Source organism: Silene latifolia, chromosome 2, assembly GCF_048544455.1.
Source record: "Silene latifolia isolate original U9 population chromosome 2, ASM4854445v1, whole genome shotgun sequence".
Taxonomy (NCBI): domain Eukaryota; kingdom Viridiplantae; phylum Streptophyta; class Magnoliopsida; order Caryophyllales; family Caryophyllaceae; genus Silene; species Silene latifolia.
The window spans coordinates 184,076,263-184,137,210 of NC_133527.1; the positions used below are offsets into that span (position 1 = coordinate 184,076,263).

At 35.4% G+C, this 60,948-nt stretch overlaps 2 protein-coding genes, 1 long non-coding RNA gene and 1 other non-coding gene across 4 annotated transcripts; 3 read left to right on the top strand and 1 right to left on the bottom strand.

Moving 5' to 3' along the window:
- Positions 1 to 9,862: 9,862 nt before the first annotated feature.
- LOC141631561 (uncharacterized) lies at positions 9,863 to 10,656 on the top strand. Its single transcript, XR_012537655.1, has 2 exons — positions 9,863 to 9,985; positions 10,366 to 10,656. It is a non-coding gene; the product is annotated as an uncharacterized LOC141631561 (long non-coding RNA).
- A 24,911-nt stretch (positions 10,657 to 35,567) lies between these two features.
- On the bottom strand, positions 35,568 to 37,959 carry LOC141631562 (23 kDa jasmonate-induced protein-like). Its single transcript, XM_074444220.1, has 2 exons — positions 37,398 to 37,959; positions 35,568 to 36,189 (listed from the first exon to the last, which is right to left on the bottom strand). The coding sequence occupies exons 1-2, from the start codon at positions 37,842 to 37,844 to the stop codon at positions 35,989 to 35,991; spliced, it is 648 nt and encodes a 215-aa protein (XP_074300321.1). The 5' UTR covers positions 37,845 to 37,959; the 3' UTR covers positions 35,568 to 35,988.
- A 1,675-nt stretch (positions 37,960 to 39,634) lies between these two features.
- LOC141643655 (23 kDa jasmonate-induced protein-like) lies at positions 39,635 to 42,970 on the top strand. Its single transcript, XM_074452897.1, has 2 exons — positions 39,635 to 40,253; positions 42,210 to 42,970. Exons 1-2 carry the CDS (start codon positions 39,798 to 39,800, stop codon positions 42,459 to 42,461), a joined length of 708 nt encoding a protein of 235 aa, XP_074308998.1. The 5' UTR covers positions 39,635 to 39,797; the 3' UTR covers positions 42,462 to 42,970.
- Positions 42,971 to 50,487: 7,517 nt separating this feature from the next.
- On the top strand, positions 50,488 to 50,594 carry LOC141644810 (small nucleolar RNA R71). Its single transcript, XR_012544416.1, has one exon. It is a non-coding gene; the product is annotated as a small nucleolar RNA R71 (small nucleolar RNA).
- Positions 50,595 to 60,948: the final 10,354 nt, after the last annotated feature.

Consider the following 60,948-nt stretch of genomic DNA (forward strand, 5'->3'; position numbering starts at 1 on the left):
GTCTTTGTCCACCTCCCTGGACAGTACTGGCTGATGTGGTCGGCTTAGCACCCGACCCCTGATTGTTGTTGTTGTTCGTAGCTGGTTTCTGATAAGAATTACCGCCATTGCGGTTACCTCCACCCTGATAGCTCTGACTTCCTCGGTTAGACCATGACCCAGACGGTCTATTGCTCGCATAACTCTGTGCAGGTCCCTGAGAATAGCTCCCCCGAGCCGATCCCTGAAAAGCTCCAGGCATACTCGTGCACTCATGTCTCTTGTGGCCTACACCGCCACAGCCATAGCAGGTCATCCCCCAACTACCACTACCACTCATACGGCCACGCCCAAAGGAAGCCCCAGCACTGAACCCTGACCCAGAAGAAAACCCTCTAGCTTGATTGTGGTTGCCTTTCTTGTGACTAGATTGTTGGAGTAAGTGTCCTCGACAATAATACGATCACAATTGTTGATCATATTGATCACATATTTAAATCTCATACCAATAATACGAAAGGGATGATACATTACATATATAGTCAACTGGTCCACACATATCGTTAATGATTGGCTGGCTAGAGTTTGACATTACTGTCGTGCGACGGTGGTGATCAGTTGATCCCTTAAGGTCACACCTAAAAGACGATTCCCTTAATTGAAAAAGTTAATTAATTGTATGACGATATAGATTAATTAATTCCTTAAAATTGAACAAATTATTATAAGAGAGAAAAATGATATCTTATTATAATGTGATTAAATGAGATTTTACTTAGTAATTTAAGAAGTTATTGTTCCGGGTGTAATTCCAGAGCAAGTATCGTTACCACCCGTGGCTTGTAGAATAATGTCTTGAGTTGAACCCTTCTTGCCTTTATCGTTCCTCTCGGCCTCTCCTGCAACAATGAACGGCGAGGGCTTGGCTTTGTGCCAAGCGTACTCACTCCGACGCTCAAGTCAGTAAACTTAAAGGATTAAGTTGTGTTACTTGGCTAGGTATGTATTGTAGAGAGATAAGGAAGATATTACCAGATGAATAGTGTATTTAGGTTAAGTTCTGGGATCCTTTCCTCAATGAAGGTTGAGGAGTATTTATAGGCTTTCACCTTTTGTGGCCAAGTGGCCAAGTGGCTAGCAGATGGAAAGACTGATCTACCCCTCGGCCGAGGGACCTATGGTAGGCCGGCGGGCCATGTTGACTCACCGCCGAGGGGTCTTGGATATGAGTACGCGGGTATGTATCCCTTTGGCGAGTTGTCACGCCGAGACCCAGCTAACAGCCGATGGGTCGCATCGGCTAGTTTTGTCTAAGTCGTTGACTTGCTGTGGATATCTTTGACCTTGTTCAATATGTTGACTTGGTCAGCGGTGCAGAATATGCCCCATCAGTTATATTACTAAAATTAATCGGTGTTTGCGAAACACGCGAGATGAGAATGATAAGTTAGTTATAATTACAAGATGTTGTGAATTATACTAACTAGTAATTAAATGACCATTTTATGAGAAAGTAATTTTAAGTTACTAGTCAATTTGTTAAATATGATTTATTTAATTTGTAAATGATATTTAATTTGTTAAATATGCATTTTAAATTAAAACATGACATAAGACATGTCACATGACATACAATTGTACAATTGACAAAAATAAAATAGACTCCATATTACTACATATAAACCGAAATTAGGTGGGCATGCTTAGAAGTTTTGTCTTTTTCCATTTGTCTTATTCATTTGTCCATGACACTTGATAGTGACATGACTATGGACAAAGCCTTACACTAGTTTGTCTTGTGAAGACAGAAAGCAAAATGAAAAGGGCCTAAAACTCCTCCCCACCGGTTTTTTGGACAAAAATTTTTTTTAGAGTTTTTCTCTTAATTTTTCCATTCTCTCATGTTTAAGAAAAACATAAACTTCACTCTCTTGTTCATTATAAAATCAAGTTTTATGAATCTAATTTGTATGAATCAATAACTAATAATACTAGTAGTAGTATATGAGTATTAGTAATCAATTTTAAGGTAAACCACATTACAAATATCTAGTACATGTTAGTTTGTGGGAATAAGGGATAGTCTTGGGTGCTACTAATTGGAGGGCTTCTATTTTGAAGTCATGAATGTTCATCCATTATTGGAAAGCTCAAGAACTAACAAGAAGGAGATCTTGTTGGTGCCCTTATAATCCGAAAATCATATGGTGAGAAAACGATTTCTTCACTTATCTATTTTAGTTTGCATGCATAAGATTTGTAATTAATTTTATGACTAAATTAAATGTAACATATATGAATATGTTAAGTAATGAGATATAGATTCCTAACATAGATTGGCCACCACCCTCACTCTCAGCCTTTCTTTTCTCACCCACTCTCTCCTGAGCCATCTCCACCAACCTCTCAGCTCTCACATCCCTCTCATAAGCTTCCTTAACATCAGTAAGGACTCCCACGGGTAGCTTATCCATGATCTTAGGGGTCAACCCCCTCTCAAACCTCAGCGCCAGGTTCTCCTCACTCAAACCCATATCCTCAGCATACCTAGACTTCTCATTAAAATGCTTGTAGTACTCAGGAACTGACATATCAGATGTCATCTTAAACCCATCAAACTCCTCTCTCAGCTTACTCCTCACATGTTCCGGTACAAACTCTTTCCTCATAGCCCTCCGAAACTCTTCCCATGGTATAGTAGGTAAGCCCTGGTTCGCATACATCTCCCTAGCACTCACCTTCACCTTATCCCATCACTCGCCAGCTGCTTCCCTCAGGTAGAACGCAGCTTGTTCTACTCTCATCTCATCAGGACAGTGAACCAGGTCTAGTATGTTCTCCATATCACGATGCCAGTTGTCAAGAAGGTTCGGTTCCCCGGTTCCCTTGTATTCTTTTGGGTTAAACCTCGCTATATAAAGGCTGATCTTAGAGTGATCAACCTCCTTGTCCTTTCCCACTTTCTTTAAGGCCTCTGTAAGAGCATCCTGATGCTCCAACATCTTAACGATATCATCTATGTTCATGGTCTCAGCTCTCGCATACAAAGCATTTCTCTTGGGCGGCATCTTGAAACTATATAAGAAAGGGTAGATATAAACATATGCACTAAAATCTCAAAACACGAAAGCAGGCTGCCCAGAACACGCTCGATCGAGTGCCTAAACCTACTCGATCGAGTAGAGGCTACTCGATCGAGTGCCCACCATACTCGATCGAGTGCCTCGACATCAGACCCCAAACAGACCTTCTGATCTCTAACATACTCGACCGAGTCGAGTGACCCCATACTCGATCGAGTGCCCTATGTACTCGATCGAGTGCCCAAAAACACGATACTAGTTGTAAAAATGTCAAATACCCACTCGATCGAGTCAGACCCACTCGACCGAGTATCTCACCTACTCGATCGAGTACCCCCTTACTCGATCGAGTCATGCTGACTCGTATATACTACCCGCATGTTATCTCACATATCCCAACATACTATGCAACTTTATAAACTCAACATTATAATATAGTTAAGCATGCAATTCTACCAAGTTTTTCATATGATCAACAAAACAACTATATCATATTATCAAACGCCACATAGTAAACATCCAACATGCTTCTTGTTCAAACAACCGTTCTATATGTTTCACCAACCTTTCATGCACGATCTCAACCTTCTACTCCAAACATCCAACAATTACAACATACATCATCACATCCACATACAAGCTAACAACCATCACATACGACCTTGACATATACCCCCCAAGTGACCGGTTCAAAATTGTAGGGCGAGTTCGCGACTTTAGGACGTCTCCCAAGCCTTTGCATAAGCTCCTACAACCTTTACCCCGGGTTCATTTTAATTGACTCCTATGTTCATTAGATTCATTGGTTACAGGTTTCAGGATCGTCGCTCTGATACCATTTTGTAACACCCCCATACTCCAAGTGCCTTACCAGGACCACTCACGTATAAGGGTGCTACCATCTCGGTTACCCGAGGCAATGATAATCATCAGACAATAACGAAACAACATTTTAATAGTATAACTTTAGTGAAAGGTTACAATCCAAAACCAAATACCAAAATACGAATACAAGTTCTCAAACCAACTGTCTAATCAGCTAAATGAAATGTTTATTAAACTACTAAAGCTACAGCGGAAGACTTCTATCATCAGACGGTGGCACATTCCAGCTATCCCATGTAACTCGACTCATACCTGCTAAATAACTGCTCACCATCCCCGAATGGATCACCACAGTTTTTAAAACATTAAACGGGGTCAGTACTAATCACACAATTTATATAAACCAACAACACAGTAAACAAACAGCTCAAACGATCACACGCACAATCACACCCACTCCAATCAATCTCCATCACCGATCGTCCACTTTGGACCTACCCCCCGATGGGGGACCGCAGCCGTACCCACCAAATCCCCGTTCATCATACCGAGCGATAACCCTGTCCCATTAATGTGCACATCCCCTCCCGTGGCGGGTTCCACGGAGGGCGAAACTAGGGCGTGAAGCCACTCCCTCAAGTGACTCCACTCAGCCGAGAACGCATCTCGAGAACCAGAGACAAACAATCACAACCATCAAACAGCAATCAGTCAACAACCGTCACAATACCAATACGATAATATTCAACAATCACGAAACACCAAGAATGCATTATGGGACTAATACTGAGTAGGGAAACTCTACCTGGAAAGCAACACAATCAGACGGTCTCACAACTGATATCAAAAAGCTTCCTCTACGAATCCTCCTCCTAACATACAAACATATAATCACTACCAATCACGAAATACAACAAAAAACCCCCAAATCCTCATATTAGGGTTTAACCAACTTTAACGAAATACTATAAAAACGGTACGTAGATCTTACCCTCGACGCAAGGATCACAAAGGTATAAAGAAAGGTAAAATCCGACCTTCCAAGCTCCGGGATTTGCCAACAATGCGATTGATGCGAAGAACGTAGTTTGATTTCTCTTTTTGAAAGCAATTAGGTTTTAAAAGTGTTTAAAGAAAAGTGACGGAAGTAATTATATACTTAATCACATTATTAACAAAACCCGACAAATCATCCCCGTGAATGGGCTACTCGATCGAGTAGCTGAGGTACTCGATCGAGTGCCCCTTACTCGATCGAGTATCAACGTTACTCGATCGAGTACCCAACAGGTCAGAAACTATTATTAAAACGTAACACACCCTTACTCGACAGAGTAAGGCCTACTCGATAGAGTACCCAGGGACTCATAAATCCGCAGTATTACAAATGCAACACCCTGATACCCGAAAACGAGCGTCATTCCCGATGTACCCAAACATTGGTCAAGGTTATTAAGCACACGATAACTTCCCGGTCATCCCAATTTTTTTCCCCAAAGGTAGAGTTCAAACCGTTAACCAAAGGTACCCTCCTTGAGTTCTCCCTCCCGGGTTCAACTCAAGTCGACAAATAGTCTAAATGAGGTGGTCGATTACTAACTAATCAATTCCCATTTTTGGTCAAGGGTTAAAAACCAACAAGAATCCCAATTAAAACAATTTAACAAGTTAAATTCTTTGACTAACCCTAACCAACCCCTCAACAACCAATTAAAATGAGTTTTAATCAAGTAAATTACACATGTCAGGGAGTAATGGTATCCTAGTGAGAGAACTAATCAGTAATCATGACTAATTTAACTTTAAACATAATACTCACTACTCTAATCAAACATTAAACATAATGAAAGCAACAAAGATTAAAACTTTAAATTAAACTAATAAACAAATATAACAATAACAATAAACATGAGAGAAATAAAGATTAAAGCTTGATTAATTAAAACAATTAAACTAATTAAAATATAACAATGGTAGAGAATAACAACAAGCAAGTGAAGGTAAAAAATTAATACCAATAAATGAGAGAAAAGTGCACAAATAATCTAGATCTAATCTTACAAATCCAATAAATTTAAACTTGAAAACTAATTAAAGTACAATTAATTAATTTAAGGAGAAAAAATGGCGAAAACTAGACTAAGAATCCTAAATAAATTCTGAAAAAATGGAGGCTCCCTCTATCTATTACTTTCTCCGTTCCATTTAATTGTTTACGTTTGCTTTTTGGGCACTATTCATAAGTGAGAAGAATCTTCAATACAACTTTTAATGTATAACATAAAAGATAGTCATGTGAGATCTTTTTTAAATCGTCTTACCGAGTGCATTATGAATATCAAATTTTTATAATTTTTAATGATATGTAACTAAAGATATGAACAAAATAAAACAAGCATTGACATACGTACATAAAGCAAACGTAAACTATCATATAAAACAGAGGAAGTACCTTCCATCTTTTTTGAATGAGATGGTGGGCCAATAAAGTGTTGTCCTTGTTTTCATTAAATTTTGCAAGAGCCCAAATTGAAGGGTAGTGGCCTAGTGGGCAGCAAACCGACGACGCCCAAATGAATAACTCATCACAAAATCTCATTATAGACGGCAACTATCCGTCTATAACTAAAGACGGACCAAGTAACATACCACATTACGCATAAGACAAACAACAACTTGGGTGGTGGGGCCCAAAAATATCACCACTTTAAGGGTATTTGACCCGTCTCTTGCTATAGACGGATATATCCGTCTATAGCAAGACTTGCTGATAACTCATAGGCATTTGCTTTCACTTGACCCATTTAGTTTGATGGGTTTCCGCTCCGTTTGTATCTGCAAATACAAAAATATAAGAGCAATGCCAAAATTATGACAAATAACATGAATTAGACTAAATAACTTAAAGTAACTAATATTGTATTTTATTCCAATATGAATCCTATTTATTAAACGAACAACCACAGAGCCTACGTGTCGCTCTGCGGTTGAAAGTCAGCAAGTCAAAGCAAATTGTTTATTTCCTAACTTTACTCCCCACGTTGTGCAGCATGATTGTTGATTCCTAATGCTCTTAGTTATTCAAATGTTAAGTGGGATCACATTTCATAAATTTAATTGTATGAAATTTAATTTCAAGGCTTCATCATCTAATTCTATGAATCAATCTTTATATATACAAAAATCTGCCTATTAGATGGGTCTGAAGCGTAAATTGTAATTAATGTGAATTGCTTAGCTTTATTAAAATAATTACAATTACTCTTTAATGTTAATTTTATCATAATATAACAATATTAAAAATAATCAACAACTAAAAAACATCAAATTACAAATTTAATATGGAATATACAAGTAAAAAAAAATCATAAACACAGTATAATCTCATTACGAAATTACATTTAAGATTTCAAAAAAAAACAAGAAAAGTGATGAGAGACGGAGAAGTGGAGATTAATTAACAAAGAAATACTATTAAACTCATTGCAAAAATGTTAATACTATTAATAAATACAACTATGAACTAAAAAAAATGGGATCACATGATTTACAAAATGAGAAAAGAGAAAGGAATTAAAAATGGAAAAAAAAATATTGACTATTTTTACAAACTTAAAAATGTTAAGAACAAACATTTACATATATACTCTATAAAATAAGTTTTAAAATGTGTGAAATCGTAAAAAATAGCATAAAACTGACGTATTTTTTTTGAAAAAAATGATTTCGAATAAAAATTTCAGGAGCATAAATACAGAAAATGATGATAAATACTCTGATAATGTTCTCTTGGCATATGAAGATAAGAAAAACAAGCTTATAAAGGATGAGAGTCAGGGAGGTGAGATTGGGTACGAGCGGCGGAAGTGGAATTGAGTGGGACAAAGGGTTTTTGAGAATTTGTGATAATATATGGCATGAGGTGGATTTCATAGTAGTGGTATTTTGACCTAAATGTCGTTTCCTCAAATATAGCTTTGGGTTTATTGATTTATGAGTTTTATTAACGTAAATACCTACTCCATTGCTATATTATGGGCCAAGTGCCACCACCTTTTACACGGCTTGAGTATGGTCCTACTAGAAGCACGTGGGCTTTGACAATTACTTCATCCGTTTTGGTCATTTGTTTAACTTTAATTTGTCACAAAGATAAAGGAAATGATGACCAATTATTTGATGATAATTGGACCAAATCGAGTGTAGATGATCAAATTATTCATAAAAAACATTTCCAAAATAAAACAGGTAAACAATTGACTGAAACACCCCAAAATAAAAATGGTAAACAAATGACAGAGACGGAGGAAGTAATTGTAAAATAAAGTCTTTATATTGATATTATAAAATTCGGTAAAGAATTTAGTGAAAGACATAATAGGGAAAAATAAAATTAAGTGGGTCCCTCACCCCATCATGTGAGAGGTCTCTCAATAACGTTATTAAAAGACCGTCTCACCGGAGTTTTTGTGATTTTTTTATGAGATCATTAGAGTAAGTACATCGGATTTTTGTATATATCCCAAAATGCATAACTTTATAGAGTGTTATACTCTTAATGAACTATCTCATATTTAAATAAGCAATAATTATATAGCTAATGTGGCAAGTCGTGATATTTTATGTTTGTTATATAAAAAATCACAAAATCTCATTTTAGATGAATACTATCCGTCTAAAGTTGTAGACGTGTCAAATATTTCATCACTTTCATAATAAGACAAACAACAAGTGGGATTATGAGGGTTGTCTTATTATGAAAGTGGTGACATATTTGACCCGTCTACATCTTTAGACGGATATACCCGTCTACAATGAGACTAATTGATAAAAAATAACATTTTATTGATAGGGCGTCTTATATTGATGAAATATTTAAAGTATATAACGTTATTATTAACTGTTTAGCTATTACGAAGTATATATTTATGTGACAATATCACAAGTTTATTTAACAATTCGACTAAATTATTTTACACGTAAACGGGTAACAATTTTTATTTTATCATGTTTCACTAACTAACAATTGTAATTTAAAACGGGTCAAAAAATTGTTATTATATAAAATTTTAAAAATTTGGTTTTATATATAAGCCGAGTTTTGTTTTATAAAGTCGCTCTTAACTAGAAGAATAATATATCGTACTATAACAACTATTTAGCCAGTTGCGACGACGACGAAAACAATAACTACAAGAGAATCACTTTATACTTAATTATTACATTTGGAGTATTAAAATTGTTTTAAAAAAGAAGAAATATTTTAATTCTTTATTTTCAAACTTCATTTATAAATACATTCAACTTATAAAAATAAAATTAATTACTATAAAAATTTATAACTTTATACTAACAAAACTCAAATAACTTACCCGTGCAATTTGCACGGGTTTAAGACTAGTGAATAATAGTAAAATCGGGTCATTAATTGACTAAATAAAAAATAAAATGTGGGATAAAAATACGTAAAGTAAAGCGTTATCAGTCCACTATACTTTGACCTCTTTAACCATTTTTTTATAAGGTTATAGACATAGAAATATTAAGACTAAGCAAATCTACTACACCCTCTGTTCCGGTGGACAATTTACACTTTCTTTATTTTGTGAGGAGAAATAAAGTTAGTGTAAACTATTGACTGAGACAGATGAAGTACCTATTATTTTTAGTAGAGTAAATTACTCCTTTTTAAAATCAAGTTTTTTAAAATTACGCACTTATAATTTTTTTTCATACAGTTTTATAAAAAAAATGCTTCAAAAGTCTTATCTTAAATGACTTATTCGGTTTGTGGCTTAACCAATTTATACTTTGAAAGGTATAACTATGTAGACATATAGAGGAAGCGCAAATACCATAGTACAACCGGTTGTATGATAATACTATACAACCGGTCCACTTCACAAGTCACAGCCCAATCTAAACACTTAACAAAAAAAAAAAAAAAAAAAAAAAAAAAAAAATCTCAAGCAAATCAGACGATACACATCTTTCCCAAAACCAAACTCTAAACCTCTCAACTTTAACCTAAAAATGGAGAAAGAAAACCAATTGACAATCCCATCAAGAAGGAAGAATGCAAGTAACAATATTCAAAGGTAAATTCTTCATCAATTTGTACTATTGACATGTATTTTATCATTTTTACCCAAATTATCATAACCCTAATTTTTGTGTTTGATACCGTTTTCTCTAATTATCATAATTGTTTGATGTTTCATGATTGTCTTCATGTTTATAGTCAGTAACGAATTGAAATTGTACAAATAACCCATCTTGTTTAAATCTGGTCAGTTCTAATTTTGTGATAATGGTGTAAGGTTGTATTAAAAATCATAAACAATGAATGGATGTTGTCAGTAATTGTGCACAAATATTATGTTGCGTATACAATACAATACAAACTTACTTTTTTTGTCTTTAATTTTAATGTTACTTCACCAGTTATCTAGTAATCTTTTCTTTGTTTTTGTAACAGTTCAAGCCTCTACAAAATTTGAGATTCAAATACGCGTACGAGATTGTCAACTTCGAGGGCAATGAAGCAAAATCAGAAGCCTTTTCATTGGTTGAGCAGCTAGTTAAAAAAGTCTCCAAGTGATTTATTATATGTAACAGTTTTAAGATCATTTCTATGTTAATGATGTTTTTTTTAAAGGGAATAACTCTTTCTGATGTTGGAGAGACAAGTTTGGAATAACTTGTCAACATTTTTTGGACACTTTTTAGCTTTCGAGATTTTATGATACATTTTGAGCTATCGAGTAAACTTCCCGAGTTCCATAATTTTCTTAGCCTTGTATTTCTTTTTTCGCTTACGTAAGCAAGGGTTCCGAGCTTTTTACGGATATATGCCGAGCTACGAAGTAAACTTTCCGAGCTACTTATCAATAAATTTTGATTCGCTCAATACATTATTTGAACAGCTCAGTAAGTTATTTGTATTGCTCGAATTGTTTTGCGTACATAATTTTGGACTTAGCTCGGAAAATTTATTTGATAGCTCAGTAAATTTATTTGATAGCTCGAAAAATTTATTTGATAGCTCAGTAAATTTTCAGAGCGATACAAGCAACTTTACGATCGAGTTAATAAATGTTATGAGCTTACAAGAGGCTTTCAAGATTCTTATGCAACTTAAAGGTTGAGAGTTATTAATAAATCCGTACCTTTTACAACACTCGAAAAATATTATGAAAGTTACGGCTTTTTATGAATGGAATCCAAAAAACTTAACTCACAACATATATAGGTAGTCAAGGCTATATTCCGAGCTACGCAATAAACTTTCCGAGCTTATTATGATATTTTCCGAGCTAGGAAACATCCAGCTGCATGTAAAAAATAACAATAAAATTGCAATAAGCCTTGACAACCTATATGTAAAAAATTTCAAATTAAATCAGAACTACTACTACATAAGCAAGTAGAGTGCTAATTTACAATGTTAAGAAAACTACACATTATAATCCTCCGGAGTCATCAAAATTTCCCTAAGACCTACGTGACTAGAACCAAGAATACTAGTAGGAGGCTGTAATACTCCGTATTTATATGTCTTGGGGTACTCTATCGAGTAGCCCTTACTCTGTCGAGTAAGGGCAAGTTGCGAAATAAAATAGTTTCTGACCTGTTGGGTACTCGATCGAGTAGCTGGGGTACTCGATCGAGTAAGGGGGTACTCGATCGAGTAGCCTTGGGTACTCGATCGAGTGTCCGGTTTTACGGGGGATTTTCTCGGGTTTTGTTAATTATGCGATTAGGGTATTTAAACATAATCGTCGTTGTTTTAAAACACTTTTACCAAAACCTAAACCTGTTTAAGAGAGAAAGCAGTCAGTCATCTTCCTAATCGCATTCTTAGCAATTCCCGGAGTTCAGACGGTCAGTTCTTGTCGTTGTTCGTGTCGTTGAGTTCCTTGCGTCAAGGGTAAGCTTTTAACATAATTTATATAATGTTTTGTTAAGATTGATGAAACCCTAATTTAGGAATTGGGGGTTTTTATGAGTAGTATTTGAATGGTAGCATCGATGTGTTGTATGGTAGGAGGAGAATTCGTAGAGGAGCCGTTTTGATACAGCTGTAGATACCGTCTGCGTGTTGTGCTTTCCAGGTAGGATTTCCTACTCAGTATTAGTCCCATAATGGGATATTGGTGATGTGCTGTAGTTAGTTGTTTAACATGATGTTTATGATTGTGATTGTGATTGGTTTCTTTGGCTCTCGAGATGCGTTCTCGGCTGAGTGGGGTCACTTGCGGGAGTGATCTCACGCCCTAGTTTCGCCCTTCGTGGAACCCGCCACGAAAGGGGATGTGCACATTAATGGGACAGGGTTATCGCTCGTATGATGAGCGGGGCTTAGGTGGGAACGGCTGCGGTCCCCATCTGGCGTGGCCGGGTCCAAAGTGGACGATCGGTGATTGAGACGGTTGGTTGGTGTGTGTGTGTGTGTGTGTGTGTGTGTGTGACGGTTCATTTGTCTGTTTATCTTATTATTGTTATCGTATTGATTGTGTGATTAGTCGACCCCGTTTAAATGTTTTAAAAACTGTGGTGATCCATTCGGGGTGGTGAGCGGTGCTTAGCGGTATATCTTGGATACGCGTGGGATCTAGTGGGGATGGAGTCATCACATATCGAGTCTTTAGTCTTCCATTTGTGTTTATTGGAATAGTTCCTTTTAGTTGGTTTATAGTTTGAGAACAATTGTATTTTGCTTACAGTTGGTTTTGGTATGTAATCACTTAAACTTATTTAATAAAGTATGTTTCTTCATTGTCTTATGATTATCATGCCTCGGGTAACCGAGATGGTGACATCCTTATATACAGGTGGTCCTGGTAAGGCACTTGGAGTATGGGGGTGTTACAAATGGTATCAGAGCGACGATCCTGAAACCTGTAACCAATGAATCCAATGAATATAGGGAGTCAATTAAAATGAATCCGGGGTAAAGGTTGTAGGAGCTAATGCAAAGACTTGGGAGACGTCCTAAAGTCGCGAACTCGCCCTATAATTTTGAACCGGTCACATGGGATATGAGTCGGGATCGTTATGTGTTTACCTTGTGCTTTGTGTACCTATGGAGTGATGTGTGGCATGAGTCAGTGGATGTATGTAGGTGGAGAATAGGGAATGTGTAGAAAAGATGGTGATAATGTGATTTCGTATGTTGTTGATTGAAAGCATGTTGCATGATAGTTGGTTTACAATGTTGGTTGGAATTGTTAGAAAAGTGTATGAGAATGATGAGTAATGTGTTGGCAATAGATGAATTGATTGGAAAAGATGGAGTAGCAATTGCATAAGAATATGAATTTTGTGATTATGAATATGTTTAGGCGACGAAGTGTAATTGTAATGTTGTTGTATTAGTAACATGGGAATAGGATTTGTAATGTATGAGAATATTTTGTGTTACGAAAAGTTATAAAATTTAAAGCATGAGGTTAGTACATGACTAATGAGTTAAATAATATATGTGCATGATGGATGTTGTTGCTTGATTTTTGAAGATGGTAACATGAGATTAGCAATACTGGTTTTATGAGCATAGAGTTGTTTTTGTTTACCATGTTGTCGTTTACGTTGTTGGGAAGTAAAATCAAGTAGTTGTGTTTTCGATTATAGGGAGGTTGTATTTAAACTGTTATAACTTTAGATGCATAAATGATTTTAATGTGATTCCAATTGGAGGTGATAGCTTGTTCTTTTACGATTCTAACGATAGGTCACACGCCCAAATTGACCAAGAAATGAGTGAGTTATGACTGTTTTACGAAAACTGGACAGTGCTGAGAAATGCGTAGGTACTCGATCGAGTAGCCTTGGTACTCGATCGAGTAGGGGTAACTCGATCGAGTACGCGTCGGTTACTCGATCGAGTGTCCCTGGCAATTTGTTTTACGTGCTTCTGATCTTCATCTACTCGATCGAGTAAGTCCCTTACTCGATCGAGTGTCCTGTACTCGATCTAGTGACCCCTGTTTTGGGTCATATGCTTATCTTTTGAATTCGTTGCATATTATGTTTAATTCAAAGTTATTATTTTGCTTCTTTATGCATTGTTTTACATGTATGTTGGTCTTGACGCGTAAGTTACCCAATCTTGTGGTGTAGTGAGTGGCTTTGTGTTGAGTATGAGTTCGGTGGGAGGACATGAGTTATACGTGGTTGTAATAGATAGTGGAAAAAGAAAAGGAAGATTGTTATGGCTTAATTAAGACATAGAGCATGTTTTCTGAGATGAAATGAGATGAGTGATATGAGTGTGTGTTGAGTAACGTAAAAGTATGTGAATGTGGGCAATGGATGATGTGAGTTTAAGGAACGTGAGAATGAAAGTATTGAAAGAAAGGATGTGGATAGTAGCAACTTGAGATGTATAACGGATTATGGAGGGAGATGGTTAGAAATAGTGTTGAGTAAGAATATATGTAATGAAAGGTCGTTTTAGAGGAATTGAGACGAGTGGTATATAGTGAACTTAATGGGATATGTCGCGACGTGGATTTGCAGATAGTGACTGAGTTTGGAAATTTGTGTCACCGAGAGACGAAACTAATGTGTGATTTCCTTGGGCAATTAACGGTATAAAAAGAGAATTTTGATTTCTAGGGATGTAAAAAGGGAGAATGAACGTGGATTTTATGGATAGATTAGTGGCAAGTGTGAGTGATAGCATAATAAGAGAAGATCCATGGTAAGAAAGAGTGAGATGATGTCGGTAGAAAATAATGGAATTTGAGTTTTGGAGCAACGAAGGGGTAACTGGATTTCTAAAGAGTTAGCTAGAAGGAATAAGGAGTTGAACTATTAATTGTTATTGTTGAGTGTAAAGAGAAAAGAAGGATAAAAGAAAGTTGAGGAAAAATGTTGACCAGAGTTATGTGATATAGAAGTAAGGAATCGTCGAGATTTATGATATTATCATGAGGATATTAGCTAATGATTATATAGAAGTTTCAGGACAATATGATTGAAAATGAGTTTCGAGGAATTAAGGGAGTAATAAGTTGGTGGAGTATTGGCAGGATACGAGATATTTGGTGGAGAGTTGGATGACAATACAAAAAGACAGTATTGGGAATGATGTTGATGTAAACTTTGTTGGTGAATTTGATGATAGTTATTTGGAATGTTAACCGAAGATAGGAAAGAAATCGTGATGTTTAGAGATGAGTGAAAGAGGTTTGATGTCCGGACAGTGGTGGTGTTATGGTTTGTGACTAAGGGTTAAGAGTGATGGGATATTAGAAAGGTAGCAATTCAAAAGAGGTTGATTTGCTAGGAACCTGATTATTGTGTATAGTTGTGAGAAGGTATAAGATGTGGTTAGATGAGGCGGATGCTAATAGTTGAATAGTAATGGTATGGTTATACTTGACAAGAAGTGATGGTTGTGAAGAATAGGGGAAAATATTGTGAGGGGCATATGAGTTAAGCTCGGGCGGTAGGTAACCTATGTTGAGTGGTAACTTACGTGATCAGGACTGACCAGTTGGATGTGATTACGGGTCTATGATGTGTATAAATGTTTGTGTGAGGTTGTGACCTCACAAGAAGCGGTGTGGTGTGATAGTTATAATGTTGTTGTCTGAATTTTCTGTAATACATGTTGGATACGAGAACATAATGGAACGATGTTTAAAAAGGGTAATAATTTGACTGATCTGGCATGACTAGTTATGCTTGTCTGTATTCATGATACATGTCAATCTGTGATATGGTAAGGGGATGATATTCACGAGGTTATTATCTGTTTAATTCATAAAATATGTTGTGTTATGATTTAGTAAAGTGGATTTGAGTAAGTTTTTCTTGTCTGAAAAGTTATTCTGAGTCAGTGTTTGTGGGAGTTGTATACAGTTGTGATGTCTATCGATGTGGTTGTTGTGCCTCGGGTGGTGATCCGGGCACGATATTTAGTGTTGTGATGCGGGTATTTTCGCACTACGGTGTGGTTGTTGGTGGCGGTGTTGTGATGCCGTCACCGGTTGTGGTGGAGTAGGCGGGATGATTATGATACGAGTTTTCGAAAGTGCATACCAGTAATACATAGATTGTTGTTTTGTTTGATGTTGTTCCCTGCGAGTTTCAGTTTGTGTAGATAGACAGTTGTCTTGTTTATTGATGTTTTCTTTACCTGGTTATGTTGGGAATGAGGGTAGAGTATGATATACATAGAGTTGTATATGTTTTCGTTGTTGTCATAGTATAGTGACATTCTGTTAATGGGACACGGTTGTGAGAGGTTGTTACAATAATTATGATCTTGTTCTAGTTAAGGTTTCAGTAGACATGGTAATGGCAAGTGAGTCGTAGAACATGTGTGGTAATGACCCGAAAGATGCAGGTGGTTCATAATCTTTTGTTGAGACAGTGAGTGTAGGGTATTGGGAATTAGTGTCATGTTAAGTTGTGTATGAGTTTTGTGGTAATGGAAGAAAGAACTTGAGGATCTAGTGTGCGTGTACGTAACGAGTGTGGATCGTGAGTTATGCTTTTGGGAGATAGGTGCCTTACATAGAGAGGTATGTTGTTTTGCAGTAAGAATGGAGAGTTAGTATGGTATTTTTGCCACGCGTTTTATGGTATAGATTAGGTGGTGTGCCGTATGAGTTGAGGTATGAAAAATGTTTAAGTAAGAAAGCCTTGGATATGTGCATGGCGAGTGTTTAGGTTATAGGTGATTATCTTTGACATGCGGTGGTGATGAGAAAAGGGAAAGATATATCTAGGATTTAGTATTAGTGAGTTACGAGGACGTAACATTTATCTTAAGAGGAGTAGGATGCGATAAAAGAGATTTTGATGGTTGTTCATATGGTAGTATATTTGGAAGTAGAGTGTTGGTGTAGCATAAGATATGGATTTGTATATGTTGTGGTTGATAGTGTTAAAAGGTCACGGACGTGCTTGTAGTAGTTTGATGTTAGGAATGCGAGAATACTTCGATAGTGTTGACAGTTGGATGATGAGATTATGAGTGTGAGTAAACTTCGAGGACGAAGTTCCTTTTAAGGGTGGTAGAATGTAACATTCCGTTTGATGTCTATGAGTGTCTTGATTTTGGATTTGATAGTGGATGATATTATGGAGCTAGCAGCATTAGAGGATGGTAGTTGGTTATGTATGGAGTTGGTGTCGTGAGAGATATATCTGTGGTGGATACGATATCGTGAGTCATGTTAGGGAAGTAAACATAGTTGGTGGAGTGGGTGTTAAAAGTTCATGTTTTATGTTTGGTCGAGTTCTTGAGTTCTTAGTTATGTTGTTGTGTCTTGGTCGAGTTAGTATGGTTGTTTTTATGTATGGGTTGAACTTCGGGGACGAAGTTCCTTTTAAGGAGGGAAGACTGTAATACTCCGTATTTATATGTCTTGGGGTACTCTATCGAGTAGCCCTTACTCTGTCGAGTAAGGGCAAGTTGCGAAATAAAATAGTTTCTGACCTGTTGGGTACTCGATCGAGTAGCTGGGGTACTCGATCGAGTAGCCTTGGGTACTCGATCGAGTGTCCGGTTTTACGGGGGATTTTCTCGGGTTTTGTTAATTATGCGATTAGGGTATTTAAACATAATCGTCGTTGTTTTAAAACACTTTTACCAAAACCTAAAACCTGTTTAAGAGAGAAAGCAGTCAGTCATCTTCCTAATCGCATTCTTAGCAATTCCCGGAGTTCAGACGGTCAGTTCTTGTCGTTGTTCGTGTCGTTGAGTTCCTTGCGTCAAGGGTAAGCTTTTAACATAATTTATATAATGTTTTGTTAAGATTGATGAAACCCTAATTTAGGAATTGGGGGTTTTTATGAGTAGTATTTGAATGGTAGCATCGATGTGTTGTATGGTAGGAGGAGAATTCGTAGAGGAGCCGTTTTGATACAGCTGTAGATACCGTCTGCGTGTTGTGCTTTCCAGGTAGGATTTCCTACTCAGTATTAGTCCCATAATGGGATATTGGTGATGTGCTGTAGTTAGTTGTTTAACATGATGTTTATGATTGTGATTGTGATTGGTTTCTTTGGCTCTCGAGATGCGTTCTCGGCTGAGTGGGGTCACTTGCGGGAGTGATCTCACGCCCTAGTTTCGCCCTTCGTGGAACCCGCCACGAAAGGGGATGTGCACATTAATGGGACAGGGTTATCGCTCGTATGATGAGCGGGGCTTAGGTGGGAACGGCTGCGGTCCCCCACTGGCAGGGCTGGTCCAGTGGACAGTCAGTGATTGAGACGGTTGGTTGGCTGTGTGTGTGTGTGTGTGTGTGTGTGTGTGTGTGTGTGTGTGTGACAGTTCAGCTGTCTGTTTATCTTATTATTGTTATCTGTATTGATTGTGTGATTAGTACTGACCCCGTTTAAATGTTTTAAAAACTGTGGTGATCCATTCGGGGGTGGTGAGCAGTGCTTGGCAGGTATATCTTGGATACGCGTGGGATCTAGCTGGGGATGGAGTCATCACATATCAGAGTCTTTAGTCTTCCGCTGTGTTTATTGGAATAGTTCCTTTTAGTTGGTTTATAGTTTGAGAACAATTGTATTTTGCTTACAGTTGGTTTTGGTATGTAATCACTTAAACTTATTTAATAAAGTATGTTTCTTCATTGTCTTATGATTATCATGCCTCGGGTAACCGAGATGGTGACATCCTTATACCTGGGTGGTCCTGGTAAGGCACTTGGAGTATGGGGGTGTTACAGAGGCACACCTCCAACTCTATCTCCTTCTTTCTCTACATCATTTGCTGCCTTTTTACGTGCACGAGTCTTAGCGGCTTTGAATTTCCCACGAGCTCGACTAGTTTGGATATCTATCAAACTCCTCTTCCTAGTAAACCTTCCCCCCTTCTTTGTCTTCCCCTTTGGATTTTGTATTATATCAACATCGTCAACTTCAACGTCCGAGAATTGGATGCCACCTAGTACAGCCTCAACCTCTTTCCTTGCCTTCTCAAAGTAATCATTAACAATGCCCCTTGTGATCCCATTTTCACTGCTAGCAATAATGAGCTTATGAAAATGGCGCTGCATATCCAATCTCCACACAGGGCCTGCAACCTTACCTTTAGACCCTCCAATCTCCAAACGAATATCTAAGATAAGCTTCGTAAGCATCATCCTCTGAATCAAATACACGTCCAATCAACTTCGATTGTTCAGATTCAACACAAGAAAAAGAATTGTTGGCACCTGGAAAAAAAATATATCAACAACATATTACATTTTGATAAAATTACCGTTTTAAATAAATAGTTGTACGCAAAACAATTCGAGCAATGTCTAAGTTAATCGTCTATTTACGATACTAACAAATTATGATTTAATGAGCTATCATTTAAATTTTCCGAGCAATGTTTTAAAAAAATAGTTGTACGCAAAACAATTCGAGCAAGACAAATAACTTATTGAGCTGTTCAACAAAAGTATTGAGCAACACAACATATTACAATTTTGATAAAATTACTGTTCCTCGTCTACTTACGATACTAACAAATTATGATTTAATGAGCTATCATTTAAATTTTCCGAGCAATGTTATAAATAAATAGTTGTACGCAAAACAATTCGAGTAAGACAAATAACTTATTGAGCTGTTCAGTAAAATTATTGAGCAAAACAACATATTACATTTTTATAAAATTACCGTTTATCATCTATTTACGATACTAACAAATTATGATTTAATGAGCTATCATTTCAATTTTCCGAGCAAAGTTAAAAATAATTATTTGTACGCAAAACAATTCGAGCAACACAAATAACTTATTGAGTTGTTCAATAAAAGTATTGAGCAAACAAACAATTATTGATTTTTACCTTTATGAGGAGCAGTAACTTCATGTTGTTTCTCCGGATTCGTTGATATTGACTCCAACAATACAATATCCATTGAAGTATCAATTTCCTTAAAAGTCTCGCTGGCCATTGGTGATGATAAATCTATTGTTTCATCTACCAAAAACATTCGTCGACAACTGATTCTTGAGGATACAAAATGCAAAAACAATGAGAATTACTATATCTTATTCAATGTATGATGCAAACACTATGAAACCAGTTGCAATAACCACCAACCCACTGAGTTATCGTGTAATTTTCCCGAGCAAAAAGAAAATCGTCATGTACATCAAAAAATCAGGAGCACAACTACTAACGTATTGAGCTGTCGTGTAAATTTTCTGAGCAAAGGTAAAATCAGCATGTACATAAACAATCAGGATCACAACTAGTAACTTATCGAGCTATCATGTAAATTTTACGAGCAAAAGTAAGAGCTTCATGTATATCAAATAATCAGAAGCAAAACTAGTAACTTAATGAGCTGTGGTGTAAATTTTCCGAGCAAAAGTAAAATCGCCATGTATATCAAACAATCAGAGCACAACTACTAACCTATTGAGTTGTCATGTAACGTTTCCGAGCAAAATTAAATTTTAATATATAACAGAGAAATGGAGCAAAACTCATAAACTTTATGAGCTATTAAACAGGCTTATCGAGTAACATGGACGAAAAGCACGTCTTCTATAACAAAACATTGCCAAAGTTAATGACTTTACCGATGAAAATTATATCTTCCAGTATGAATACATTGATGTAGTCATGTAACACATAAAACTAACAAAAATTACCTTGACAAGGAGATTTTTCATCTGGTTGTCTTTCCAAACTCATTGATACTTGATTAAATGCAACAATTTTCATTGACGTTCCAATTCCCTTAGAAACTCCATCGCCCATTGTTGATGATAAATTTGTAACATTCGTCGTAGAAGCTTCATCAACCATAGATTGAAATTCTTATATATATTTTTCATTCTGATTAAAGATTGTGACTTAATGAAGAGAAAAAATAATATTGAAGGAATAGCAAATTGAGGAACTGCATAATTGTTAATCAGTTAGATAAATTAGGAGAAAAAGAGAGATAGGAGGAGAAATATCTTGACTACGTTGAATATTCAGTTACTGAATATTGAAATTAGGGGAAAAAAAATTAGGAAAACAAAAATTAGGAAGGAATTGACTAAACTACCCTTGGTTGTATAATAACACTATACCACAGGAGGTATAGTCTACTAATTGTAGAGGAAGAGTTCCAAAACAAACGGAATAAGTCAGTTAAATGGAGTTTTAAATCATTTTTTTCAAAAAATATGTATATTAAGCGAGTAATTTTAGGAAATTTTTTATAAACGAGTAATTTCTAATTTCCTAAATAAGGGACTTGTATTATTTCTTAGCTCATAGCTAATTCTAGTAATGTACTATCGCACTTCAAAATATCATAGCCAAGATTAACTCTTCTTCAAATCTTCAATCTCACTCAAATTATTTTTGTTGCCAACTTGCCATCTTAATGTACAATCACCTCATAGCGATAAGCGACAGCTGGAAACACAATTATTTTTATTTGTTGTCATCGTAATGTACTATCAGGGCCGATTCTGTACATTTTGAGGTCCTAGACAAAATTGTAAAATAGGACACTTTAGAAGTAATTCACATTTCATTTTCCAATACAATTAAATCTTTAGTGACATTGATTAAAAAAACGTATGTGTCGCACCAATACTTTTATTTATATTCAAGTGGTGACCCTTATAAGACGGTTAAAACTTAAAATCTAAGTACGTGTACTATAGGAAAATTCAACTATATATTATTACTCCATTTTAGTAATTCAGTAAAATTCTTATAATTTAATTCTTTTACGTCCAAAAACTACAAAGATCGAAATTATTTCAAATATATAGATATTACCCGTATTAGATGAGTCAATTGAATGTATCACTTGTAAGAAAAAAAAAAAGAATGATGAAAAGTAGCCATGAAAGATAGAACACAAGACCACCTACAATTTGGTAAGATGGTTACTACTAGACTACTTTCCTAATTGTGAGTTCTACATGAAATAATTTTAATTGACAAAAGGGCTCACTCTATAGCCTACATTGTGGACTTCTAGTTTCAGAATTGGGCCCCTATTAGACTTGGGCCCTTGTCAAAAAACCCAATAAACAGGTCTCTGGGCCGGCTCTGTGTACTATCGCCTCATAGCGACGGCCGGCCCGGGTTCTCCCATTCTCTCTTCTATTATGTTCCAAGTTGTAACCTCCATCACACATCTATTATCTCACGTTCTGATTTAATTTGTTTCTAAGCTGCATGGCCGACGATATGAAAACGATTTGGAATCGACTCGACTAAACCTGGCCTATTGGCATTATCGAACTTTGCTCAAACAATTAAACTAACGATGGACCAAATCAGAACGTGGAATAATAGATGAGTGATGGGGGAGACGAAGGACGTTCCAAAGCCAATAAACCTTGAGGACCACCGACGACCGACCACGTGGTTCAAGCCGTCGCTATGAGGTGACCGTACATTAAGGCTCCGTTTGGCACGACACTTCAGGTATATTTGACCAAAGTAGTTTATTTGACCAAAATTTCAGCTACCTGATTTTTTTGCAAGTGTTTGACAAGTATCTTATTTGGTCAAATAAGGTACCTGAAATGAAATGCTACCTTGGGTAGCGTTTGAGAAATGAGGTACCTGAAATGACTTATTTTACATTTTGTATCCCTTTATTCTATAATATTAAATAATTTGCATGTCCTTTTACGTCATTTTATCAAAATCAGCAGCTACCTTTTCAGCTAGTTTGCCAAACACATTTTTATATAATCAGTTACCTTATCAGCTTATAATTTTCAGCTACCTTATCAGTTACCTTTTCAGGTTTCAGTTACCTTTTCAGTTTTCAACTATCTTTTCAGATTTCAGCTATCTTTTTAGATAATTTTGCCAAACAAAGCCTAAGATGACAAGAAAAATAATTGAGGGGTTGCGTAGTGGAGATTCAAGATTCGAAGAAGATAAAGCATGTCGGGAACAATATCTTTTTGGTTTACTATGAGATTTTTCTTTGGGAAAATGATTGGAGTCGATCTTGTTTGCTTTGGTTCGTAGCTCATGAATAATTCACAAATTCTTGTTTGTGACGGCACATATCCGTCACTCTTGAGTGACGAATACCATTTTACCTCACAAAGTACCCACTTTTTCTCTCTCTGCAACACTATTCATGTGATCCCCTTTCTCCACTAACCCATTTTGTTAACATTTTATCTCACAAAATATTCGACACAAATGGTAACCCGTCACAAGGGAGACCAATTGTGAATAATTAGCGTGCTTTAATTCAATAATTCTTGGTTCTTACTGATGGGGCATATTATGCGCCTGCTGACCAAGTCAACATATTGAGCAAGGTCAAAGATATCCACAAGCAAGTCAACGACTTAGACAGCCTAACCGACGCACCATGTCGGTCTGTCTCTTGGGTCCCGGCCGGGGCAACTAGCCAGCCGGGGCACACATCCGCGAACTCATATCCAAGACCCCTCGGCGGCGAGTCAACAGGGCCCGCCGGCCTGCCATGGGTCCCTCGGCCGATGGTAGATAAGTCTTTCCACCTGCTAGCCACTTGGCCACTTGACCACTACGTGACAAAAGGTGAAAGTCTATAAATACTCCTCAACTCTCATTGAGGAGAGGATATCACTATTCATCTGGTAATATCTTCTTTATCTCTCTACAAAATACATTTCGCCAAGTAACAACAACTTATCTCTCTAAGTTTACTGACTTGAGCGTCGGAGTGAGTTCGCTCGGTCCAAAGCCGAGCCCTCAGTTTGTTCACTGTTTCAGGAGACCGAAAGGAGGATTCAATCAAAGACGTCATTCTACAAGCACAGGTGGTAACAAATAACTGCTCTGGAATTACACCCGGAACACTTACGTAAGCGTTTGCCCCGCCGACGTTTAAAATTTATAGTTAAAATTTTCGAATTTTTTTAAAGTCTCTTTATAAAATTACCTTTTCATCCTTGCTGACTTAAATCTTGGCTCTACCACTGATTTCTGGTTGGTGGATTTACCGCAAATTTTAAAACGGTTTTACATAAACATGGTAAAACTATATAATTGAGTCGATATAATTTTCATATCATTTTCAAAATGTTTGCTCTATTAAAATCTTAGGCCAAGAAATTTGGTTCACGATAATTTAAATATTATATCACATATCGTCGGCCATGCTTATACACAAATCTATAGGCATTGAAAGATTTATAAGGACTTGATTTTATTTGAAACACCTCACCGTATTAGTACAATGACTTATTAATATTAGGGTGACCCAAGGGTTGAAAAGGTGAGAAGAGGTTAATTGGTGACCTTCACTTGCTCAAATTGATCCAAGAATTGACCTTACATGTGTCAAATTGTAATTGGTTACAATATTTAAAATCCAATATAAAAAAAAAGAAAACTAATATACTCCCTCCAATTCTATGTATTCTTTCCCTTGTTTATGGGCACCGGAATTAAGGAGACTAATAAAATAAGAGTAAAAAGTTGGGTGAGGTTTGGTGATTGGAGAGAGGGATGAATAATTATGAGTTAAATAAGGAATAGTGGGGCCAAAACTTTAAGAAAAGTAATAAAATATGAGTAAAAGTGTTGGGTGGGGTTTGGTGATAGGAGAGATAAATGAATAAAATAAGAGTAAAAGTTTCCAAAATAAGAAAGGGGAAGGAAACCTGAATAATCCGTTTTAGGAAATAGGGAAGAATATATAGAATAGGAGGGAGTATTAACATTAAAAGTACAAAGAGTATGCGGTTTTTTTTAATGTATGCGGTTTTTTTAATTATGTATGCAGTTTTTTAAATTATGTATACGTTTTTTTTTAATGTATGCGGCTTTTTAAATTATGTATGCGGTTTTTTTTATTGTCAATGAAATCGGCTTTTCGATTATTAAATTTTAACTTTGTTATTTAATAATTTTTTTCCGAAGTGTACGTCATTAAATTAATGTTTAATATATTGGAGTACTTTTATTTTTTTAAAATTACAATAAAAACTTGTGTGTAATTAGTTAGTAAATAATAATTGAAAAAAAGTAAGAGAGAGGTTTGGGGTAGAGTGTTGAAAATGATTGAAAATATTGGAAAGTGGAAAATGATTGGATTAATTGACCCAGGTCGTGACTTTTTGCTTGGGAGGGTGAACATGGGTCAAGTTAATAAGGAGTGATTAAGAGTAAAATTCTAATTGACCCGATTAAGTCGACCTTTTGCTTGGGGATGGTCTTATAATGTTTATAGGCTCATAATCCGGTGAAAACCACTAAATTATTGAAAATTGTGAGAACCCTCACTAAATCTCCACCGAATTTTGTTTCTAATTTCCTAAATAAGGGACTTGTATTATTTCTTCGTTCATAGCTAATTTTAGTAATGTACTATCGTACTTCAAAATATCATAGTCAAGATTAACTCTTCTTCGAATCTTCAATCTCACTCAAATTATTTTTGTTGCCATCTTAATGTACAATCATCTCATAGCGATAAGCGACGGCTGGAAACACAATTATTTTTATTTGTTGCCATCGTAATGTACTATCGCCTCATAGCGACGGCCGTCCCCGGTTCTCTCATTCTCTCTTCTATTATGTTCCAAGTTCTAACCTCCATCACACATCTATTATCTCACGTTCTAATTTAATTTGTTTCTAAGCTGCATGGCCGACCATATGAAAAGTGAAAACGATTTGGAATCGACTCCACTAAACCTGGCCTATTGGCATTATCGAACTTTGCTCAAACAATTAAACTAATTAACGGTGGACCAAATCAGAACGTGGCATAATAGATGAGTGATGGGGGAGACGAAGGACCTTGAGGACCATCGACGACCGACCACGTGGTTCAAGCCGTCACTAGCTATGGCCTATGAGGTGACCGTACATTAAGATGGCAACAAAAATAATTGAGTGGTTGCGTAGCGGAGATTGAAGATTCGAAGAAGTTAAACCATGTCACGAACAATATCTTTTTGGTTTACTATGAGATTTTTCTTTGGGAAAATGATTGAAGTCGATCTTGTTTTCTTTGGTTCGTAGCTCATGAATACTTAGCGTGCTTTAATTCAATCATTCTTGGTTCTTACGTAAGCGTTTGCCCCCGCTGGGAAAATGATTGAAGTCGAGACCCTTTTATAAAATTACTTTTTCGTCTCCGCTGAAATTCCCCCCTCCCTGACTTCAAGTCCTGGCTCAGTCACTGGTTTTTGGTTGGTGGATCTACCGTAAATCTTAAAACGGTTTTACATACACATTTTAGGTAAAACTATATAATCGAGTCGATCTAATTTTCACATCATTTTCAAAATGTTTGCTCTATTCAAATTTTAGGCTAAAAAATTTGGTTCACGATAATTTAAATATTATCACACATCGTTGGCCAAGCTTATACACAAATCTATAGGCATTGTAAGATACTAGGTTTAAACCCGTGAAAATTCACGGGTCTACAATAAATCTTTAATATTATATGCTGATAATACTCATTTTTTGAGAATTAATTCATTACTGTTATGAAATATTACACTGTAATATTATATGGATGTCCATATCTTAGAATAATCTAGAATATATTGTATTATGGAAACTATGTCCCATTGTATTGTATATATATACCCTTCATAATAGAATAAGAATACAATTTTATCTCCCTCCATTCTCTCTAACTTTCTCTCTACAATCTCTTGTCTTTATTTCACAACACGTTATCAGCACGAGTCTTAACCGACTGAGCGTAAAGGAATTAATAGTCTTAATTTGTTCATACTAGATCTGATAATCAGGAGGTTCATATCAGATCTTATTATTTTATTCCGCTAATTAAGGTATGTTTTCCTTATACTCTGTGATTATTTAATGAGATCTGATTACTAGTGCATGCTTATCATATATGAGTAATTATTAGTATTTCATATGAACCTAAAGAATTTAATGCACGTTTTGTACGTATACCCCCGAGATAAATTAAAGTATGTAGTTCCATAAATTACGTTTCTACGGAGTAATTCTTAGATACTGTACGTTTTCGTTATTTGTTTGTTTTGACGAATTATTGCATCTGGTAATAATAAACTTTTCAAGATTCCATTCAAGAATGTTAAGCACTATCCATTAGGAGTTCAATTGTATAAATTCATCAGTGTTTTTTGTAAGATCATAAGTTCCAAATTTTCTAATCTTGCGTAACTTGCTAGTTGCTACGAGATCACACATCACTTGTTTAGTTTTACTAATTATTGGTGATACATTCTCAATTTTATTTTATTGGTGATTACACTTGAATTTCACATGTATTAAAGGGATTTCTCAACTATATAAGAGATTTATGAGTGTTGCGAAATATATTGTCGGACCTGAAATTTAATATACATGGTCTAAATTTGAAAAAGGGACATATTATATAGTTTTGGGCCTGAAGTTCCAAAAGAGTTATAAGATTAGAGATATGTCCATATTGTAACTTTGGCCTGAAGTTCAAAGTTTTGAAGGTGTATAATAATTTTACACCGTCTCATCAGTACAATATATTCATATTGTATAAGTGTAAGTGGCCAGAAGTTCACGTGTAAATGTTAGTGGCCAGAAGTCCACGTCTATGAGAATATGAACCGCTGTTGAGTTTAAAGCGGTCTTTATGAAAGGCAAATTTATTATTTGCGACTTGATTCTTGTTCACATGAAGTTGAACAGTATAATGAGATATGAAATTTGATCCATTCTTTGAAGTTGAATGTGACATCTCATAAAGACTCTGTTTGTAACACAGATCAAGAATATGGCGTTATGATAAGCCTAACATTGCGGCCTTAATTGAGCCTAATAATATGGCATTTGATGAGCCAAGTAAAGAAGCCTTAATTGAGCTTAATGATGTGGCCTTATTGAGCCAAATTTGTTCATTGAAAGAAATGAAAATATCTCATGAAAGTGAATATTTCATGAAAGGTCATATGAAAATAGTCAAAGAGGAATATATTCCCTATTGGAATATTGATGAGTCTTGCCTACATTTATGAGACACCTATTGTGTCCTATTGTTACCTCATTTATTCGGTTGAATGAAGTATTGTTAACCACAAGATTAACATGAGAAATATAGTGAACTAAAAATGTGGCGTGTGATAAGTTAAATTATTGAACACAGCCAATTCTTTTAAAAGATTGTCATTGATTGTGGGCAAACTAAGAAAGTTGACATGAAATGATTTAGATGTGACAAATTAAAGCCATCCGGGTTCTTACTATACCCGTTTTGATAAACCTTGAGTTTATCTTCAAGAAAAGATAAGTGCTGAAATTCTCTCGTGTAGAAATTTTATTAAAGGCAAGACACTACACTGAGATTGAGTATGTATGATGTTGGAGATCTAAACACTACTCGATATTGAATAAAGAACTTAAATGTTCGTGTATGGATTGACATTATATTGAGAGTAATCACATAATGATTTTTCTCGAGTAGTTCCGTGATTAAAAATCACATTGATTTTTATATAAAATCGTTGATCTCTTAAATTGGGCATTGTAAATCAAAGACATTAAAAATCCAATTGCATTACACATTTCTTCCAGAAATATCTGTTATTGTACAGAGATGCCCATATAAATTCTCATCGATGATATGAGAAATTGAGATCTAAGGTGGTTATGATAAATTTTGGACTATAAATTGATTATAGTTTTTACCACCTTAGGGGGAGAAATGTGAGTTAAAAGCTGGTAAAAATAAATATGATCCCATACTGAACCAGAAGTTCAGAGAAATGTTATACATTAAATTCATTGAGTAGAGGTTTTTGAATTTGATATAACAAAATGTTTTACCAGAAAATAATACAAGTACACATTAAGTGTAGTATAATAAAAGTCAAGATGAATTGACGGTTCCAATGAATGTGAAATAGCAAGTTCAAGCAGTTGGTATGATATATAATTGCTATATTTGAAGTGTCCCTGAAGTGACACGATATCTGAAGGATAATAGATGACTTAAATAAATATAATGGTACCACATACATATTCAGATTCAGATATCATTAAACAGTACTGATATCATCAAGTGATGATGGAATTATATCGATATATTTACGGAACCTACATACATTTGCGCGCGATATTTTATGGACTTTATAATGGTCCAGAAGTACCATAACGATTAAAATAATGTAGTTAAAATCGGATTAAAATGAGCTTATGGTCCAGAAGTACCATAACGATTAAAATAATGTAGTTAAAATCTACAATGAAAAATGTCAATCCATACATATATGGTTTAGCAAAGAAAATCGCTCAAAGGTATTGGATGAATTATTCAATAATGATCGGATTCATTCTCTTGAAGACAATGAGTTCAAGAAGGAAAGCTACACTCTTTTTCCCTTCAACTAGGTTTTTTGTCCCAATGGGTTTTTCCTAACAAGGTTTTTAATGAGGTAGCACGATAAGCGCATTATTACGCTATAGTCATGTCATCGTGATTGTTGAGATGACAATTGTTTTAGATACATAATGTTATGTCATTTATTGAGGAGAAAGTATATTACTATTGCGGAAGTATTAATTGAAATGAAGACCCAAGAGTTATTCTGAAATGACCATTTCCAGATTATGATATCCGAAGAAATATGATATTGAAGTTAACAAGAATTTCTATTAATTGAAGATGTCAAGTTTATCAATTACGATGAATTATAGTATAATTCAACGATGGAGAAGTTACATCAAAGCATGGATCATTTCAAGTTATATCAAGTTATGTAATCACCAGGGGGAGTAAACACGCGTTGTACTCTTTTTCCTTATCCATGGTTTTGTCCCACTGGGTTTTCCATGGAAAGGTTTTAACGAGGCGGCTATTATTATGCGTGTTTGAAGATTATTGTACTCTTTTCCTTTCTAGCGTTTTTCCCATAGGGTTTTTCTAGTAAGATTTTTAACGAGGCATCTTCTTCAGCGATGGACATCCAAGGGGGAGTGTTATGAAATATTACACTGTAATATTATATGGATGTCCATATCTTAGAATACTCTAGAATATATTGTATTATGGAAACTATGTCCCATTGTATTGTATATATATACCCTTCATAATAGAATAAGAATACAGTTTTATCTCCCTCCATTCTCTCTAACTTTCTCTCTACAATCTCTTGTCTTTATTTCACAACAATTACGGATATATACGATTTTATCAATAATGTTGTAAAAAAGTGAAAGCAGGAAGAATTTGTGTATAAGTTCATAGTGTGAAAAATGTATCACAAAATAATTATACAATGTAAATGTAATGACTTAATTTGTGATTTTTTTTTTTGGAAAGTGTTAGGGCGACACCGGGTGTTACCGAGTTTCGGTAACACCCTAATAAAAAAAAATTAAAAATTAAAAAAGTAGTTTTTTGTTTTGGTGCCAATATCAAAGGGATAAAACCGTAATTCACAATCTATTTTGTTAATAAAATCAAAACATTAGAGATACTTATTAAAACTAAACTATTTCAATATTATTATTATACAGCAATACAAATTATAACAATTGTTTATCTTCATCAAATCATATCATATCATATACTCATCAATTTAACAAAAACAAAAGAGAAAATTCATTTGTCAAACGGCACTTACCTTACGAAAATTTTCTCTAAATATATTATGCGCTTGTATTCATAGTTATTGAGGTATATATGTTTAATTGTATGATTAAAAGATGAAATAGAATTTGTTCATTAAATTTGTTGAAGTTTGATTCACATAGAAGTAACAAAAGTACTCTGTAATTTTCATTGGTTGTTCAACATGAGTGTTCAAGTTATGCAGTTATCATTATAGGCGAAGAGATGAGGCGATGAGCTTGATCGAACGTGATACCATATTGATTATGTGCTGCTTTGGAATCACTAATTAATAGTTTAATACATAAGTAATTGGCCCTTGGTCAAACACTACGCAAAAGATGACTAATGTACTAGAAATGTTGAACGAAAATTGCACAAATCATTCAAAATCTTTTTTTTATTTGTTATTGTCATTTTTGTTAAATTACCCTTTAACACTAATAAGTTTAAAATTTTAATTTCAATGGAGGGAAAGCAAAATGGCTAAGGGATTTACAATAATACCTCGAGTGTCGCTCACTTGAGTAACACCCGGTATCGCCATCTCATTTTCCTTTTTTTTTTGTTTTTATAAAAAATATGTGTTGTATTATGTAAAAACAGGAAGAATTTGTGTATAAGTTTATGAGAAGTCCTACTTCTACACTAACAAAAATTTGAAAACTTCCGTAAATTGCGTAAAAGCCATAAGTCCCATAACTATTAAGGTGCTGTTTGGCCTTACTTATGGAAAATGACTTTTTCTTTTCAAAAGGAGTTTGTTCACAAGTTACTTTTCGGAAAAGCCTTAATTGTTTGGCCACATTTTTGTAAAAGCGGTTTCTCACAAAATTTATATGTTTGGCATAACTGTTGTACAACTTTTGTTTGCTTATTTGGTTCTTTATGTAAAAAGTAGAAGTAGAAGTAGTAAATATCTACTTCTCCGTTTTGGGTTGAATAATCAGTTTTTGACTTCTCAAAAGCACTTTTAAAACTCTTTAATTTACCGTGTTTGGCCAAGCTACTACTTTTTCAATTACAAAAACACTTTTTAAGCTTGGCCAAACAACACCTAAATCTACCAATATTACTTAAAGAGCCACTATTGTCGTCTACCTCAGTTTTCATTACCATCTTTAGATCCGAGACATGCATAAAGCAAGAAGGCCATAGTTGGATTGAACTACCGCTGCTTGCAAATATACGATTATTTGATGGTCTTTCATACCCGACTTATAATGGGAATCGAATGGAGTATTAATGTACTCCCTCCACTTTTTTATATATGACGTTTTGCATTTACGAGGTAAGCCTTTGACTTTAATATTTACAAAAATATATTTGTTCAAAAAATATAAAAATGGTACCATTAAATTCCTTATGAAAAACTCTTTCATATGAGTATACATATCATAATATTTAGTCTTATATTTTAAGAGATATTGAAGAGAGAAAAGAGTGTCTCGAAATGTGAGAAAGTCATATAAAAAAATAGAGGGAGTATTATTAAAAATGATAAAACGATACTCCGAACATTGAATACAACCTCTTAATTTAATAAATGCATCTCTAATGATAAGATAATCGTCTTTGTTGGAGTAGCTCTTTCCTCTAAATGTACAAGCATACGCTGCTCTCCGCCATTAGCATATTCGCTTTCAAGTGACGTATGACAACATAAGTGCAAATAATTTATACGGAGTGCTAAGAATGTTTTTCGTTGTGTTTGGTAATTGGTATGAAATAATTTAATTTATACAGTGGTGTTAGTTTTTTTGTTACTTATATATTAACTTCAGCGTAATTTTAGGGAGTATTTTAGTCAGTAAATCTTGAAATTAAGGAAGGTTATTGGAAAATGTTTAGCTATGGAGAAAACTCTGCACATCTTGGAAGAGAGATAAATCGTAATATTTGATATTATTTGTGCCTAGCTAAAATTTAGGTAACGGTTTGATATGTGTATTTATGAGATGTGATTGGAATATTCCATTCACATTCCATAATCCTCTCCATTAATTTAGCAAACTGACTGTGTGTTTATGCATTACACTTTATGTATTTTTTTTAAAAAAAATTTACTTTTCGCCTAATATATATTTAAGAGTTCTTATTAACGGCCATCTACGATTGTGCTTGTAAATTAAGATGCCATGTCATTTTTTTTGGCAACTGCATTAGAGAAATATATGATTATAATGACTTGTTTTTATTTGAAACACGTCACCGTATTAGTACAATGACTTAGTAATATTACTAGAATATTCCGGAGATATTATGATACTCATAATATTCTCCTACTCTATCTTTTCCTAATATTATCTCTAACAATACAATCTTAATATATCTTTAATAAACTCCCTCATTCAAAGTGATAGTTAACGGATTCTTTGACTGGACCAAAAAATAGTTAAAGATGTCATTGTCGATGAGCCCAGTTAGACCAGATGCAATGCACTGCCAATGCCTTGTGCTTTTCTGGATCTTGCCATTGCAAAAGCCACGCATAAGAAGAACACTAAGGCTAATTGAGCACGAGGGGCTAAGCAACTCGTGAGACACAAATTAAATTGACGTCAAGGTGCATGAGGGCTTGAGCAGCTCGTGAAACTTCAACTTTAAAAAAAAAAAAAAAACAGCGGTGCACAAAGGCCGTAGCTACTCGTGAGACATGACCTAAAACTGTGAGGGTCAAGGCAAACTTATAAGTAATTAAATGATAAAGAAACCATAGGACTAAATCAAAAACAAAACACACGTACGAGGCACTTAGGTAGATCATGTGGCGGTGTGTTTGGTTTTACGGACAGAAGCCGAGGGAGTCATACCACCGGCCAGTTTGGCGGGGGTTGTTGGCTTGTTGCTAGGGTGAACTTGAAGCTAACAAGGAGAAGGCAATGATGAAAGGTCGTAACAGAGCTTTAGCACGGTGGCGGTTGCCGAATTAAGCAACATGGCAAAGAGAGTTGTTTTAGAAAATATGGACAACGACAAGTACAATGGCCGAGCGGTGTGGACAGATTCAACAAGGGAGGCAGACGAAGGCACACCAACATGAACAACGATTGATGGTAATTAAATTGCTAAATCGTCATTATAGAAAAACCTTATAATGTTTATAGGCTCAGGTTCCGGTGAGAACCACTAAGATAATTAAAACTGTGAGAACCCTCACTAAATCTCCACTAAATTTTGTTTCGAAAATTTAGATGAATCATTTACCGTACATTAAATTGTATAACCAAAGAAAATTTATTAATTATATTAACAATATATGTTTAATGTAGAATTTTTTGGTTTATTGGTGTTGATTAACAAAATAATTAGGGAAGTAGTGTTCGTTTGAAAGTATTTGGGCTTATGGTGTCCACGTCATCACTTTTTATTTTTTTCCAATTTTTATATGAAACCGCTAGGAATCTTAGCGGTTTCACTTAAGATTTTTTTTTTATATAAAAGGCAAAACCGCTAAGAATCTTAGCGGCTTACCTACTGTCATATTGTAGTGTACCCATGTAAAATTGTTGGAAATTTGTGAAAATTTGTGGAAAACGCTAAGGACCTTAGCGGCTTTCCTAGATTTTTTTTTTTTTTTTTTTTTTTTTTTTTTTTTTAAACAGATACAAATATTTGGACGATGACATTTTGTAAAGCCGCTAAGGTTCTTAGCGGCTTTACCTAAAACACGAAAAATAAAATAAAAGTGATGACGTGGACACCATAAGTCCAAATACTATCAAACGAACACTACTTCCCTAATTATTTTGCTAAATAACACCAATAAACCAAAAAATTCGTTTAATGTACAAAAATTAAATGATACAGTAAAAGAGGCTCTGGATTTATAAAAAAAAGTATTAGGTGCATGAAAATTCTTAGATACATGAAAATGATTACTAAGTGGATGAAAATTTTAAAAAAATGTATTTCGGCTCGATTTCCGTCAAAAGCTTATAATTTTTCAACCAAGAAATATGTTATCTAGCCATAAAAGTCTATTCCTAATCCAAATATGTTGTTATTTTTAAAAATTAAATTTTGTAAGGTGGAGTTCTCACAGTTCTTATTATATTAGTGGTTCTCACATGATCTCAATAAAATATTTATATTTATCATATCTATCGTACAGATCACAATAAAATGTTTATATTTATCATATCTATCGTATTTATTGTTGTTGTTGTTGTTGTTGTTATTGTTGTTGTTGTTGTTGTTGTTGTTGTTGTTGTTGTTATTATTATTATTATTATTATTATTATTATTATTATTATTATTATTATTATTATTATTATTATTATTATTATTATTATTATTTATTTATTTATTTTTTTTAAAAAAAAGGGATGCGCGCAGCTTTCATTAAAATGAAAATAAAAATTTACATGAAATTGGTGGGGAGCCGAGAAACAATCTGGGCTCCCACATTAATAACTTAAATGTGGTAAGATTTGCAAGAGATTCTCATCAAATATTCAAGTATAAACTCATTTTTAGCATAATTAGTGAGAATCTCTTATAAATCTTACCATATTTATTATTATTATTATTATTATTATTATTATTATTATTTTATTTTATTTTATTTTTTTTTTATTATTATTATAATAAGCGCAGCTTTCATTAAAAGAATCATAAAAGTTTACATGAAATTGGTGGGGAGGCAACAGCAAAGCTAAGTCTAGTAGAATTATTATTATTATTATTATTATTATTATTTTCCCACACATAACACATTCACTGCCTATAATCGTCTTTAAGATTAGGTAATGACCACAAAATTTAAGATGGTTAATAGTGTTATATTTAGCTTTGTCTATTTATGTTTTTTTGGTAATAAATAAAAATACCTTATAAGGCGGTTAATTAATGATATTTGATCCGTTTGTTAAAAAGTAAATAATTTTTACATAGTATTATTCTTCACTCCGTATAATACGGAGTATATTTCTGCTACCTAGTTGCATTAGGTAATGACCAAAAAGATCTACATATATATACATTAAATTTGATAGAAAATACGAAAAGAAATCATCTGCTCACTTTTGTATCTCATTTCCTATCCCATTATTTTTATCTTACAAGATATCATTTCTTAGAAAATAAATGATAGCCACTCTATTAAAACTGTTAATATGTCACAAGGAGAAATAATGAAACACTGAATAAAATTCAAAATGAAATAGTGACAGGCCAATCGATTTATTGTTATTGCTCGAATACTAGGAAATGAAAAGAGTACATTATGATCTATGATACAAAGGAAAATAATACATGATGCCACAAGGGACAAGAAGTAAAACCCAACTAGCTGAAAAATCACGTAACCCGAATTAAACAACACAAAGACAATAATAATTCTGATAATATAGAGACCCGTCTATTTATATTTATATTTAAAATCTATTATTATTATTATTATTATTATTATTATTTTTTAAATTGTGCCCTAAAAATACATGTTAAAAGTACTTTATCATTTCAATTTTAAATGATTTTTATCATAAAACTTTTCATTTAAGTATCCTTAACATGTGCCCGGCCTTAGGTACATTTTAGGTAGGATGCAGAATTAGAGTTCTTCGGGTAATGGCTGAAACTTGTGCTGAAGAACTGCAATATATTCTGGAGAAGTGACACCGCCGATAGTCATACTTGATTCGAAATTACCGGCGGACGTGAATCTGCTCATCTTTTCCGAGCTTCTTAGCGCGGTATATATAGAATTCCAGCGGCTGGAGAAATAACCCGGGGCTCTCACTTCAGTAAGAACCTGCATTATAATTTGAGTTTTTTTGTAAATAACCCCCATATATGTTCCTCTTTTTACAAATAACCCCCTTATATGTCCATTTTTTGTAATAACCACCTTAATTTCTACTTAATTCAAAAATTAACACCCAAACTAAATTACGATGACGATTTTTATAAAACACGATCTAATTACGACATTTCGACTTTAATTTAACTAAACTACCTAAACTACCCTTAATAATTACATTTACCCAACCCACACCCTACTTCACTCATTCAAATCATTCATCCCCAAATTCATCCCCAAATCAATTATCTTAGTTTATCTTAGTCGGAGTATGAAGATTCGGATTGGTCTATTGGATGGTTCGAGCCTCATGGCCATGATTTCTTGAGTGACGACGAGACTGATGATAGATTTAAGGCAGCAGAATTAAAATTCCCTTGTCTTATTGAATTTTAAGTAGCAGTAACAAGAGTTTGCTTTGGATATTGAGGTGGTAATTGCGAATTGGAATTGGAATACGCACAAAGCCTTTGAGGCTTCCTTTCGTATGTTTCCAAACAATCATTTTCACTCAAATTTTGTGTGTATTCATACAACAATGAGCTTGGTACTGACTTATATTTCAATAATCTTGAGTAATTCTGCACTTGTTCTTCTTCTTCGTCTTCTTCATGTTCTTCATTTCCTATATTACCTTTATATTGGGATTCTAAAAATGACTCCATTCTACAGAATTTAAGTACAAATTTGAAGTTGATGGATTGAGAAATTTTGGCCTAAAAAAGGCAAGTTACCCGAAGAAATTGTAATTTGGAGATGAATTTGGGGATGAATGAATGAATGATTTGAATGAGTGAGGGAGGAGGGTGTGGGTTGGGTGAGTGTAATCATTAAGGGTAGTTTAGGTAGTTTAAAGTCGAAATGTCGTAAATAGATCGTGTTTTATAAAAATTGTCATCGTAATTTAGTTTGGGTGTTAATTTTTGAATTAAGTAGAAATTAAGGTGGTTATTACAAAAAATGGACATATAAGGGGGTTATTTGTAAAAAGAGGAACATATATGGGGGTTATTTACAAAAAACTCTTATAATTTCATTATTAATATTAATTAGAACAAAAATTGAAAAGAGAAATCAAAATTTATTGTCGTTCTATAGCATGCATATATGAACCAAATATCACTAATAAAAGCGATATATAATGATGCTTAATTAATTACCGAGTTTTGAGAACCAGACCAAGGGCAGTTCCAAGCGACAAGGAAGTCGCGAGCAAGACCATTAATACCAGTGCCACGATAGACAACAGCACCAATGGAACCCTGAGGTAATACGGCCGGCTTGACATGGAGGAAGGAAATCCACTGGCCGTTTTCAAAAGAGCGAGGCGGTTCCATCTTAAAGATACTTCCACTCCAATTACGCCTCTCTACCTCCTCAAGTCGAGTGCCACTAGCATTGTAAATAAGGCAGTGTGCGCTAACACCATTCCCATATTCCGCCTTGAGCTGAAGTGCATGGGACAAGGCGTCCATGTTCTTTCCTCTTGATTGGATGTATCGAATCGCCTCCCGAGCAAGATCTACCTGGGTTACTGTTCTCCCTCTGTACCTTGGCAATGCTCTCACGTAAGCCATTGATACTTCAAGTCCAAAGGCCTCACTCATTTTTTTTATTAGTTGCACTTAGTTTATTACTACTCAACGCTTCCTTCCATATATATTTATAGAGTAGAGTAGATGCTTAAGTTGGTTAAGACGGATGTATTATGGACAATATGTCCCAGGTTCGAATCTTCCTCCCCTCTATTGTAATGCGACTAAGTGCGCGCGAAGGTACATATTACTGTTTAGGATTCGAAAAGAGCGAGAAAGTTGTTCTTATTACTCTCTCCGTCCCGGTAAAAAGTTATCTATTTCCGTTTTAAGGTAGTGTATTAGTCAATAGATATCTATTTTTACTTTTGATATATTTTTGTAGGCGTCATTCATTGTAAGTGGTGTTAGTGGTAGAGTATAAAATCGATCTTGGGACTCCAAATATGAACCATCGGTTTAAACTTTTGGTTGAGATGTTTTCTTGACATGGTATCAAAGCCATGTGAATAAAAGGTAACGGGTTTAAATCACAGTGCTCACAATTTCTAAAGTGTAATATTAAGCATCAGGTATGCGGATGCCTGTAGTTACATCCACATTTGAAGCCTAATGGATATTCGTGTAAGGGGCGTGTTAGAGTATAAAATCGATCTTGGGACTTCAACCATCAGCGTTTTTGGTTGAAATGGTTTTTGACAAGAATATAATAATGTGGGCTTTATATAATTTAGGAAGGGACACTACCTTCTCAAAAATAAATCATCACTAGTTCTCATGTAAAACTGTCTCCCACTAAATTTTGTCTAAATCAAGTACATCACCATTATAAACCAAAAAATAGCAAACCAAATCGTTTTAAAACGAGCACGGGTCAAAAGAATTCTTTTTCCCGTTTCACTAATTAATTAATAATATGTACTAAATAAAAAATACGTCAATATTTTCATTTTTAACATGAAAAATGGGTCAAATTTTCCGTTTTAATTTAGATGGGCATGGTTTTGACTAAAAGAATGGGTCAAATTTTTTATTTTTAACATGAAAAATGGGACACATGAATGTCCAACGCTTTCTAGGTGGTTTGAAAGTCGATGGCTTCAACTTATGTCACTCATTCGAAAGGATGAGATAGGTTAGTCCTATTCAAGATGATCAATCTAGTTTTCTTACATTATCAAAAAAAAAAAAAAAAAAAAAACTTGAAAAATGGGTCAAAATTTGTTTAATCTTTAGGGTCCTAATCTTTATAAGTTGAAGCACTTTTAAGCCGCCTGAGTAACAAGACAAAGTACATACTTAAATTTAGCTAACAAGAGGTCATACCGTATTACAACACTACTCGGAAAACTAATCCTAATATATCATTTACGGTAATTGCAAATAAAATTTATAATTCAGATTTAAAATAATCTTAAATACTATTTTATAACTCAACTTAATTGATCAATAAAATAAAATAAAATACTAAATATTTATATATTTTTTTATAATAACAAATTGTAAACAACATATCTTTGCAAATTTGCACAGGTTTAACACTAGCATGTGTTAAAGTATATTTATATACCGTATCTTTATGTGCTTTTCTTAACTCTTTTATTGTTGATTGTGGCCCAAATGTGTCGTTAATTTCTTTTCCATATTCATAGGCAGCGTATCCACCTTATCTTTAACCGTGAATTGTACCCCCTCAAGTCAGCCTATTGTTCCCTCTTTTCTCTTTTATGTTAGTCGGGTTTTATTCCCTTTTTTCTTATTTGAAAATCTTTACGTGGTCTAAATTTAATTACACGTGAAGTAGGGTGTTTTGTGTGGTTCAAAATTATTTATTACTTAATTTTTGTGTCAAAAAGAAATGGGAAAAATAGGATGACGATGAGGGAGTGTGGTAGTTTCTTATGGCAAAAGAAGTTTTAGCTGTATATATAAGAGTAACACATACCAAGAGCAAGAGACATCTAACATAGAATCAGATAAAGAAAAAAAAAAAAAAAAAAAAAAAAAACACGAAAGAAAAAGAAGATGGCGAATCCATTTGGCGCGGTGGTTGATAACTACTTGTTGGATAGAATCGCGATATACGCAGAAAGGGAAAAAACCCAAGAAGATCGAGCTCGAGAGGCCATGAATCTAAGAAACGATAATGGGAAAAGCACAAACGCTGATGAGTACGCGAAGCTCCTAAAGAGGGCGTTTGGGGACGGTGTGAGCACACATATTGTGGTGTACAATGCCACCGGTGACACTCTGCGTTTAGTCGCATATCGGGAGGTAACGGGCTTTATTGGTCGGACTCCCTACCCGTTGGTCATAGGTAATGGCCAGTGGGTCGCATTCCTTCATGTCAAGCCATCCTCTGTTAGGCTTGGCTCTACGGGTTTCCTTGTGTACCGTGGAAAGAATGCGTCTGGCCAAGAGCGTGATTGGCTTATAGGTTGGAATGTCCCGTGGAAGGCCTTCGGCACTCCTAATTCCACTGTATGTACTCTCAACTATTCATTTTATTAATTACTCTATATACTCTCTCTGCCCCGGTCATTTGTTATCATTTCTTATATTTGGGTGTACTTTCTATTTTAAGAATAAACTTGATGAACAATTTGATCATTTATACCCAATTTGTTTCACTTGTTATTTAGTAATTGGTCACTTCCTCTTTTTTTGGTCTTTGTGCTAAAATCAAAGGATAACAATTGACCGGGATGGAGGGAGTAATTTTTTACCCATTTCATGATTTTTTTTGGGTATATATTAGTATATTACTCCTGCACTATTGGTGTCCGATTCGCCCGAACTTCTTCTATTTAGTATTAAATTTATTTTCAATTAAATAAAACTAACTTAAAATTGCATAAAATTCCTGCCGTAATTATTGTTACTTTCACTATTGCCGCATTAATATTGATTATTTCACTACTCCCGTTGTTGTTTCTACCACTTTCACTAATCTCGCTGATAATATTGTTACTTTTACTATTCAAATGAGTGATTACTATCATATAACTATATCCAATGTTACTACAATTTTTTTCTTTATTAACGAAATTACTTTTACTACTTAGGCATGCAATTTTAAGAGGATTATGCATTAAATCAAAACGAAAAAATAAAGCAATATTATATATTATGGAATCTAATTAACTTGAATTATTTATAACCTATTAATTATATTTTTGTATGTTATCTATATATCTAATAAACTATAAAGTTTAATAAAATTGTATAGATTTTAAATTTAATACATAATTTTATGATGATAATAATTAATATCATAAGTGTGCATGTTTATACAAATTTATTATTTTATTTTAAAAAAATTGATCATCTTCTAATCTTCTATAAATATTTAGGAAAATTACCAAGCATCTTCTTTCTTTTAGTCTCCTTGAAATTGACCATCTTAATTAATTATTTTATTTTAAAGAAATTGACCTTAATTAATTATTTTATTTTAAGGAAATTGACCATGTTTTAGTCTCTTACAAATGTTTAGGAAAATTACCAAACTTCTATATAATTTAATTTTAACCCAAACTATATAATATTTGCATTGAGATCCCTTAATCTGGTCCATCATACGGTGCTATTGATTTAAAACTATATAGTATAATTAATTTATAAATTTTCTTTAATTACATTGAAGTCCCTTAGGTTCTGAATTTAATATATAATATTGATATTGATTGATTGATTGATGATACACTTGTTATAAACTCGATGAGAACAAGAGTTAGAGCATATTTGGCCTCAATTCTCAAAAATGAGTTGTTGTTTTTCAAGCTTAATTTTTGAAAAGTGTTTTTCAAAAACAGAAGCAACATATTGATGCTTCTATTTCTATGGGCAAAAATATGGATTTTTAACTTTTGAAATTTTTTTGTTTAACTTTTAGAAAATGATGTGTTTGGCCAAAAAGTGTTTTTGAGTCCAAAAACACTTTTACAAGTTAGGCCAAACACACACTTAGCACAAATAAGATTATACATCCAGTTGTACCATGAGCATTGTACACCCAAGGTATAAGAATCCGAGCTTATATGTATTCTTTCTGAGTTAATTCAAAATTCATGTTTTTAATATGTAAATGGATGAACTCAATACTTTCTAATAAAACTCATATTCTTTAACATAAAGCTCGAATAGTTTATCACAAAGCTCAGGTTGTACAATGTACAACATATACAACTGGTTGTATAGTTCATGAATTGCACACTTAGTACAAGTGGTAAAAGCTATTTTACTCCATCTATGAAGTTGGGGGTTCGATTCTCACCCTCACATAAGTGTGCTCATTGGAAATAATACCTCATAATACAATGGAACGTAAGAATTGGATTGTTTGATGAACTCGATTTTAACCTCGTGATTATTATGAAGTCGATTGTGAAGTTAATACTCTGTTGAAGAAAATGATGAATGGTAATGCTTGTGCAGGTTCTCTGTGATGTTGGCCAACTAGACAGTTTTCAAAAGAATTGGAATACACTTGGTGGGAAGTTAATAAATTCATCTAGGCGAGATCGAGTAAACAAGGATGGAGCGATAATAGATATTGACATTGGTACAACCACCTCCCCGTTCTGTCGTGCCATCCTCCAAACTCCTCATTCCTCTCTTCCGAGATCAGATGACCTCAATATGTTTGAATCGAAGGAGTTGGAGGAAAAAGAAAGGGAGGGAGGGTAGGGGATTTAAAATCCTTTGTTTGGATAACAAATGTGGGTGGAGGGAAATGGAGGAGGAGAGATTTGGAGGGATCTAATTTTCCTCCTCCAAACCTAATCAAAATCTCTTCATAATAGACAAGATTTGAAGGGAAATTGTGTATCCAAACACCCACACTTCATTCCCCCTCCCTTTCCCTTCCCTCCTTCCCCCTTCCCTCCCCTTCCCTTCTCTTCACTTTTGTTATCCAAACACACCTTAAAGCTCACTGAACACCACCAATGTCATCCCGCTACTTCGTCGTCTTCATCATCATCATCATTATTGTGTTATGTCTTTTGGTATTTTGTATCTATGTCGTTTTAAATGTCAGTACAAGTTTTTTTTTTACGATGAGGAAACCCGTATGCACTATCTTTAGTGCACAGTTGCACACTGGGTAAACCCCTGAGTGTATGTATCATGTATGGAATGATTAGCAGTCAAAATAAATTGTTCGTGAGATAATATACGAACATGTGATTTATATATATATATAGCTGATATAGGGATTTGCCGTCACTTCCCAATCAAAAACAATTTATAAAACCAAATAAAAGTAGTATTTATTCGGGTGTCGAACACGAAGATGGCGGGGGTTAGATACTAGGTTTGTTTAAGTCTTTAGTTTAGCCAAATAAAAATAAGATGTTGATTTATCTAAAACTAAGATGCAAACAAGTTAAATTAAACTAAATGGAATTGTATTCAATTGATGGAAGGCTAAGGTCTTTGGGTTCACAAAGGGAAATTAGGGGGAGAAACAAGGTCTAACAAGAGAAGGGTAATAATAGTGGTCAAGGGTTTAAGACTAATTTCTTAGTCACCTTAAGCTCCTCAATAAGTTGTCACTTGATCGAGATGAACTAGCTACAAATAAAGCATAAAGACTACCCAATAGCATGAGCACCAAGACGGATCGAATGCATCAAAGAGATGTTCTAACTTTCGTTAAAACTCATCTATAAGCACTTCTAAAACTATCTAATAGCACAATGCACCAAGGTAAGCCAAACATGTTAATGAAATGTCCAATTTTCATTGAGGCATTTCCACAAACACTTCAAATGCATTAAGAGTAGAAACCACATAATCACCCAATTCAAAAGGTTAACAACCCAAATTCATCCCCTTGATTACCCAAATTCCCCCTATGACCTTAGATAAGACTACTCACTCATGTTCATGGGTGAGAAATTAACAACAAATTGCAACAATAAACAAGTAAACATTGCAAACATGATAAAGACTAATACTTTTGATGAATAACAATTAAACAACATAAGAAATGTAAACAAATGAAAATAATGTAAATAAAAGATGAGAATTGTACCAACAAAGAGGAAAGTAGCAAGCTTGGAGAATAATGGAAGAATGAATTTCTTCAAATCTTCAAATACAACCCAAAATACTAAGACTAGGACTAAATCTAAACTAATTTGATGAGTAATTAAAGTCTAATTAAGGAAAGATTACAACTTTAATAAGAGGAAAATTGAGAGAGGAGAAATATTTTTCTAGGGTTCTACAAATATTTGAGAGAGAATAATCTAATCTAATTTCTATTCTAAATTGAAGGTAGTGTAATTGTAGTGTGGTGAGAGGGGTCTCTTTTATACTCCTCTAATAATAATATTAATTAACTAATAATTATAATAAGCTTACTAATAATAATAATTATATTTCTAATAATCTCCCATAAACACCCCAACACATACACGACTATAATTGAACTAAAGGGGGAAGGGGATGTCTGATACAACACAACAAGACAAAAGAAGAAGGAAAGGTAAAGCAACGGTCTGAAACACGCGCAAAAGGGGTGCACAGCCGGTCCACCGGCCGCCGGGTGTGTGACCGGCACAAAACCCACTGGAAAATTGAGGTGAAATTGATAGGATTTAGAGCCGGTGAGGGTGTCGGCAGACGGTTGACCGGCTGAGATCCATCTTGAGATTTGTTGCGGAATGGGGGCCGGTGAGGCGGCAGCCGGTGGGCCGGCTCAGAGAACGATTGTTTCTAATCCAATTAACTCAGTTTCGATCCCGAGTTCATGCTTGATGATGGCGGCTGTGAGATGGGTTGCTGCTGCTCGTGATGCATTGCAACGGAGATGCGGGTATGGTGGTTGTATGAATGACGAGTTGGTCGTTGATGGTGAGTTACGGTGGTGCTCGAGTTTGCAAGTGCGAAATGGTGATGCAGTAGGAGGAAATGGCGGAAATGGCCATGTTGATGCAGCTGGTGGTTTAATGGTGAAGTGATGCAGGGGATTGAAGGCAGAGGAGGTCGAAAACTGACTCGGGTTTTAATTCCGAGTTCGGAATTGAAGACGGGTTGCGATTGATTGATTATGGTGAATGGAGGTTATGAGTGAATGAATGGTAATGGCAGATGTCGGCTTTTTTATGGGCAGCTCGGGATGGTGCGTGAATGGTGATGAAGGTTTGTTAATGGAGGAGAGAGTGAATGAAAGTGGAAATGGTGAGGATGAAGTGTCAGGTTTGATGATGAATGAAAATTGCAGGGGAGTTGATGACGGGAGTGTGACTTTGGTAAAGTCATTTGGCCATTTGACTTTTCTTTAGGACACAATCACAAATATCTCCATTTCTTTACGATTTGACTTCGTCTTGACCCGTCGCTTTATTCAATATACGATTCCGTTCTTCTCAGCACCTACATGACAAAATAAAACCAAGCAGTATCAAATACTCGAGATACACCAATTATTCGAGATAAATGCAATAAAACTAATTACTTCTAATTAATTAACAAAATGAGCTTTTTAACATTTAAAGCACACAAAATCGAGTCAAATATAAGATAAAAGCATGGGTAAAATACAACTAAAATGCTACTTATCAAATCTCCCCACACTTAAACCTTACTCGTCCTCGAGTAAGCTCATTTAAACTAAACTGAGACCCTTAATATAAAAGACTAGCTAAATTAATAATATCCGTTGAGAGGCAATTAACGGGCCTTCTCCGTCCCTTCAACTCACACCAAAACACAATGAGGTATGCATTCCGATGCAAGGCAAGTGGGGGCTTGCGGAAAATTTTGACACATCCAACATTTAAGCACGAATCAACATATAAGATGCATCACAAAAAGCCAAACCGCTTTCCTCATCTAAGCGGCCGTTTTGCTTCAAAATTGAAAGGTCTAGGTTAGGTGAAACCGTCTCAAAACCTCAACGAGGTGCCAACTCCCTAAACGTGGCACAAGCAACCCAAATATGTTCACACAAGCCAAAGAAACAAATTATGAGGCGGGGAAAAGGGGAAGCAAGGCTAGTCCTCCAAGAATGACACGACACGCGCAAGATTCAACCAAAAGAGACCCATGGCTAAGGGGACTTAGACCATCGACAACCTCACGGATTTCACTCGTCACTCATTTAAAGACCGGGTGTTTTTGTACAAAAAGTAGCCAAACACTCTCCTACTACGACTCGTGAGAACGTGTCCGCAATCTAATGTGTAAAACAGTCCTACGTCCAAATGAGATGCAAAAAGTACAATGCACAAGCCATGAAATAAGGGTTGTAACGGGGCTAAGGAGTAGGACGAAACGGGATTGGTGCAAGCACCGTTTGGACATGTGGAGTTCAAATCAAGAATTGCCGACACATCACATCCATTTCTTATTGCAACACATGAGACACGTCTATGCCCTAACATAGCATGGATCACCAAAACTATGCAAAAATTGCATAAACCCAACTCAAATTGGAAAAACTTTGAAAGTACTCCTCTTATTTCAACAAATGGTAACGTCTACACCCTAACAAAAACTCGGTTTCTCAAGTCTTGCAAAAATTGTGTAAACCCGACTCATTTTGGAAAAACATCAAATTGCCCCTTTATTTAGCAACGGCTTTTTCTACCCCTTTTAATGGTGAGAAGGGGTGTTGCTTGCCTTTTTCTTTTCTTAACACGTATATATACAACACAACTAATTCTTTTTGGATTTTTCACAACTTTTTCACTTTTCTATTTTGTTTTTCATTTCTTTTTCAAAACCTCTTAATTATATACAATGCCAAATGCATACCAAGTTCCGAACCAAGTGGATATGTATACTATCCACCACTATGACCCAAATCACCTCCTACAACACTACTACAAAACCGACCAATTCTTGATCAAGGAAGGGTGGTTATGAGATGTAGCTATTTTAGTGAGTTTGCCAAATGAATAGGTTGAGGCTCAAAGGGGGTGAATCAAAAAGGGAGATAATGGAAGGGGCAAAACAAGGCAATTTGGCTATGTGAGGTTCATATGCATGTGGAAACAAATTTTATTTCATAACTTGTGCACAAAAAAATGAAATGCAAATCAAGGCCTAAGGACGGAATGACACACTTATGCGTCTAGACATAACACGTCTCGCGAGGAGACCTACTCACAATCCTAAGTGGGGGTCGGGTATGAATGCACCGACCCTAGGAGGCTCTAATCCTCACATTTGAGTAGTTAGGTCGAGGTCTAGATCTAGCCTACGGTCCTCTCGGTCTCACAAGGCGGCCAAAACTTGGTGGACATGCCCTTTTTCCATATGCTAACATGTGACACGGGTGTGAGCCATGGGGAGGGGGAAGGCACGGTCAAGACATAAATCATCATTGGGGTATCATAATCCCTCCCTAGACCACATTTTTCAAAAACATGTATTCACAAACTCAATGCAAACGCAAATTAAGCACAAACAAATATATACAAGACATAATGCATGCGGAAATTAAACAAACAAGAATTGAAACGTGCAACAAGTTTGACTAATCCTAGCAACACATAAGCAACACACACCAAGTTCCAAAATGGAACATCCTCATCAACATAGCCCATCCTCCTCCATATATCCAACAATATAAAGGAAAAGAATAGTAAAGGAGAAAGGGATAGGAAAGATTAAACCGAGCGGTCTTCTAGTCTCCTAATGCCTCAAATGTCCCGTATGTGCCTGCGCCACTTGTTAGACAAACATATATACAATGCAATATTTTTGTAATTTTTTTGAAATTTTTCAATTTTTAGGCATTTTTTTTGAATTTATCAAATTAACAAGCAAATATATATACAAATATAAACAATATGCACAAAGTGGATATTTCTCTCCCCACACTTGAAATTTACATTGTCCTCAATGGAACAAAGTATAGGGAGAGAATAGGAAAAATAAACAACATATTTTTGGTAGATTTTGAATTTTTCGAAAGTAAAGAACATGTTTTTGGATTTTTTTTTTTTTTTTTTTTTTTTTGAATTTTTGAAAATAAATAACATGTTTTTGGATTTTTAAAATGATGGAATTTCCTCCCCACACTTATTTATTTACATATTTCCAATGGAAATAAATGTGTGGAGGAAATTCGGAAATGAAATACACGTTTTTGGTGATTTTTGATTTTTCAAATTTTTAGTGATTTTCAAATAAATATGCAATGCATGATCTAATCTATATGAGGAATTGAAATATGATGCAAGCTATACTATATGAATGCAAAGAGAGCTAATTTATATTAGCTCCTTTTCGAATCATGTCACTAAATGCAAAATGCGGTAAAAACTTAATTAAAGAGGAGAAGAATATATACATTGCGGTGGTTCTTAAGTAACTCCACCAAACCTCTTCATTCAAAAAATTCATTCAACCGGGATCAATATCCCGAGATCCCACCAACCTTCTACCTTCAATACAAGGATCAACAACACATGAACCCTTGTTCTTCATCATCAAAGCATGCAACTTACTCATGGCATCTTGAATCTCTTGCCATTTTCGGTTCATTTCTTCTTCAAACTTTTCCTTAGTCTCTTTGTCAACATTAGGGTCACATACCCTCTTTCCTTTCGATCTCTTCCTCCATCTTTTTGGTTTCTTCTTTCCAATTCTTGGTTTTGAATTTGGAGGGGCATTGGTGCTAGAATTGAACTCGGTTTCCCAAGTCTTGCCCATTTCCCCACACTTATCTTTAGCATTCACTTCTTCTTCAAGGAACTTATCCGGTGGCTCATCATTAACTTTCGGCTCACAAGAAATTAAGAGCTCCATGTTCTCATCTTCATTCTCATGGAGTTCTAATGTTTCCACGGCAAACGTGTTTTGAACCACGGTTTTATTTGAAGCATGTGGTAGCTTGAATTTAACTTTTTCCTTCCCAATTTTGAATGACAATTGTCCCTCTTTGACATCTATTACGGCTCCTCCCGTGGCCAAGAATGGCCTACCAAGAATGACACGAGAGCGTCTTCCCATAGGGATGTCCAATACAACAAAATCGGTAGGAATTGAAAGCTTACCAACTTGAACCATGATATCCTTGAGAATCCCATTTGGAGATTTGATTGTTCCATCGGCAAGTTTTATTGTAATGGAAGTGTGGGTTAGGCTTGAAATATTCAACCTCTTCACAAGGGCAAGTGGTATGACACTCACACTTGCCCCTAAGTCACACAAAGCACTATCCACCTTTTGGTCACCAACGGTACAAGGAATTGAGAAACTCCCGGGGTCATCAAGTTTGATGGGGATTTCTTTAGACTTGACCATATTTCACTTCTCACTTGAGAAATCAAGCTCATAAGCACTAATGTCCACTCTTCTAGAAATGACTTCTTCTTGCTTGGCCAAAGAGTGTTCTTCCATCATGACCATCTCTTCCTTTTCCGGGTTCTCCTCAACTTCTACCATCACATTTGGTGCTTTCACAATTTCCTCAAGCACAAATTCTTCACTCATAATGGTTGGTGCAGTCATAACCATCTCTCCCTTATCCGGGTCGACTTCAACATCCAAGCTTGTACCATGAATTGTCATTATTTGTTCAAGCACATAGTCTTCTATGCTCTCTTTTTCGGACTCATGGTCAACTTCTTGGAATGTTTCCATAGCCATGGAAAAGGGAGTAGTGTAAGATAACTCATCTTTACTTGACAAATCAAATGACTCTTCTTTTTCCTCTTCAACTCCAACCATGATAGCATTAACTTCCTTTGCCTTCATAGGGTCTCTTGGATTTTGCCCTTGTCTTAGAAATACACCCGGTGGTTTTTGAGAACTCATGAGAGCTTGGGAAGCCACTTTAGCTTCAAGGCTCTTGATTTGTTGTTGGGTATTACTTGCCAAATCCCCTATCAACTTCACCAAGTTTTCATATTTATCATCTCCCATGGTATTGCTTGCTTGAGGTGGTGGCTCTTGGTTGAAAGGTTGGTTGGAAATTGGAAGAGAAAAGCCATATCCTTGATCTTTAAAGTTGGAATTTTGGTTGTTCCCTTGGTACCCTTGATTGAACCCTTGATTTTGCCCTTGGTTGTACCTTTGATTATTGTTGTATCCTTGATTGAACCCATTGTTGTTGTTCCATTGATTGAATCCTTGGCCAAATCCTTGGTTAGCTTGGTTTCCTTGACTTCCTTGGTAAAAGTTTTGATTACCTTGGTTCCCTTGGTTACCCCTATAATCTTGGTATGCTTGAAATTGGTTGACAAAGTTTTGGTTGGATCCTTGGTTGTTGTTGAATGGGGGTCTAGGTGGACGGTTGGAAAAATTGTTAAATGCTTGGAAAGCATTCACCTCTTGCACATTGTTCCCATCAAAGTTGTTGTAATTGTTGGCACACAAGTCATATGTGTGACCACTTCCTCCACAAAGTTCACAACTTGAGACTTGAGCCACTTCCTCCATGGGTGCCCCATGTGAGGTTGCGGCTTGGTGCACTTGATTTCTTTGAAACTTCTCAAATTGTTTTGTGAGTAAGTCGAGCTTGGCATTTGTCTCGGAGTTGGAGGAGTTTTCCTTAGGAAACTTCCCATTCCTTCTTAGCATGTTTCCTCTAGAACCATAGTTTGCTTCCGAATCTACCATTTTCTTGATCAATGCCGTGCCCTCTTCATCACTCAAGTGATCAAATCCTCCCCCCGCGGAGGCATTTACCATCTCCTTAGTCCTCGGTATCAAAGTTTGGAAGAATGTTTGAGTGATGTACCATTCCGGTATTCCATGGTGGGGGCAACTTGCTATCAAGTCTTGATAACGGTCCCAAGCTTCACCCAAAGACTCCCCATCCTCTTGTTGAAATGTATGAATCTCATTACGGAGCATCGCGGTCTTTGAGGAAGGGTAATATTTGGCCATGAATGATTTAGCCAAGGCATCCCAAGTAGTGAAAGTATCCGGTGGGTGAATGTTCAACCATCGGTCCGCTTTGCCCGTCAATGAAAATGGAAACAACATCATTCTCAAGGTGTCCTCGGACACCCCATTCTTTTTCATCATTGAAACCTTCCTCTTAAACTTCCGGAGGTGAGCATGGGCATCCTCTTCAATATGCCCCCCGAACAAATCCTTCTCAATCAACCCGACTTGGGCGGGATGCATCTCAAAGTTGTTGGGAGCCAATGTGCCAAAATTAATTGGGTCACAAGCATCATTGTGGTTAGGACGGTTATGGTCACGTAAAGCCATTAGTGGTGGTGGTGGTGGATTTGGTATATGAGAAGGTGGTGTTTGAGGTGGGCTATTTGGAAATTGGAAGTTGTGAAATGGATTTTCTAATGAAGGCTCAATTGTGATGTTTGGTTGTTGTTGAGTTGTGTTTTCAAGGAGAGGTTGGATGGGTGGATTTGCTTGGTTTATGGTTGCTTGAGAAGAGGTTATAACCCTTGCAATGGTCCTATTCCTTAAGGCTCTAAAAAGCCTTTCGGGGTCGGAGTCAAAGAGCAAAGCTTGGTGGTTCCTCCTAGGCATACAACTTGTCAAACCGTTAGACTCCTAGTGCTTTTACACACTAGGGTAAGGCAAAAATCACACACACTCTACAAGAAGCACACAAACTACACAAACAAGCAAACAACAAGTAACTAAGACTAAGCCTAAGACTCTAACTAACTAAGCATAACCTAACGCCATCCCCGGCAATGGCGCCATTTTGATATAGGGATTTGCCGTCACTTCCCAATCAAAAACAATTTATAAAACCAAATAAAAGTAGTATTTATTCGGGTGTCGAACACGAAGATGGCGGGGGTTAGATACTAGGTTTGTTTAAGTCTTTAGTTTAGCCAAATAAAAATAAGATGTTGATTTATCTAAAACTAAGATGCAAACAAGTTAAATTAAACTAAATGGAATTGTATTCAATTGATGGAAGGCTAAGGTCTTTGGGTTCACAAAGGGAAATTAGGGGGAGAAACAAGGTCTAACAAGAGAAGGGTAATAATAGTGGTCAAGGGTTTAAGACTAATTTCTTAGTCACCTTAAGCTCCTCAATAAGTTGTCACTTGATCGAGATGAACTAGCTACAAATAAAGCATAAAGACTACCCAATAGCATGAGCACCAAGACGGATCGAATGCATCAAAGAGATGTTCTAACTTTCGTTAAAACTCATCTATAAGCACTTCTAAAACTATCTAATAGCACAATGCACCAAGGTAAGCCAAACATGTTAATGAAATGTCCAATTTTCATTGAGGCATTTCCACAAACACTTCAAATGCATTAAGAGTAGAAACCACATAATCACCCAATTCAAAAGGTTAACAACCCAAATTCATCCCCTTGATTACCCAAATTCCCCCTATGACCTTAGATAAGACTACTCACTCATGTTCATGGGTGAGAAATTAACAACAAATTGCAACAATAAACAAGTAAACATTGCAAACATGATAAAGACTAATACTTTTGATGAATAACAATTAAACAACATAAGAAATGTAAACAAATGAAAATAATGTAAATAAAAGATGAGAATTGTACCAACAAAGAGGAAAGTAGCAAGCTTGGAGAATAATGGAAGAATGAATTTCTTCAAATCTTCAAATACAACCCAAAATACTAAGACTAGGACTAAATCTAAACTAATTTGATGAGTAATTAAAGTCTAATTAAGGAAAGATTACAACTTTAATAAGAGGAAAATTGAGAGAGGAGAAATATTTTTCTAGGGTTCTACAAATATTTGAGAGAGAATAATCTAATCTAATTTCTATTCTAAATTGAAGGTAGTGTAATTGTAGTGTGGTGAGAGGGGTCTCTTTTATACTCCTCTAATAATAATATTAATTAACTAATAATTATAATAAGCTTACTAATAATAATAATTATATTTCTAATAATCTCCCATAAACACCCCAACACATACACGACTATAATTGAACTAAAGGGGGAAGGGGATGTCTGATACAACACAACAAGACAAAAGAAGAAGGAAAGGTAAAGCAACGATCCGAAACACGCGCAAAGGGTGTGCACGGCCGGTCCACCGGCCGCCGGGTGTGTGTGACCGGCACAAAACCCTTTGGAAAATTGAGGTGAAATTGATAGGATTTAGAGCCGGTGAGGGTGTCGGCAGACGGTTGACCGGCTGAGATCCATCTTGAGATTTGTTGCGGAATGGGGGCCGGTGAGGCGGCAGCCGGTGGGCCGGCTCAGAGAACGATTGTTTCTAATCCAATTAACTCGTTTCGATCCCGAGTTCATGCTTGATGATGGCGGTTTGTGAGATGGGTTCTTCTTTGCTCGTGATGCATTGCAACGGAGATGCGGGTATGGTGGTTGTATGAATGACGAGTTGGTCGTTGATGGTGAGTTACGGTGGTGCTCGAGTTTGCAAGTGCGAAATGGTGATGCGAAGAGGAGGAAATGGCGGAAATGGCCATGTTGATGCGGTTGGTGGTTTAATGGTGAAGTGATGCGGGGATTGAAGGCGAGAGGAGGTCGAAAATCGGCTCGGGTTTTAATTCGAGTTCGGAATTGAAGACGGGTTGCGATTGATTGATTATGGTGAATGGAGGTTATGAGTGAATGAATGGTAATGGCAGATGTCGGCTTTTTTATGGGCAGCTCGGGATGGTGCGTGAATGGTGATGAAGGTTTGTTAATGGAGGAGAGAGTGAATGAAAGTGGAAATGGTGAGGATGAAGTGTCAGGTTTGATGATGAATGAAAATTGCAGGGGAGTTGATGACGGGAGTGTGACTTTGGTAAAGTCATTTGGCCATTTGACTTTTCTTTAGGACACAATCACAAATATCTCCATTTCTTTACGATTTGACTTCGTCTTGACCCGTCGCTTTATTCAATATACGATTCCGTTCTTCTCAGCACCTACATGACAAAATAAAACCAAGCAGTATCAAATACTCGAGATACACCAATTATTCGAGATAAATGCAATAAAACTAATTACTTCTAATTAATTAACAAAATGAGCTTTTTAACATTTAAAGCACACAAAATCGAGTCAAATATAAGATAAAAGCATGGGTAAAATACAACTAAAATGCTACTTATCAATAGCTTATTATGTAATATTTCGGTTGAAAACTTTGTCGATGACTCCTTTTATATAGGCGGTTGGAAATATCTTTCAACTCCCGGTCACATTGATAAAAAAGAAAACACTAGTTTCATACCTTTAACAAATACACAAAAATTAAGAACAAGAGTTAACTTGAGTGATAAGAGCTTTTGTATACCAAGCGTGAGATTGGGGGTTTAGGATTTCTGTTTTTACCATACTCGTCCAACATAAACACATCAAATATTATTAGTAATAAAGTGTTCCGAAAATCAAATTTTAGGAGGGGGAAATGATAAATCAAAATACAATTATACTCAAATTGAGAATCATCGGCTCACTTACACAAATTATCATTTGTGACTAATAATATCCGTTATAAGTTTGTGGCAGTTCAATAAAACCAACATGCAAGGAGGCCCAGACCCTGTTCAATTCGGTTCACCGAACTGGGGCCCAATGGGTTTGGGGGCCTCATCTAGGAAGAGTTATTGTTTAAGTATATAATTACGTTCTATGATGTTAATAAGCATTCTTATGACATAGTGGTAATGGGCCTAATAGCAAACAACAAAGAAAGCCTACCTAGGTCATAGGCTTGATTCATCATGTTGTCATTTTACATCATTATTTTTGGGGTTTTTTTTTTTTTTGTATTTCCATTTTCCGCTTTACATCAATTATTTTTGGGATTTTTTGTTGTATTTTCATTTTCCGCCTTGATCTCGTACATAACAATAGGCTCGTAAACTAATTGACAGTTGATGAATGATGACTCAGTTAACTAATTAATTAATTTTTTTTTTTTCAATAATTAGCTTTAATTAATTATTTTAGTTTCTTTCTTCTTCTTTTTTAATCTCTTGTTAATTTTGACTTCGTAAATTTTAAAAGTTCATTTGTATGAAGTATCCCCTCAATATTTAAAAGCAATCCACCATTTTAGTGTAAGTGACTCTAGATAATTTTGTCGCTTTAAAAAAAATGTTGGTCTTAATTATTTATGACCGTCTTAACCTGAAACCTCTAACTCCCTTGTTTTCCTACTACTTCTAATTTAATCGAGTGTGAAAATAGTCTATAAATTAAGACGGTCTTAAATAAGAATGGTGTTATATGCATGTTATTATCAATGATGCACGTACCATACTAATTTTTTTATTGCGGCCTTATTTTTCAAATTACTTTACTCCTAGAAGTAAAAATATAAATACGCTAATTGGAAGAAATAGAGAGAATATTTGTTTTTACAAGAAAAAAAATAATATAACTAAAGTTTTATGATTAAAATCGAATCATTAACGCGATTAACTTTATATTTATAGTATTTGAAATTTTGAATATTACGCCTCCTCATATATTAAAGGTCTCATATTTTCTTATGACTATAAAAAATACGAGGCGATCATCGTAGGGGCCTCCACCTAATATTTGGAAAAGGGCCTCCAAATCTAATGGGTCGCCCCTGCCAACATGGGTAGATAAAGACGAATTATTTATGACTCTCTAAACACACTAATTTTTGTCTTGGAAAATATGAACGTTCAAATGAAATGGAAAAAAGGACGAAAATTTCTTTTTAGAATCCAAAATAATGAGCATAGCAGTGCTCCCAAAATCACAAGTACCACCTAAAATCTGTGCCCTTTACCAAAAACTATGGACATAGGAAACATGGTCATAAGATCATTGCATGGGTCACCAACGTGTTGGGCACGTAACATGGTCCATTGGGCTTAACCGGATCACAATCCGTCCCTCCACCACAAGTATAGTCCTTAGCCCACTGCAAAAGTGGGTCAAGAATCGTGGGTCTAGCAACACACCAAGCCGAACCCGGGTTATGTGTTGGGTATCCTCTAGGTCCTAATGTGGACTTCGGTGGGATGGGCTTAGTTGGCCCATAATGAGGGGATGTAATCAAGTTTGGATTATATGGGCCAGATCCGTATATTGGTGGGTGAGAAATCCTAGGATTTCCGGTTGATGGGTTTGGAGATGGCGTAGTTAGTGGTGGTTTGGTAATTATAGGTGAAGGTGCAAGTAAAGAATGAGTAATCATGATTAAAAGACGGTGATTCGAAACAGGGGAGATTTTCGGGGGTGTATGGAGTTCACCTTCTTATCGCTAAACCAAGCTGTTCGACCAACACGAATCTATCTATTACTCACCAAAAAAAGCTTTTTCATCAACCTTGCAACACCTCCTAGCCCATACACAAGAATTTTGTGTCGAAGTCCTGTCTTAAAACCCTTGAAAATCGTACCTCAAGGTGCCCAGTTAAAGCTGTTTTCAAAGTTATTCAAGTTGTTGTCAAAAACGGGTATGTTGAAGTCTAAAATATTATTATTATTATTATTATTATTATTATTATTATTAAGTTGGGTAAGGGTCGATTTAATAAGGGTCATTTATTTAAGCTTGTACCTCTTTTAATAATTTTTTGCGGAAAAAACACCCATTACGTACCTCCTTCCCATTACGTACCTTCACCCCTTACTCTATATATCTGATTTCCGGATGCTCGATTTCAAGTGGTTGCAAGAGTCATTCCATTTAGAGTTTTGGGATGAATCTAATAGTTTCAATCATTTTAAATCAAGTTTGTTTTGTGCTCTTTTGACTAGAGTGTGAATTAGATTCGAACGGGTCCAAACTTCCACAAAACTAAACTTCCACAAAGTTTTGTGGCGAATCCTCTAAATATTTATTCCGATACGTGACACTTACCTCAAGTCGTAATATTCAAATATCGATGCCAAGTCAGCGTGGCGTGTCCATATCTATCATCTTCCTTAATTAAGCCACGTAAACAAGGCAGAATAGGAAAAACACTACTTGCGCCACTTAGAACAAACTGTGCCACTTTCAAGCTACTTAAGTGTGTAGACTAAACTTGGCAAAATTGATCCGATTTGAACATGCCAATCCAATAAGGCTAATCCGAGATCCGAAAGTAACTCCAAACTGTCTAATATAGTTATGACTCAAAACCCGAATTAACCTGATCCGAGCCAAACTTTAATTGGTCTAATATTAAGCCGGCCCAAAATCACCCGACCGTAATCCAAAATTATCTGAAGCGACACATGATGACCCGATGTTACAAGCATTAAATCAAAATATTATATGCATCAAAATGAAAGGTTCATTAGTTACAAGTCCGTCTTACAGCGTTACATAACAACAAATAAACTAATTGTGCAAGATACTCTTTGTTAGTCACTTTAATACTAATTAAAGTAAGGGCATTACCATCTCGGTTCCCCGAATTAATGTATATCAAATAGACCATAAAAAAATATTCAATAATTGGATTCTTACTGTTTATACAAAACATAACCACAAAGGGATACAAACCGAAACTACCTAAAAGAACAACTAAAGTATAAGTGACAGCGACAGCTAGCTAGACAACGTGATGACTCGGTCCCATCCATATCCCGCAAATAACATCAACATCTAATACCTGCTATATTAACTGCTCATCATCCCCAAATGGATCACCACAGTTTTGAAAATAATAAACGGGGTCAGTCAACTGTATAATCAAATTAAGAAATCATACACAGGCCAGTATACAATACAATTCAATTGTCGCAACCATCCTCCAAACTCCAATAAAAACCAGTAACCGACTACACACCAAAGTGTGTAGCCCTACCAGGTTACCCATCGCAACAGGTAACCCACACCGCTAGTGGGAGACCGCAGCCTTACCCACCTAAGCCCCGCTCATCGCAACGAGCGAACCCAAATCATTAATGTGCACATCCTCCTTGTCATGGGAGCCACAAGGGGCGAACTTGTGTGTGAAGACCATCTCCCGAAAATGGCTTCACCAACAGTTACCAATAACCATATCAGAATCAACCACAATCAGAATAATAATACCAATCAATCAATGCAAATACCGTCTTATAAACAATAATGCAATCAACTGAGTAAGGAAACCCTGCCTTTCCAGAAATTCATAGAACGCATCAATCACACCACATCAAGCATGACTCCATATCGTATCCTACAACAACAATCGTACCCTATCACTAAGCTATTTAAGATCTACTACAAAATAGACAATTAATCACAAACTCACCTTGAAGAAAAACCGGTACCGGTGGCGACGACAAACTCGACTCGATGACTCATGCATAGACCGTCTCCCTTCCCGGATTAGTGTTCTTACCCAAGATATGTAGAGTGAGATGAGAGAATAAGGAGAGAGAGAGAGAGAAAAAAAAGTTTAGGTTTTAGAAATGATAAAATGAACCGCCCAAAAGATTTATGTTCTGGTCACCGCGTTTTATAATAAAACGTTGTCAGACGAGGTACTCGGTCGAGTATGGACATACTCGGTCGAGTACGCCCCGAGTACCCAAGATACTCGGCTGAGTGGCTCTTACTAGGTCGAGTATCGAGTCACGATGACTGCATAGTCTTCCTTACGGTGTGCCTCCCAAGGTCAATGGTCAGTCAACGTATCTCTAAATAGGGTGGGTATTACAAAAGTATTTTACCACTAACTCATAAATGAGTCAACACAAAATGACCCATACTCGAAAATGTCCTGATTCAACTAAACCTGACCGAAGTGGCCCCAAAATGGAAATGACTCGATAACGTACCCAAAACTGACCCACAACCCGAAATGACTCAACTAGTCCCGACCCTATCCAACATGTGTGACAGACACGAAAAAACTAGAGCCAAATTGACCTAGCCGAAACCCGACCTAATTGACCTATTTACCACCTCTAAACTCGAAACCAAGTGGTTTCACTATATTTTCTATTATAAATAGAGATCTCGAATCACTCATTCAAGATACAGAGAAGTCGAATTGTCCTCTCCTCCCCGCTCCCCTCTTTCGAAACTCATTCCTAATTTCTCAATACTACGTGTTTGTTCTTCCGACCACCTCTCGTGTTGGGGTGAGTATCCGTCCAAAACTGAACCAGACCAGACTAGACAGGAGACCGAAAAAGAATTTTAGGTGGACCAAAACCCGACCCTAAATATTCGGTCTTGGACCGTATCGAACCCGTATTTTTTAGTCTAGTTCGGTCTTGGGACGAAATTAATAATTTTTCATTTTTAAGTTTATGAAAATGAAAACTTAATTTCATCAAATCAATCATCTAGTTGATTAAAGTATTTTTTACATTAATTACAATAATAGTGTTTTGAAGATAAAAATTTGATTACTTTATAAAGTAGCGAAAATTAGGCCATGTTCTTTTGGGTGAAACGAATCGATACGAATCGAATCGAACTTATAGCATCGAATCGAATCGAATCGAACTTATAGGATCTCGAGCAGATCTAAACTTATAGGATACGAATCGAATCGAATCGAATCGAACTTATAGGATCGAATCGAATCGAACTTATAAAATCGAATCGAATCGAACTTATAAGATCTGAACTTTTCTGAACTGAACTTATAGAAGCCGAACTTAACTTTATTTTATTTTATTTTATTTTATTTAACTTAACTATTATTATTATTATTATTATTATTATTATTATTATTATTATTATTATTATTATTATTATTATTATTATTATTATTATTATTATTATTACTATTACTATTACTATTACTATTATTATTATTATTATTATTATTATTATTATTACTGCTGCTACTACTACTACTACTACTACTACCTACCAAGAGAGAACATTGATAAAAAAAAATTATAGACTAAAATACAAGGTAAAATAATAACATTTTTTCGCTTTATATGCATTGGTTTGTTCATACATTATACTACGATTACATTACGATAACAAATAAATCACATATTATATCTTTTTTTCTAACAAATTTATTTCCATATTATCATAATCCTCATCACTAGGGATGACAATGGGTGGGATATGGATGGGGTGGAGCCATATCCATATCCATATCCATTTAATTTATGGTCATCCATATCCCACCTTCATCCATTTAATATTTTTTCATCCGTCCATATTCATATCCACGGGGTGAAGCGGGTGGAGCGGGTACCCGTTGGATATTTTCACAGTTTATAAAATTAAAAAATAATATATCGTAAAAAAATTGTGGCGATAAAATTAAAAGGCATACATAATTCAAGTAACAATATGTGTTAGCAAATAGCAACCCAGTATATATCCAACAACAAAGTGTCTTTGCAAAGCAAGTGACCATACAAGTACGCCACACCAACTACAAAGAAACCATAAACGCATTATATTATTGATTAAACTAACAAAAGATTAGTAAAAATAACAATATGTCAATATCCACATAAACACAAGTTTTACTTTTCCTAAATAACAGTATGATATTAAATTTAAGTAAAATTTCTGATAAAAAAAATATACTTTTGAAGGAAATCATTAATGATCTAAATAATTATTAATTTAATAAAAAATTAATTATAAATATTAATTTCGGATATCCACAGGGTGGTTAAGCGGGTGAGAGACGATAACCCATATCCCACCCTAAATTCACCCATATCCATATCCTACTCTAAATTCAAAAAAATTTCGCCATCCATATCCCACCCATTTAATTTCGGGTGGATGGATATCCACAGGGTAAGGGTGAGACTGCCATCTCTACTCATCACTTTCATCTTCATTATCACTCTCAACAACGGATTCATTGCCTCGCCAAATATTTTTGACTATGTTGTTTCGTACCTAATACATGGCCTTATTCCGCTTTTTATCAAACATGCCCAAATCTATTGTGACGCTGAAATTATTAATGAGAGGAGTGATTTTTTTTAAAAAAATAATAATGTATGTATCGAATAATTAATGTCAAATGTTTTGTATCGGTCTTTAAAAATAATACTCCATATATAGCTTTTCTGAACTAAATTTATAGGATCTGAATTTTTCCGAACTGAACTTATAGGATCTGAACTGAACTTATAGGATCTAAACTGAACTGAACTTATAGGATCTGAACTGAACTTATTGGATCTGAACTTAACTGAACTTATAGGATCTCGAATCGAATCGAACTTATAGGATCTCGAATCGAACTTATAGGATCGAATCGAACTTATAGGATCTCGAATCAATCGAATTGAACTTATGGGATCTGAAGTGAACTGAAATTAAGTGACTTTAAGTCCAACAGAACAGAGCCTTAGTCATAAAACA

What these genes read in the sequence shown, in the direction of transcription:
- LOC141643655 (XM_074452897.1), top strand. Translation starts at nt 39,798, where the DNA reads ATGGCGAATCCATTTGGCGCGGTGGTTGATAACTACTTGTTGGATAGA. An exon ending in TCGGCACTCCTAATTCCACT is followed by an intron (nt 40,254 to 42,209) that starts GTATGTACTCTC and finishes ATGCTTGTGCAG; the next exon opens with GTTCTCTGTGATGTTGGCCA.
- LOC141631562 (XM_074444220.1), bottom strand. Translation starts at nt 37,844, where the DNA reads ATGAGTGAGGCCTTTGGACTTGAAGTATCAATGGCTTACGTGAGAGCA. An exon ending in GGTCTGGTTCTCAAAACTCG is followed by an intron (nt 36,190 to 37,397) that starts GTAATTAATTAA and finishes ATTATAATGCAG; the next exon opens with GTTCTTACTGAAGTGAGAGC.